Here is a 71,172-nt window from a genome sequence, read left to right as displayed (position 1 = left end):
GGACATTTTGATTGCTTCCAAATGTTTTGAGAGGAGTGTGTTTCTGTGGTACAGGTTTGCTATCAGGCGAGTAGGCTGCATCTACCTTTGGTGTCTTACCCCGGGACTCAGATGTGTTTCTTCTTTGTGGTTGCTGGCGGTGATGTCGGCATGCCCCGTCCAGCTGTAGATCATCGTCCTGTAATGTGGCTGCACTGGATAGAGGAAGGGAAACTGGACTTTTCTTGTTTTTGTAGCCCACTGCTGGTGCTCACGCTCTCCTGGTAACAGTTCAGGATTTTCAAACTTATCACTGTTTCTGTGATAAGATAAGACAGTCTGACCCAGAGGGAGATGGACCTAGAGTACAGCTCTACCTCTGCTCTTTGTTTAGGCTCTTTAGATTTCATTCAGTCTGAGGCTGATGGTGATGAAATGGACTTTTGTGAGCAACTGTATTGATCTCACTTTCACAAACTATTGATTTCCACTAGGCCTATGTGGAGCTTATTTGGACATATTTCAAGAGTTTAACTTGAGTCTTTTTGTGTATTTCCTCCATCGTTCCTGCCAATACAAGGACCTTTTTTCATTTTTCCTCTCATTTTCTTACTAATAACATCCTGTATTTCCATCTCATCTGTGTCCAGGTTGTCCGGGCGAGGCTCGAGGAGAGAGGTGTGTGTGTCAAAGACGTGAGGCTGAACGGATCCGCTGCCAGCCACGTGCTCCATCAGGACACCGGACTGGGCTACAAAGACCTCGACCTGATCTTTGGCGTGTCGCTGAAAGATGACCAGGCCTTCCGTCTGGTGAAGGACGTTGTGCTGGACTGCCTGCTGGACTTCTTGCCAGCTGGGGTCTCTAAGGAGCGCATCACAGCTCTGACCCTCAAAGAGGCCTATGTACAGAAACTGGTGAAGGTCTGTAATGACACGGACCGCTGGAGCCTCATCTCGCTGTCCAACAACACGGGCAAAAACGTGGAGCTTAAATTTGTGGACTCCTTGCGGCGGCAGTTTGAATTCAGCGTGGACTCCTTCCAGATTTGCCTCGATTCTCTGCTCTTATTCGACCGCTGCTCGGAGACACCCATGTCTGAGAGCTTTCACCCCACTGTGATTGGAGAGAGTGTGTACGGGGACTTCAACGAGGCCATGGAGCACCTGTGTCAGAGGACCATAGCCACGCGCAGCCCTGAAGAAATCAGAGGGGGCGGCTTATTGAAGTACTGCCACCTGCTGGTGCGAGGGTTCAGGCCCTCCTCGGAGGCGGACATGAAGCAGATGCAGCGCTACATGTGCTCACGCTTCTTCATTGACTTCCCCGACATAGGCGAGCAGCAGAGGAAGCTGGAGGCCTATCTGCAGAACCACTTTGCTGGGATGGAGCACAAACGGTACGAGTGTCTGATGACTCTGCACCAAGTGGTGAACGAGAGCACCGTGTGCCTGATGGGCCACGAGCGTCGCCAGACGCTCAGCCTCATCTCCATGCTGGCGCTGAAGGTGCTGGCTGAGCAGAACGCCATCCCCACTGTGACGAACGTCACGTGTTACTACCAGCCAGCCCCGTACGTGCAGGACATCAACTTCAGTAATTACTATATTGCACATGTGCAGCCGCCGCAGGTCTCTCCGTGCAGTAATTCATATCAGACGTGGCTGCCCTGTAGCTGAACTGGCTGTGAGAGGGATAGAGGTGGATTTGTCTCCATCGCTCTTTATCTTTCAAAGGAAACAGACTGAAAATACACACACACACACACACACACACACACACACACACACACTCTCACAAAAAAAGAAACCCGCGTTTGCCAAATGTGACTTGACTAAAACAATCCTGTACTGCTGTCCATCTGATTGAGCCGACACATTAATTTTTCTCACTTTGCTCTTGCAAAACGTGTAAGATTGCTGGTCATTTCTGAGATGTAGTGATAATATCTTATTTAAGTATTAAAAAAAAAACTCTTTACATAGTGTATGTCAGAAATACATTTTTGAGGAAACAAACATTGAAGCTGGTGTTATTTTCATACTCTGGCTTTATTTTTTTAAAATTACATACCGGACCAAAGATGTATTTGTTGTTCAGAAAGGGAATGTTGTTATGATTCCAAGTGCCTATAATGAACCATGAAATGTTCTAAAAACATCTGTAAAGTGAGAACTGTGCATTCAGTGTTTTCTAGATTACTCCGTTTCTCTTTTCAGGAGCAGAAGCATTCATTTTTGTGAGATTAAAAAAAAAAAGGAAAAACCCCAGTTTTTTTGTATTGTGGTTATTTTATTTTAACCTCGGCCTGTAATGATTGTTGACATTTTAATCTTAGGTTCTGAGGGCTGCAGTTAGTTTTAAACTGCTCATTATCTCAACTGCTTCAACGTTCACACAGTCAAGCTGTATATTCTCACATGACCATCATAAACGGCGTGTTTCCATTTCATATGAGAGAAGCCTTTGGATAAAAACTAACAGGTAGAATGACTCCCACTTTTATCCTCCTTTCCTTGGGATGGATGGATGGGAGGGATTGTTTGTTCCATACTTGATAAGCTGATGACAACAAGGTGGCTCATTTCCAATAACCATGCCCATTGAAATGCATATACTGTCGGCTGGAGTGAGTTGCATTTGTTAAACTGGGGCTGAGGATCCATTACAATCTGAGGACATGAACCATAAGGAGGCTTTTCTAAAGCACAATGGCCTCTCTCTCCTCTGTGATACTAAAGCTTTTTAACAAAGGCCGGCCTGTTCTCCCACCCATGTTACCACTGGAAACCCAGCCCTGTTTGCTTGACCGATACCATATCCATGTCATTTTGTCTGAGTCAGAATCAAAAATCTTTACAGGCATAGGCGGGACGGTAAAGCTAAAAGACAGAGATATGGGGAAATGGCTCAGTTCGTATAGATTATTTAGCAGACCTTGGATCTTCACGAACCATACGAGTCACATTGAGGCCAATATCTACATCCACCATGCACACAGAGAGCTGAAAATAGTTTATTTTGCCGTTTATTTTGAGTCACACCCATTCATTCCTTCCTTTCCACACTGAACTCTAACTAGATTTTTTTTAAAAGTCAGATGTTGAAAGACGGCCATCACAAGTGCGGTATTACTGAAGACTATATCTATACACTGCCTTATCTTTGCAGGAATCTGTTAAATACAGGGTTATTGGTGGTGGTCACAGAGTCAGTTTACTGGGAACAGTCAGAGCACTGGAGCCAATACAAAGTAACTCAGACCTCATAATGTTTCTAAAAGGAAATTCCTTCACTTTCTGTCATATACTCTCACGCACATGGCCGGATTAACCCCATCAGGGAGCTCTTGGGCAAAAGTTTATTATTGGGCCCCCACTGGCCCCCACCTATTGCTGTCTGTGCATTGTGTACAAACCATTTCAACTCAAAGTTCCCTTACCTCCAGTGCAAATAGTACTCCTACGCTAGAAAAATGTTTGTGATAATGTGGTTTAACACAACTTTACTGGGAATATTCATGATGCAAGCACAACACAAAAAACAAAACCTACATGTTGACACAGGGTCCTTCTACAAAACAGGGGTACAACATCAGCTAATAACACAGGACCTTAGTTGATATTTGCGATTAAAGGAGCATGCCACCAATTTGTTCACTCACCATGGGGAGTACTAATCAGCCTGTTAAAACAGTTGCCTTATGTCCTCTGTTGCTCTGAGGGAACTTTCTAAAGTTAAACTTCTAACATTTATTTGGTCTCTTGGGCTTGAAAACAAAACTCCAACTGCTGACAAAAGCCTGTGTTACAAACTAGGAGCAGGAGTTTGAGAGACATGACCAGGCAAGGAGTGTCTAATAAATTACACTATCAATCTGGATTGTGGAACTAGTAGGATTGAGTGCTTTTGGACACATACTACATTAAATATCTCAGCTTTAGCTGCATCGATTTCACACCATTATTTTTCTAATGCAACTCTTCTTGCACTCTTCCAGTGTAGTACAAAATTAGTGGAGTATCCCTTTAATTAAAATACCACAGCTAAGTGACATGTGGTGAGCCACAGGCCTTTGAAACACCTCGGGGTCTTGGAGCCTCAGAGCAGTTGTCGGCTTTCCAGCCATTCTTGCACAGAGGCTTGTTTTTAGTCACAACTTGTAACATTAAGCTTGAAGACGGTCAAATACAGATGATACAGTCTTGTATACTGTATATGGAAGCATTTAAGTGTAACTGAGAACTGATCTAATAGCTAATATGGTGCAGACAGTATACCTTTGCAGACTGTGAGAAACCGCATGACATGTTGAGTGTCTGCCTCCACTGTGATGTATAGTTTATGGAAACTTACAGTGCTCGATTTTTGTCTGTTATCTGTTGTCATATTATCCCTTTACATGATTATACTTTCTTCTGCTATGTAAAATAACAGTATAAAAGTATAAAAATATTTAAGTTGAGTGGTTACTCTGGGTGCAAATTTGCAGTAAACACACTGGAGATGACTTCTTGCTGGTGTGAAGCCCATTGAGTAGTTCTAAATTTAACATTAAGGTACAGTACATCTGTCATAATCACTGCCTCTGCTTTTTTTGGCACAGTGTCATTTTACTTACTGATTGCTCATTAGTTGAGCTGAAACACAAATTCAAATTCTTTAGGGTAATTAGATTAATATTAAATCTAAGACCTGCAGCATGTTAGACATGTTGAGATTCAGCTTAATCGCCAAAGGCCTTCAGCTGCAACCCAGATCTATTAAAACATTAGAAGACAAAGTAAAAAAAACAATGTTCCTCTGCCTTACTGATTGATTTGACAAAATGTAGTAGCACTTGACCTGACACAGCTGATTAAAATGATTCTTTTTAATCAACTACCATGTCTAGATGACAGGGGTAGAAATTTGATCCCAGAGATAATTCTGTGAGATTTCGGAGACATTTACTTTGGGCTTTAATTTGGAGAGTATGTGTGTGGGCTGAGGTTCTGTGCACGCGTCTGTGTGGAAGCAGGGTGATGACAGGACAGAGACGCAGTAATGACAGAGATTTCACAATTTCTTGCCACAACACAAATCAAACTCACCCTGGCCTGGTGTCTGTGCTATTACCTCTCCTGAAAAAGGGTTTATTCACCCAAGGGAGCGATTATAATGTCCCACTCACCCATTATCCACTGGGAGTTTCTCACTCCGTGCCTCTGTTCGGCGCATACTTTCTCTCTGTGTTGTCTCCCCTGACGCAAAACAAACTTTTAAGACTCAATTCAGATCACACAGACCTGGGTCTGAGGATACGGAGATGTTTTAAATTAAACTGTACTTTGGGAGCGCATGACTCTGTGGATATGACATCATCCCAAGGGTGCAAAGGGGAAACACATGTCTTACTTGAACTGCATGATTGGAGCAAGCTGACAGTGCAGCTTCAGCTGGAGGGAGATGTGTGGGTCGTTGTCTGTGTGTTGCTGTGTTGCTGGGGTACAGCTCAAAGAAATGTCCACAAGTTCATTACAAGTTCCTCATGAGGCGAAAGTCTCCGAACAACTGTGGCATAGCTACCTCCTGAGTGTATTCTGTAAAGGAAACGAGCGCTTTACAAGAAGCCATCATGCCTGCAGTAATATATAGTAGGACTTTGAACCATATGCTGTTGTTGTGGAGTGAAAACACTGTATTGCCAAAATGTCGACTTTCGGGCATTTCGACATTATCCAATCGGCTTTCAAAGGGTTTTATGAGCATATGAGTTCACTCGCTGAGAAAGGCTTAAATTAAAGCTAAAGCTTAATCTTTTAATTTACCTGAAAACATGGAAATCCCCAAACTTTTGATACAATGTTTTCACTGGATAGAAAATCTGGACTGCAACAAAGTAATAAATATTTTTTGGTCTGGATGTGCTAACGCTTTCTTCCATTAAGTAAGGGGTCATACAGTCCATGCAGGGGCTCTTGTTTTTTTTGGATGATTAGAAAAAAAGAAAAACTATATATAAAAAAATATAACCTACAAAAACAATATAACCTACACATGTACATCAACCACTAGTGGGATGTTAGTACAATTTCATGGTACTTAACTTAGGTATTTCCATCTTGTACTTCACTACAGTTGAAAGGTAAATATTGTACTTTTTACTCCCTCACACAGACATTCTCAATTATTTTAGCTGATTAGACCTGTCACCAAAATTGGAGCTGGTGTCACTACTAATAAGACATGGTAGAAAACCAACAGAACGGACTGTCAATCAAACACAATCTGCACATGCTCACACTGTCCTGAGAAGAGGCTGAATCAGGCAATGTGAAGTGAAAACTCTGGTGTGCATTGGCTGTAGAATTTTACATAGAAAATATATGATCATTTTTTAAAGTATGATTCATTATTATTGGTTAAACTATGAAAAAGTTCAATAACTAGTTCGAATTTTCTTTGCTCAGACCAGCTACAACATAAAATTTTCTCATATACTCCGTATCCAAATATAAAGAAATTTAATAATGACAGGGTTCACTCTACATAAAGAGTACTTTACTTACCTTTACCTCTACCTTTTTATGATTAATGCTGATACTTATTATTAATGATAACAGTAGTTATATATATTCTTCATGTTGGATTACAAAACAAAGCATCTCAATACTTTGTCCTTGTTCCTTTAAGTCAACAACAGTTTCAAACACGACTTGTCATCAGAAATGATAATGGCATCCCACAAAAGTTTGTTTCATATATGTTTCAGAATTGCTGATTACTCATTAACAGAGCTTTATTAACCAATAAATGAGCTGTTGATAGAAGTATGCCCAAGTGTCTAATAATATTTCCTTTTTACTGTTTTAAGATGAAACATCATCAATCTTTATTAAAACCCCCAAAAACAGACATTTAGAGGGGCTCAGCAGGACTCGGATGCAGCTGGACACTGGTTAGAGTCAAGCCGTGAATGTTTGTGAATGTGTGTGTGCATGTCTGTGTCTCTGTGTGTGTGCTCTCATTTAGAAAGTGATGTCATGATGGCCGGATGGAACATGCTAGAAGTTGCCAGTGCAGAGTATAGACAGGATAGTCTCTGCTGGGGTGGTGGGAGGCGGAGGGTGGGGTAATTGAAGGCGGTGGATGAGTGTGTGTTTGTGTGTGTGTGTGTGTGTGCCGGGGGTACCAAAATAGCTTGCAGGAGAGAAATAGAATCTGTTATTTCACTTCAGAGTTCAGGGAGAGTGGGGGTGTCACCACCGATTCAAACTGCTGCCGGAGAGGCAAAATAAAGTGTGAGAGACACTCACTCACACACACTCACACACACACACAGTCACAGTCACACACACACACACACACACACACACACACACAAAAACGGGGGGAGCCAGCACTGAGCATTCCTGGCATTACAGCCCGCTGACAAACAATCCTAACTTTATCCAGTGAGTCGGGCCAACTGAATGGCTGCAGTGTGTAGAGTTTACCCACTGAGGGGGGCAGTGCCCAGCCCCGATCCTCCATTCTGTCCTCATCCAAACACTATAATGTCTGAGGTGGGACTGTTTAGTTTCATGGATAACATCTTCACAGATCAGCCAGTACTCCTCTTTGTTTTATCCACTGGAATCACAAATTAAATCCTTCATCGGAAATCTTAGAATCTTTAGTGTTTGGAAGTAAACAAGTAATTATTTCGATATTTTCATGTGTTTGTTATTCTCATTTTAGCAGCACCAGATGGCCTATTCTTGGTCTTAAGATTTATACACCAAAACACGTTAATAATTCTGCCAGATAGCCTACAGTACATAAGCACACGTCTGCTTCTATAAATAAATGAAGCTCTGTCAGCTGGGATTAAAAACATTTGAAAGTACAAAATAACATCCGCCTCTTTTGACTATAAAAGAGATTTTATGAGAACATAACAACTCAGCACCCTCCTCTCTGTCGCAAAGATCAAACTATTGCCTGTTATTTTACCATCATACACGCACACAGACACACATGTATAAACTCTTCACTACAGCCATGCTTATATAATTCATATTGTTGTCTGATACTGAGACAAAGGATATGTAAAGGAGACTTAAATCTTATTTTTTTGCAATTAGAAACAGGAGCTGACAAAACATTCACACCACAAGGTTTGTTAATAGCTGTTCTGGAGCTTTCAATCATTTCACGAGATCTTTCTTAGCAGATGGAATTGACTAAACCTTGGCCCAAACAGTGATTGTTCAATCCTAGCTTAGCAACCGTAAGAAAGCTTTATATTTCTAGACATGTTGAAGGGGTATTCATGGGGCTGTAGTAAGAGTTTGAGCTGTGGCGTCTGCAGCTGATAAAATCTTCTAAAGACAAAATCTGACTCAACAACGGCTAAAATGATTTCTTTTATTGGCTTCCATGTGAAATGGAAACCTCACTGTTTCAAGAATTACTCTGAATTTGAAGTGGTAAATCTGCCACCGTTATGTGTAGAGTAGATGCTGTGCCAGAACGAAAAGCTTGAAACATGTTGTAACAACAACTAAAGGGTGCAAGGTTTAGCTAACGGTCAATTGTAGATGTCGAAATTTCCATTTTTTAAGACTTCTGGATCATGGGGACTTAAAGGCTGAGATTGACAGTTTATTCTTCATCTTGTTTCCAAAGTCAAGAATCACCACTTTTAATCTTTTTTCAGTCCCCCAATGTGGTCAGGAAAAAATGGAAATTTGAACACCTACAATTTCACGACAACTTGGAAAACTCCATCTGCTGGGGAAGATCAAAAGTTCCCAAAGAGCCACTAAATGGACCTTGTGGTGACATTGTTTTTATCAAGAGTAACCCAGTACTTGTCTCCCAGGGTATATCCTGAAAAGTGATCTAAAGCACTTTTCAGAAGGTGATGGTTGCCATGTGAAATCCTTCCCTGGGCTCCTTCTCACCAGTTGGACGTCATGTGGAGCTCATCACCAAGGCCCCTTTCACTGGTGTCCGCCTTCCTGCATTCCTGGAACAGGACAGGAAGTGTAACACTGAGAGGAGGGCTTGGTTGTGTTCTTCATCAACACTGGTGGACTAGAGAACTGTTGAAGATCTTACACGGGGGGATGGGAGGGTTCAAGAGAAGGGTGAGTAATGCGGGAGGACCTGGGTCCAACCTGATGTGGGTTTGTTTACTCAGGGCCCAGTAAAAGTCATTGTTCCACGTTCAAGTTTTCCACATGTCTCAGAGCTGCTCTTCAACCCCCCCCTTGCTGCCGCCGTCTGACTGCTCAACCCCCACAACTTGCCTCCTGCTGCGAGTGACTGGGGTTATTGGCTACCAGTTCACTGAGCACATCAGCTCGATCTGGTTGTAATAATTCCATGGCTTTTGCGCTGATATTAATCTGAGCAAAATCATTAAACGCTCCACATCTTGATGTTGCTCCAAGGTCATTGGAGAACTTTTGGAGGATGGCAATTTCCCCACTCAAAACCAACAATCTGTCCAACGGTGTTTCTCCTCTGTCTGAAACCAAGATCTAATGGAAAACGAGGCCTCATCAAAACACATAAATCAGTGATTTGTTTTGCCAGTGTACATTTCACTTCTGCTTCTGCAACTTATGCTTTTTGCTCCAAACCATGTAACATGGATCAACATCAACTATCACTATCAAAGAACTGTCACAAAGATCATGGCCGCCTCGACTTCTTGTTCCTGTTTTTTCCACTTTATCACATTATGTTATGAAAATCAAAATTACACAATGCTGACATACACAATAAAGTTTCAAAATCAAAATTACACAACGCTGACATATTTTGAAACTTTATTGTGTACGCTGTTGACAGATTGTCTTTTGTGTGGGAATTTAGCAGCACATTTTTTTATTAAAATATAAAAGGCATCCATGTTCACTACAGGCTATAAATAACTGGCGACGAACACCAAGAGAAGAATTGATTCCAGGTGCATTTCGAGAATCACATAATTCATTTCAATGAAATTTAAAAAGAAATACTTCAATAATTGAACCAAACCAAATGTTTAACCTTGGGAGATATATTTCTAATGGCATTAAACAATATTTCCCAAGAAAAAAAGCTTTCTGGTCCCCAGCACGAACACAATGGATTTTCCAACTAATTACTTGAATGCATTTCCAGGCATCAAACCAGGCTTGTTAAACAGTCAGAGGGAGTGAAATATGAGCACTTAATTACCATTTGGTGTTCCAGCTGTTTTGTTGATGATTTTAATTCTTGTACTGTCAGTCCCTTATTTATAGTGAGGTATAAAACTGAGCAGTTCTCCTTCTCATGAAATCAGATTGTCTGTCTACCAAGAGGTTTATTGTTACAAGCCGTGGCGTGGGCAGGACAACCCGAGAAAAAATAATCTAAAAAACTATTTTTCTTCATGTGATAGCCTCAGTAACTTATCATTAACTGTTCAAATACCCAGATGAGGTGGTATTTTCTTGTTAATAAAGCAATTATATATTTGACTTGTATGTTGAGTTTGGTCAGTCTGGTGTGTTCTTTGGCCAGTATATTTTCCAGTCACTGGTTTTACCCTGACCAGCTGGAAGCATGGGACCATGATGTGCGGATTTGGAACAACCTGCTCCATCCACTTGTGTCAACCTACGTCGGATACAAGCCTCTATTTTTCCCGAGGATAAAATTATCAAATTTGGACGTCTTACAAGAGCGACACAGAGCACATGAGGCTTTAGTTTGCTTCAGCCTAGTAGCCTTTGTCAGCCTGTTTACACTGAGCTGCAATATTTTCTCTCATAGCTATCTTCATTTTAATGAGAAAATTAAGTTGTTGATTTTTGTCTGCAAGTTGCTGTCAAAAAGAGGGGACCTCGACCTGCTGCTGTCTCCTGTGGTGTGCCCCAAGGTTCCGTTTTGGGCCCCATTTTATTTGCCTCATACATGCTTCTATGAGCTTTTAGAAAATACAAAACAATATCATAGCTACACAGACAGCATGAAGCCATACTTCCCTCTATTCCCTCCCTCTATACCTCCCCCTTGATTTCACTGGTTGAAATATATATTCTCGATGTGACTAAAAAACAGAACGTAGTTTACTTCTCTTCTACATTTACACCAGAAGACTGCAACACCTACTAACTTCAGAGGAGTGGAACAAGACTGCAGAAGTGTACGATGGCAGCCATCCAAGTGATGTAACACAATAACCTGATTTCTACAAGTCCGTGGGCACAGATACAATAATGATTTGATTGGATAACACAACATCTTCATAATCCTTTTGTTTTCCTTCTGCTTGCTCTCCTCCTAAGGATAAACAGATGTCCTGGAAGTCTGTAAAATTTTTTGGTTTGTCTTCTTAAATATATAATTCAGGTTATCCTTTGCTATGGGCTGCATCAAGCTACATATCAGCAGTCAAAAATCAGATAAAATCCATTCAAATAAATGTAATAAAATTACCTTGATGTCATAGCAATAAAAATGGAAACTGGAAAACATACATTGTTGTCATGCAATCTGCTTGCAGGAAGTCTGAGCAGATGAAGACGTGGACATCCTGTCCTCAGTGGAGACACCTCCCCTGCTCTGAGACTTTTTAACTTCCCGGACCCCACATAGACAAGAGAGTGTCTGTGTGTTGTCAGTGAACCGAAACAGAAACAAATATACACATCATCCTTTCCCCACCTCCCCGAAAGGACACAGAAACACATCCACAGCATGCATTTACTAACACACACACACACACACACACATGCACAGGTACTGATAATATATACCTGACATCATCACTAGAGACCTCTTGGTCATGACACCCACGCATTAACAAGTCTGCTTGTGTGACCTTGGGGTGACCTCCAAGGCCATCAGGAGGGTTTTTTTCATTGAAGCTCTTGGACAGGATTCCCCGTTTCCTTTGGGCTGTTGCAGTCTCATATGGTAGTAATAAATCCACCACAAAGTTGAAACGAACACAGCTGAAAGATGTTTGGATAGCCCCTCATAACTCTTCTTTTTAAATCTTTTTTTTTCTTCCCATAAGCTGATTTTCTCTGTTTTGGATGTTTATTTTTGTTTTGTGCCTGATTTCACTGTTTTCACATGGATCCCAGTCAAGGGAAGAAATGTACAGTAAATTACCAACATAAAGGCCATATGTTGTGATCTGTCTATTTTTGGCTAAAGCTCAGCGATATCATGATAAGAAGGAGAATCAGCACACTGTGTTTTGCTCCCGTGGTAACTTCATCCACTGTTTCTGTGCAGTGTTTGGATCGAGCAGATCTTCCTGAAGCACAGAAAAGCACAAACAAACGTCATGCAGTATTAAACGTAGCCACAGGTGACAAGTCCTTGGCTACAGCCTAAGGAAACCATGTACGCCTATTTAGAAAGCAATTAAGTAATCAATCACAGGTGACAATGAATAAACAGACAAAAGAGAGAGAGAGAGAGAAATCAGAGTCTCACAAAGGTAGCCTTGTCTTCTGCATATTGTGCAAAGCACAGCTATAGCCCAAAGCTAAATCTGTGGGCAGGTTCACAAAGCCTCTTATAAAGGAACAAACATCCTCCTAAGTATTGTTTCTCTCATTCTAGTCTTGCTCAGAGGCTCAGAAAAATTGACAGTAAAACCAGGTTGTTTTTTTTTTAACATCTTACAACATATCCTCTGTCTCCATATCCACTTAAACGTGTCAATAGGTTTGAAGAATCTACTCAATCACTAACATTGTTTAGCACTTGCTGTACTTCATTTTAACAGGCACTGAATGCTTATGTTTGATCAGCTGAATAAAAAATATATGTATGCTGTTTCCTGTTGTGCAAGAGTTTTCAAACTACCCCAACCAAACTGCTACTCTGCACCTCACAGACAAAATGTGCTGAAACACATCTTTAGAATGGCTCAAGATACAGTTTCAGTCCATCCACATCCTGACCGGCTGGTAGGCTGTTTGAACAGCTGAAAATCTGAGTGGACTGTGCTGCACGTGTATGAGTCTGTCCCCTGGGACAACACCACTGAAAGGTTGAGAACTAGCACTTTAAAGAGTACTCCTTGATTTAAAATTGCACCTCCATTAAGTTTGTCAACTTATGAGAGACTGTCAACATTTTATGTCCCCAAGTGGATCAAGCTTCAAAAACACTTGATCCTACAGTTCCCCCTAATGCAACGTGACCAGTGCCTTTTTCTTTGATTGTCTTTCAATAGTAAGTCCATGTTTTGTACACGTTTTTTGTGACTTCTCCTGCTGGGGTCATCAGAGTTATTTACTCAGACTTGACAGAGCTCCTCTGAAGCTACAGGAGATATTGTACAGCTGTTTTCACAGGCTGAGTAGTACTCACCATGGCCAGTTACATACTCTTAATGAGTAATACTGATGTAGTACTGCTTTATAAAGGCCCATACGCATTAAATGACAAAACCTGCTATGTCATGAAACCATATGGTGCTGCAAAACTTTTGAGCTGATGAAGAGCTTGCAGACCTGAGTCAGAGTGAGTATTAGGATAAGTGCTACAGTGGTATCTAGTGGCGTGGATTAATTGGTAAGGTTGCATCCTTATGCTCCATCACATTACATATGTAAATAAGTGTCTTTATGGATGTTTAAACCTGTAAATGTGCCTTTGTGCATGGCAGGTACAGAAAATATTTTCACTCTTGTTACACTGAGGTCTGGTCTCCATTTGGTTTTACTTTACTGTTTTTGACCGTGTTATTGTCTTTAAATTACAAGAACCATATTGGTGACCGGTGTCTCACAGTTCTCAGGCTTAAAGCTTGGTTCAGGCTTGGTGCAGATTTAAATGTTTTTGTACAGTATATCTAACTGGATCATTTAGCATTGAGTCCAATTCCTGCTTGTCTTAAATCACTGCAGTTCCTGTGTATAAACATCTAACCTGAGCAGAACCTGATTCCACTGCAGAGGCTGCTAATACAGGGAGAGAAGGTAGATGTCGCAGGATTTTGAACTATGGTGCGCTAAGTGGATTAGTGGGCAGTTGAAAAGGAAATGAGAGTAAGAGGGGATTTGCACACTAACACAATTTGGCCCGTTAGCGTAGGAACTCTGCTTTGTCAATTAGCGCCGCTCGAGCTGAGGGGTTTGTGCGATGTGATGTTTGTAAACAGCTATGACAGAGCAATGAGTGCAATTACTGAATCCTATTTACAGTTTTTGAATGAAGGGACAAACACAGGGGAGTCGTCTGGCTCGCTGGTATCGAAGCACCAAAGTGCAGCATTTCCTGGAGCTTCTCCTCCAATCACAGCAGACTGATTTGTTTCTGTATTTCAAAGCAAGGATTTCTTCCCCCTTTCACTCTCAAGCCAAAGGGGTTATGCACTTGTTTGTCAGCATAAAGCTGAAGCTCAAACACAAACGAAGAGAGCGCTGAGATCAAATCGCAGCCTTGGGAAGAACCACAAGATCTTTTTGCAGACGCACTATACAAATGACTCAGTGTCTGTCCAGGGTGCCAGTGTGTAATTGACAGTTGTGGATAAGTTATAGTACATATTTTACATTTCCCTTTCCAGCCTTTTCTGCCTTTAAAGGCATCTTTGGGGTATTCACTGCACAGCTAAAGGGTGAATCATATTTTCGCCATTTCAGTTCTTCATAATCTACAGTTTGGGTGACATGCAGCACAATAACGGTACTTTTTGTAGTCAGGAATGGGGTTAAACATTTCTTGCTCAGTGCATAATTCAAATTTAGTTCAGTTAGTCATTTAGTTATTTTGGTTGGATTGTGTCTAACGGTGGCACCACCGGTTATTTTGGTCAAAGGTAGCCTAAAACAGTGGCACCACCAAAACATTTTGGATATGGCAGGTTTGGTGTGTGTGTGTGTGTCAGTAAATAGAGACTTAGAGACAGCTGAAGGTACAAGGATGTGCTTAAAGTCTTTGGGTGGTCCAACCTCTCCAGGAGATTCAGCCTTTTTTTTTTTTTTTTTTTTTTTGCCAGTGCTGAACAGTGGTCATTATTAACAGACACACCAACCCCCACCAGCCTGGGATTACCTTCCAGCCAAATGCAGATGTGAACGTCTAAACAATTCTCCCACTCTGTTTTGACATGCTCTATTACAGGTTCTGCATCCTACACCAGATCCAGAAAAAAAATTGACAGCTAAATGAAATCATTCATTTTCTGGTCTGATGTCATCCAAAAATTGCCATAATTGCTCGAGCCTGGCGTCTCTGGTCTGTGACTGGCAGAGACACCAGCGCTGGGCGAGGTGCACGGAGAGGAAAGTAGACTTATATGGATCTGTGTTAACTCTGTCTGTTGAAACACGAGGGGAGGATGTGCAGTATAATACAATGAGGGGTGCAGGACCACTTTCCTCCATCTGCCCAGAGAGCTCGACCAGCTCAGTACATGCCTTTAACTTTCTGCTGCACTCACAGGCAAAGACAAGATAGGACTTGATGTGGTCAGACCCAAGAGGCTAATGATAGACTGTCAAACCTGGCAGCAGAGGCTCAGGGTACTTCAGTGCAGTGTATGGGAATGCACACAGATGCTGTTATGTAACCATGCAGAGCCACCATGAATTCAGAGTGAGGGGAGTCACCAACTGCATAAAAAACCACAGAGACCTACCCTTGACCCTTTGTACAAAATTCACATCTCAGCTGCCTCAGGGAATAAAAATATTTCATTTACTTGTGATTTTCTGTACAGTCCCTTTGCAGTGGTGGATGGAGTAATCAGATCCTTCAGTAAAATAAAAAATATCACAGTATATAATACCACAATATCACTTTTGTATAAGTAAAATGCTCAAGATGGACTCATTAAATTAACACCACTTCCATATGACCATAAACAAACAGTTAGCTAAGCTTAGCACAAAGGCTAGAAAAACAACTAGTATGTTTCTGTCTAGAGGTAAGAAAATCTGCCTAAAAATTATAAGCAACATGTTGTGGTTTTCTACTGGATGAACCAGACTAGTTAACTGTTTCTGGAGTTTGTGCTAAGCTAACTGGCATCTGGCTGTAGCTTCATTTTTCACAAACAGCTTTAAAAGTGGTCTTGATCACGTCTAACTCTTGAAGAGAGAGTGATTGTATAGTGAAGTATACTTCCTAAAATGTCAAGCTACTGTAAGTAAAAGCAGAAAACTGCACTTTAAGTATCTGCTCATTCTGCAGGAAAATTAGCCCTGTGAGTGTTATATCACTGGATCAGTATTACTTTTGCATTCATGCTAAAGTAGCATTTTGTAGTTGAGGTGGTTGCAGTGACCAACTACAATGGCACCAAGCTACTGTTTAGTTGTTTAACCTATAACAAATATCTACAAGCTGAACAGTTTTAGCTAGGCATGCCTGTCTTTAGCTAGGTCCTACAGTAACCTTACCTTCCTTCACTGAGCTTATAATGTTCTGTGTTTCTGTTAATTTAGCTTAACCTCATTGAAATAAATACTCCTTGACGGGTATAGATTGAGGGGAAGTCACTAATTCTCAATATTTAGTGCATTAGCCTATTTTCAGGTTTGAGCACAAGGCTGGTGGGTACAAGGTGTACGCAGATTTCTTTTCTTAAGAATGAAGAGATCAGACAGTTTATTTAGTCTGAGCGCTTGGGAAAGGGGTCAGAGGTCGGAGGAAGGCAGCAGCTCCTTTTTCCTTCATCATCTGCTTTTCCTTTCCTCGGCCCCGAGCCGAAGGGTTTAGTACACAACGTTAAAGGATGTTGCAGGTTGATCGCCGGCTCTTCCTCTTGGCCTGGTTTCCTCTCTTACCTCATGCCGAGCTGTCCCACTTCTTGGAGCTGGCCCGGCGCTCTCTCTTACCTGGCAGACTGCGCTACTGTCTTCAGGCGGAGGCAGGGACAGGTTACACACTCAGCCTGTTGTGTAAGAGCAGTGTAAAGAGATAATACTCTTTGCTCAAGACAAACTCTTAGCTTGTACTTTCACCTGCCGTCATTAACACAGTTATCTTCAAATCCCCACATCACATTCAAGAGTGTCACAGTTTGCTCTTGGATTATTGATGCATGGTTTATATTTTAGGGTTATAAATTTGAACACAGTGTTGTATAAAAAAGTCCAGAACACTTAAACTTTACCTTTAGGGCAGACATTCAACTTTTCCAGCCAATACTGTTCTCTAATGATATACAATTATGTCGGAGAGCATTGCTGTCTACATAAACTGTGTCCATATAAACTATTGGGTATGAGTACATTTCTAGACAGAGAAATTCAAACCAATTAAAGTCTTTATCCCACTGATATTTGATCTAACTTCAAAACCAAACTGTTGCAACTTGCATCTCACATGTCCATGCTTCCCACAGCTGTCGAGACATTCAGCAGCAGGGATGTCTCTGAGACCTGAACTGTTGCAGGCCTCAGGTCCTGGTAGACTGTGGGAGTAAACCTTCATCCCTTCGAGATCTGGGAACTTGTTTTTCCCCAGGAATAGTTTTTCTATGAAAACAGCCTGTAAGTGATTGCTTCCAAGAAGTTGTCATAGTTGAGATATAAACATTTTTTTACAAGGATACAAAGGACCTTGTAGCAAGCACTTGCTCGAATAATCTTGCGTAATTTTAATCTCTGAAGGTTTCTGTAACTGATTTCAGCTGACTCGCTGTATGCTGCAGGGCTCAAAGGAAGACTGTGAATGGCACAGATTTTGAGCAATTACAGGCTCAAGGCGTTTTAAATAATATTATTCCAGCTCAATAATAGGATAATTTAGTATCATGTCAATTGCTGGGTGTTTCTGAAAATCTTGGAAAACAGCTGCTGCAGTCTGAGTATTAATATGTTAAATGTTTCCTCAGTCAGGTCCCTTAAAAAGAAGAAGATTGAATATTATTAAAAAGGCTCAATCTTTATAAAATCTCAATGTGAAATTAAAAAGTGGGACAAATTTCAGAGAGCAAACACTGCATCTTTTTAACAAATTTGTTGTAAACAACAAGTATAAGACAACATGATCAGTGTTTTCCGTGTAAAAAGAGAGTTATTTCTCATGACAGGACCTGATCATTTGGTCTGTGAAGCCTTATGGGGCTCTAGACTTACACCACAGCACCCCCTGGTGGCAAACACATATAAACAAATTCAGGAAGATGATTTTTCCCCCCTATATAAACTTAATTTTGTAGACGAAAGTGAAAATCAAGTCTGTAAAAACTTCAGACTCAAATTGCCCTCAAGTATCTCTGTTACAAACTGTGGGTGATGTGTAATAAACATGTAGTAAAGTATGATTCGGTGCCAGTCTCCTCTTTGGCACACCAGCAGCAGATAACTGGAGTGCACACTCTGCCTTCAGTTTGGGAGGATTAATCATTAGACAGTGACCCGGTTTGAGGTGAGAGCCAACACTCATACACTCAGCTGGTGATATAATGCTGCCAAACTACAAATGTACAACAGTATATGGAGCCAGTGAGATTAAAAAAAAAAAAAAAAAAAAAAAAGCTAATGTGGAAGTCACCGATTTCCTGCTTGTATGATGGAAACGAGGAAGCACTTTCAAAGTTTACGAAACGGTGTATATTTTACATATATTTTTACATGAATCGCCTTGACGTTTAGATATTTGTGTTGTGCCATGTGTCTACTACAGAGTCTATATTTAGTTGTTGTCATGTGTCGCTCTGGTCAGCTGGGATCCAGCAGCAGGGCACGCCTCTGGGCTGAATGGGAGTGCGCCGTGCGTAAAGTCCCAACTGCAGCGGATCCAAACTTTTTTTTTTAAGAAAAAAAAACCTCACTTCGCGGCACTTAACGAGTAACCAGTCTGTAACCATTACTGAGTCGTTTTTTAAAGTCGATTAAATGCAGCGATGACCCGAGAAGAAGACCTCATCCGGATTGCAAAGAAACTGGACAAGATGGTGTCTAGAAATAACACGGTGAGACTATATTTTGACACCCACAGGTGGCGCGTTGTCCTGCCGCCTCGTGCTGCGTGCAGAAGGCCCGTGAATGTCTCTTCCGAAAAATGAAAACGGTTTCCTCTAAGCTTAACGGAGAAGATAAGTTTGATTTAGCCGCACTCCGGTGTATTTGAAGAAGTGTGCACAACTGTAACACGAGCGTGACTGTAAGTGTAACAAATGGTCAACAGGTGTTTGGCGCGGGTTTGCACGTCTTTCACTTGCAGGACGCTTCGGTGTCCCGAGTGTGCAGCGCAGTGTGGGTCAGGTTTTGTCACCATGTCCGCTGATTTTTGCAAAAAACAAAACAAAACAAAAAAACCCAAAAACCCCAACAACTTCTTTTGCTGGTCGACGTATTAAACAGTAACTAGAGTAAGCGACAGAAAGTAAACAACGCGGCCTGTGGGCAAGGTCGTCTCCCTCTCTCTTTCTGACTGTGTGTGTGTGTGTGTTGTGACTGTATCCGCGAACAGGACGTTGTTACATGGCTCTCTTGTACAGTTAGAGTGACTTGTAGGTTGTGATCCGGGTAGAACAAGCGGGGAAATGCCATTCAAATGCCTGTTGTGATACACAATTTTGAATTTACGTGAATTCAGTGTTTATTTCCTAAGTGCTGGTGAAAACTTCCAAGACACAGAAGTGAAACTGTTATGTGTGTGTGTGTGCGTGTGCGTGTGTGTTTTTTTAATGTTAACATTTGCATGCTCTCAAATCTGTCTTTTACAGTGTTACCACATATTTATAAATTAACACATTCAAGATTTAAAGGTTTAAACGTCTAAACGGTGTTGGCTGGGGTTATTGTGTATGTGCAGGAGGGAGCCATGGACCTGCTGAGAGAACTGAAAGGTTTCAATATGACACTCAAACTTCTCCAGGTAGGCTCCAGCATATACGTTTGATTCATTCAAAGCTGTATGAATGTATGTATGTTTTTACTGTTACAGCCAGTTCACTCAGCGCAAGAAAAACTTCCACGACATATGAAGTAACTGCATGTTCATTAAAGTTCACGCTGGACATTTGTGTGTGTGTGTGTGTGTGTTTGACTGTTTTTTAGGAAACGAGGATTGGCATGTCTGTTAACGGTATCAGGAAGCACTGCACAGATGAGGAAGTCATTGCTTTGGCAAAGGTCCTCATTAAAGACTGGAAAAGACTTCTGGGTACATTTGACTTTGTGACATTGACACGATTCACATATATACATGATTTATTTAGCTGTTTGATAGTAATGAATGAATAACCTGAATGAATGAATTTGATGATATGCTCCCATAACACAGACTCTAGGCATTCTCACTCTGAGAAACCGGCTGAAATGAAGAATGGGCTGGACTCCGGCAAAACAGCATCAGCGTCTCCGAACCGCTCTCCCTCCGAGACACGCAGCAGGTCAGTGCGTTCTCACTGATGCTAACACAGAAGGGGAAACATTATGAAACTGAGTTCTGGTCGTTAACAGAGTACCTGCGACGCCTGCCTCCTGTCAGAGCCACAGTGATCCAACTGCTTTAGGTTCAACCAAACATTACATGAGGTTACAACAACAGCTTTGTGCAAAGGCACCTGAGAAATTAAAAGATGAAAGAAAATGACAGAAGAAACAGCTCAGTGCCCGCAGAATATTCTGCAGCAGTAAGGTAATAATTATATAAGGATGATGTAAAATGATGTAATAACTTGTTTGTTTTTTTCTAATGGGAGCTTAATCATTGTTGTCCTTGTTATTTAATTAGCACTGCATCATCCTTTTGAAGAAATACTTTACAGTTCTGTCTGACAGAACATGCAGTGTTGATCTACAAGGGAAAAATATATCATCCTGAAAAAATAACCTCATAGCAAATGTAATCAAAGACAATGTTCAGCACCAAGGACAGTACTTTATGATGAAGACAAAGATTCAAAGTAAAAGCGAAAAAAGATCATTTTCACACCAGGTCTCCTAGCAACAGCTCATTGAATTTCTAAATATGTTATAACAGCCAAGTAAATTAAAACTCGTGCTTCTGTAGTTCGCATGGTTTTGCTTAAATTTACCTTCAAGTCTTTGCACACGTGATGATGGATGTTTCTGTGTCTAAATTACTGAGGTTGTAGTTTGGTGAGTTTTCAAAGTCATTTTCAAGACCTTCGTGCTTATAAATGGACGTTCCCAAAGACGTTATGAAAGCAGTGATAGTCTTCAGTGTTTCTTTGCAATGAATTCCCTTCTAAAGCCCCACGTGGACTGGATTTATTTCTCTGACCTGTGCTGGTCAGAGGTTTAATCCCATCCGGGGCACGTGGCTGTGATTTTTCACCCCTTACCCCAGTAATACCTACCACCCTAATTAGGTGCAGTTCTGCAGTGAACTTGTTTTGACTTAAGTCCAGTCTGAAGAGACACTTTAGAAAATATGTCTATGACCTGTGAGCTTAGCAAATGGACTGTTGTCATGTCATATTGCAAATGACTGCATCTATACTGTTTTACCTTTGCGAAGCCAGACTGATGTGGTGTGTAATGAGCTTCATGCAGGTACCAGTTCACAGCATGTTGTCCATTATGGAACTAGATCATGTAATGGGCCCGTAAAAAGCCATCTGGAATGACTTTTATTACAATAGAGAAGGGAAGATATGCTATTACCCACCTCCCTCTCTCATATTTAATCCTGTCTGATTATGACCCTAAGTTGCATTACGACAATAAACCTGATGTAAGTCAAACTGGTAAGTGTTTGCTTGCTCTTGAACGGAGGTAAAAGCGATACTTCCTTTGTTTCTATTAGTCACAGGAGACTGGATGTCAAACCGAAACATGACTCAGATCCTGACAAAACACAGTCTGATAACAGCAGAAAAGAGAAACATAACGACGAGGACAAAAACAAAAAGAGACCCACGGATGACCTTGGGGATGAAAAGCGCCCGGAGGAGCCCCAAAGTGAGCAACATCCGCAAGAAATCAGAAAAGAAAAGCATTTGGAAGAACCCAAAAAACAAAGAGCCTTGGAGGATCCCCAATTGGAGATAGATAACAAGAAACAGAAGCATGTACAAGACCTGCAGAGTGAAAGACACAAGCCAGAGCTGAGGAAAGAAAGGCCCTTAGAGGAACTGAAAAAGATGAGACATGTGGAAGAACTCAAAAAGGAAAAACATCCCGAGGAGCCCAAGAAGCACAGCTACGGAGATGAGGCCAAGAAGGACAAGCACAAAGAAGAAAGCAGACATGAGAGGCCGGTAAACGCACCGCAACGAGAGAGGCCGCAGAGTGAACCCCAGAAAGAGAGACCGGCTGATGTTCACAAGCCAATATTTGAAAGGTGAGGACGCTGATGGCTCAGACACTGATTATTACACATCAAAAACATCCAGAAGAGCCTCAGGTTGAATTATTCATTTCAGGAGAGGAGTCTTGGACAGCAGCATTCTGTATCCCACCCGGTTCCCCTCTCCTCCTCGACCCGCTCGGCCCCCTCTCCCGATCAAACGCCCCTCTCTGGACGTGAAGAAAGACAGGTCTGGACTCTCACATCGCCCGAGCTGTAGAGCATGAAAGACTGGAGTGCACTGCATGACATGATAAGAGTTACTCATATGCACTGACATTTGCTCCTGCACTTTTATAACCTAAGACTTGTGGGCTGACAGGGTACCTGCTGTGCATGGTGCATGCTGTGATGGCTCAGTAAGGTGTGTGTGTATAAAAAGAGTTTTATATTTAGCTTGAACAGTGTGCTACATTTTTTTGGGGGGACTCTTGAGGTGCGGTGCCCTGATCTGCACTGTTGTGACATTTTCTTCAGGAAGGATTGTAGAGACTCTTCCTCCCAACATCCTCGTACCCACGCAGCCCGACCAGCCTCTCCTCCGGCTAAGCAGCACCGGCCGTCACTGGAAGTAAAGAAGGAGAGGTCAGGCGTGCCCTCGGTGCATGTTTGTGATTCTGGTTTTTGGATTGCAGAGAACTACGAGATGTCAGGAGTGTGTGTTTACTCATCAAATGTTCAATTTCAGCATGAGGAAAGTTCCGCCAGACCCAAATGCTCCAATAGCTCCTCTCCCTCTTCACCTTCATCCTCCTCCGCCAAGGTCAGGAGTCTGCATGCTCACTCGAATTGCATCGCACTGACATTTCCCCACTGTTAATTCACCTTCACCCCTGAAGTGATTCAGCTCAGCTCAGACGTATCTCTTCATTTAGAAAAGAGCCTCCTGACCCCAACGCCCCCCTCCCGCCGCTCCCTCTCCACCTCCACCCCCCGCCGCCTCCTCCAAAGCGTCTCTCGCAGGACGGGAAAAAGGAGAAAGAGAGGTCTGGATCATATGAGTTCTCGTTACAGGCCGCATGTCTGGGGAGGGTTATTTTGGAAAAATAACCAGTAATTTTGTTTTTGGAAAGTTCTCCTCTGCATTGAATCCTTGTGTTATTTGCCACAGCAGGAAGGAGTCACTGGACTCGAAACCGTCTTCACAGAAGAAGACGTCAGATCATGTGAAGAAAGACAGGTCCAGGATCTGGGAATTATTCTGTTATTCATCCTTGAAAAATCTGTTTTCTGTTGTCTGTTATAAATATTAGGTTTGGAACAGTTTTAGATTTAGAAAAGTCCTGAGTTTCAGTGATTGTATGTTGGAAAACAGGAGGATTGACAGGGTTTGAAACATTAAGTTTTCTCTGATTTTGTAAGTTTGTAACTTTAAATCACTCTGCCATTGCATTTGTATTGTGACACACAATTGGGAGCCCTCTGGATAGTCCGACTGGTGCACAACAGCTGGCTGTAAAAAGATCATAGCCTCTGTTAGTTTTTCACTGGTGTGTGCAAAGACTTGTTTTTTCTTTTTTCAGGAAAGACTCGTCAGATAGCAAAGTGTCTAACAAACACTCCGATGAAGCCAAGAGAGAAAGGTTGGCGCGGCATGAGTGTGAAGATGTTTGTTAAGCTGTGGGTGTGACACGTGGTGGTTGTGTGCTTCAACTTCAGTCAACTTCAGAAAACTTAGTCGGCCTGGAGCGTGCCTTGTTATACTTCTGTTGGAGCTGTTTCAAAAATATCACACACAAATGTTTCCCTCTGTCAGGAAAGATTCCTCTGACTCTAAACCGCCACCTCCCAAAAAGCCCAGTTTGGATGTCAAAAAAGAAAAACACAGGTGTGCAGGAGCAGGAAAACAAGTTGTTCTTTATGCTGCTTCATGTCAAACATAAACCCAAGTGCATAGTTTATGTTTTTACACTTTATTAGTACAAAAACTCAATTTCTCTTTTGCTGCAGGAAGGACTCCTGCGACTCAAAGCCTGGTCAGCCTGTTAAACGTCATTCAACTGACTCCAAAGTTGACAGGTAGGACTAGCTTCAGTCTCACTCACACTTGGAAATAAAGCAGAAATAAAACACTGTCAATAATAACAAACTTACTGAAAGAGTCTCATTACATAGACGGGAATCCACTGATTCAAAGAAAAGCAGCTTGCTACCAGCAAAGAAGCTAACAGGTGAAAGGTAAATGACTTAACTTACATATCACATCAACTGCTGATTATGTGAGAGTTATTCTTTTTTGTTTAAGTTTCACAGGTTTCTGCAAGTGGAAGGAGTACAGGTAATGACTTTGGCTTTCTGTTGCAGGAGAGACTCTCAGGGCTCTAAGACCTTGCAGCCTGGACCTCCACAGAGGAAGCCCTCGACTGATAGCATTGAAAGGTTTTTTTTTGTTGTTTTTTTTTTATAGTGTTCAAGTCTTTGTAGGTTCATCCTGAGTTATGCTGATGATCCTTTTGATTATTTTATATTCAGTTTAGCTGAAGTAAAGCAATTATCGACTGGATGACTAGAATTTTCCCTCAGCTCCACAGAGCTTTTTAGTGTATTTCAGTTATTTTATTTTATTTTATTTTTTTCTTGACAGTCTTTAACTTTACTATTTGGTCCAGTCTCACTACTATCATCAGCCTTGTTTCCAGAGGCAGCCAGATGGTTTTGGTGATAAAGCTCAGATAAACATATGCCGCCTGCCCAACCAAACAACAGGCAGAAGCCCGCCCAGGCTGAGGCCAGTTCTGCTTGAAGTTTCTGCCTCTTAAAAGGAAATTTTTCCTCTCCACTGTCACCTAGTGTTTGCTCATGGTGGGAATTGTTGGGTCTTTCTTTGTAAATATTAGAATATAAAGAGTATGGCCTAGAACAGCTCTACATGAAAAATGTCTCGAGATAACTTCTGTTGTGATTATATAAATAAAATTTGACTTGACTGGAAAGTTAGGGACTAACTTCAGCATCTACTCAATGAGTCATATTATTCTCAAGAATTGGTGGAAACCAAACACAGAGCGAAATGAATGCAGTTCAACTTTAAGTCAATGTTGTGTTCAATGTCATGTTCTGATGTCCCTGAGCGCATAAAGTGGCTGCTTTAATAGTGATGAATGGGCTGCACTTGATATGTGAATAGGGCCAAATTTGGATTTTAACTCTCTTTAACTCTTTTTGTTTTTTACATTCATTTAGTAAGACTTCATGTAAAAAGTGTTCTTGATAAGGTCTAAAAGTTTTAACTCTGCTCCAGAAGAAAAGATCACTAGCTCAAATACCAAGCTCAGTTCAGACCAAATACACCAGATGTAACACTTACCGTCCTACTTTGTGATTGTTTTAATGTGTCCTTTTTTTACAGAAAGGGAAAGATTGACACCCCCAAAACTCCCACCACCCCAACCAGCCCCATGTCGCCTGGCTTCAGTTCTGCCGGCGGGCCACTGTCCCCTCACCTGGCTACTGGAGACTCCATCAGGGACAAGTGCATTGAGATGCTGGCAGCTGCCCTGCGCACAGACAGTGAGGCTACTATTACACTTTACCATTGACAGGAAAACACAACAGCAGCTCATGTCTTATCGTCCTGACAGAGTAACCCATACAGATAGAGACTGCACACAGGAATCTACCAGTAATAAACTACACAATCATTACAGTATATCAATGTTGTTTGCAGATTAACATGAATAATTTTTTCTGGTCTCGACAGACGACTACAGAGATTTCGGAGCTAACTGCGACAGCATGGCGGCAGAGATTGAAGATCATATCCTTCAGTTGTTTGCTGTTACGGTTGGTTTGTCTAATCTGCAGTTCATTCAATGATGATCCAAATGGAAAGGATCCCATTGGACATTATTACTGCGATCAGATACATGCCACACTGGATTTTATTCTCCCTTGACTATATGGTTGCACATATCTACCAGGAGATAAAGGCCACTGACATGAAATATAAGAACAGAGTCCGCAGCCGCATCAGCAACTTGAAGGATCCCAAGAACCCTGGGCTTCGCAGAAATGTACTGGCGGGGAGCATTGAGTTGAGCCGCATTGCCACCATGTCTGCTGAGGTACAGACCACCGCAACGCATTAATAAACTCTTTGTGAAGCTCAGATTTGTTTTTGTGCCCGGTAACACTATGTCAGATATCTGGCTGTCACACTTTCACTGTCCTCGAGCTTGTCTGCATTTCACACTCAGTCCTGTTTCCTTTCATAACTGTTTTACTTCACATTGATCTGTTGTCTTTATGCAGGAAATGGCCAGCGATGAGCTGAAACAGCTGAGGAACGTTCTCACCCAGGAGGCCATCAGGGAGCACCAGATGGCCAAGACTGGTGGCACCACCACTGACCTGCTGCAGTGCGGCAAGTGCAAGAAGAAGAACTGCACCTACAACCAGGTAAACAGATGACACTGAATGTACACTGAATATACAGTAAGAAAAAGTATATTTAAGGGCTGTGTGCAGGAGTCAATGACAGAATGCAAGAAGGTAGGAGGAAGCCAGCAACAGACCTACTGTATTAGCTGCCTGTCAGGTTGTGTTGTAAGGTGTATGAAATAGTATTTAATCTGGATTTCCTGTAAAAAAAAACAAAAAACAGAATGAATCTGTGGCCTTTTTCTCAGGGAAAAGGTCCCAAAATACAGAACAACAGTGAGGAGTCCTTTGCCTTCACACACCATGTTACAGACCCATATTGGAGAGTGAAATTTTGCATGTGAAAAGCTAGTTTACAGAAACATCATTATTTTTTAGGGTTGCCTTAATGCGGTGGTATTAAATTTGCTATGAATTGTGATCATCTATCAGACAGGGAGGGCTTATAACAGATCTATAATTATGAGATCTTATTCCACGGAGACTGGAGTAAATACTCCTTAATTAAGCAATTAGTAGTAAATGATTGTGCTTCAGGTTTATTTGTGTCTCCTCCTTTCGGTTGCTGCTTTGCACTGTAGTGTACTGCTTATGCCAACAAAACATCCTGTGTGTGTGTGTGTGTGTGTGTTTTAGGTGCAGACACGCAGTGCTGATGAGCCGATGACCACATTTGTCCTGTGTAATGAATGTGGTAACCGCTGGAAGGTAAGTCTTTTCCTTTGCCTTGGTCTCAATAACTCAAATCCTTTGTTCTTTTTTGAATAATTTTAAAAACACTCTTCTAATACTTTTTTTTATATATTTTCAAAATTTCAGTTCTGCTGATGAATTCCAGGTGAAACCACGTTGTTTTTTCTTGTTGTTTTTCTGAGCATAATGAACAGCATCTTTTCTATGATGGGTGGGAGGGAAGTTTATAAATTATTGCAGCTAATGATTTTAAAAACAGTAGTATTCTTACAATTTTTACTTGAAATTTTTGAGATTGATAAGCATGTGCTAATAATCAGGTTTTGCTTTATGTGGATTTGAAGACTGAGCATGAATGTCAGTTTGATGACTGAGTCATTAAATCAACCCAGCTGGAAGACGTTAATGACGATCATGTTGTTACAATGGAAAGACGACCATAATACAGTTAATATGCTATGTCATATCACAGCTGTTCACTTTGTATATATCGAGTTCCAATAAACTGCATAAATCATTAGTATGGTGGCTTTTTAAACTGTTGATTATTTAAAAACAAATTACAGTCAGTCTTATCCAGAGTCACTTTGCACATTTGCAGCATCATCCTGTAGTTTCTTTTGGCACACACAATATAATTTTGATTGCTTCTAAGTGTGGTTTTGAGCCATACTTTTTGGTTTTAGCCAAATTTATATTAAAAATGAATATTTATAATGTGCTAATACTCAAGGGGGTCAAGAGTAATACTGTATGTTAATAAATCAGGGTTATTAATCCACTGCACAGATAAATATTAATTCAAAGAAAGACAGTTATAATGAAAATGGAGTAATGGGAGATTGACTATATAAAGTCTGTTGCATCACTGAAAACATACAGTAGATGGCAACAATTCATCATACGTTAAAACACAAGCAGCATCAGTTCCCACAATTGAGTTTTCCCCTCCTCAGGTTACAAACCACAAATTAGACGCCTGCTTGTTAGTGCCAGTTCAGCAGGCTGGTAAAGCCAGAGGGAAGTGGTGCTGAAGACTTATGTGAGAATATTAAAGCCTTTCTACAGCATTCAACAATACAAACCTGTTTCCTCAACACACCTAATTGGATAAAAAAATATTTTCATTCCTCGAGCAAAGTGTGAAATTTACTCGATCAATCCACAGTTTCTAAAGAAATGACTTCACACGGTTCATATGTAAAATTCAGTATCACTGTGAGAAATATGGCCTGTATTTCAGCAGCAGAATGTCCACCATCTGGTTTCCTGCGAGTTGAAACCACATTCATTTACTTCTTCTACATCATTTCCACCATTAGAAGTCCATTGCTGATGTGCAGGCAGAGCTCAGAAAGCAGCAGCTCTGACTGCTTTATTCTACACTGGTGCATTGCTGTCACAATCATCATCGCTCTTTCATCCTGAAATCTTAAAGGTTGGAAAATGTTGCCTACAATGCAACATAAACGCAACACACTCACAAACAGAAATACAGATACATGTAAAAAAAAAAAAAAAAAAAAAAAGCCATAGCCACTCCTCTAACTGGCTCCTCGTCTTGGAAATTCCCAAAATAACAGCAAACAATTCCCCAACTTTCTTTCTGTAATAATTTGTTAATGGATTCTGCGAAACAGTTTTTCATATTTTCACATAGTGGCAGCTGTTCCCCTCTGTGACCTCAGTGTACCCAACAGTTGGTGAATTTTGATGTGAGAAAATAAAAGCTGTTGAATTAGGGACACTCTCCAAACTACTGTGTATTCCAAATGAATAATCTTTGCACACAGTTTTAAACCATTTATAATGTCAGTGCAAATGGGATCTTTAATAAAAGTAAATAGTTTTTTTCATGATTATTATACACAACACAGAGTGCATGTGTCTACTTTTTATGTCAGTGTTGGACTCGCACCTTGGAGGCAATCAACCTGATGGGGTCACTGCAATGAGAGATGACATTTAAAAGGCTGCAAGTACCCCAACCTTTAATTTACAATCATTTATTAAAAAATAAATATGCAAATGTGTAAAACCTGCATTAAAATTGACTGCATATTGATAAAAAAAATCTGTGTGCAGATGGTCTTTCTTTTTGACATGATGAACACTGAGTCCATCATTCTGTAGATCAAAAGAAAAATGGTTATGGCAGTATGCACTGTAAATCCCTGTGAGATTTTCCAGTGATTTGATCATGTATGGATTTTCCAAACATTTAAATTCATCAGTGGCGGCTGACATAAATGGCAGTTAAACAGCTGGTGGATGTGATAAAATCAATGTCTGCAATACGACAAAACAGTAATCAAACAACATACACTCGTTTGACCTATAATATCAATCTACACGTGTGGGTGTGACGTGTCACGTCAAGTAAATCAAAGACAGACTGTGATGTAAACTCAGTGTGGATTTTACAGTTTCTCTCTTGAGAACATTTGTGCCAATCCATCAGTGTCAGCCGTGTGTGGGCATCGTCCAATCAGATCAGTCCATCTGCTTCAAAACAATCAGACCTCAGGAGTTAAAGTGATGGTCAGTCAGGATGAATTTATTTCACTATACAGCAGAACATTTGTACATAATTGTATTTGTGTCAGAGGAGGAGAGACACTGCTGACATGTTTCAGCATTAACACCCAGACCTGTTTTTCAGTTTTGTTGACGAGAGGTTAAATGCTTCATAATCCTGTGAATATATTCATAACTTCAGTAATCAGGTGGCTTATAGAGTTTTGACTGATTGTGTTCTTCAAAGTTTATTGCCTTGTTGACTTGTTGAAGTCCTCTTTGTCTCGAGTGTTTTTCTGCAGTGTTATGATGAGTGTGTAACCTCTCAGCCTCCAGTTGTTGCTGCATGTAGCCTCTCTATAAATGGAAATAAATGAGACGTAGGCATGCAGTGTAGCCTACATCGCATAATCAGACAGGCCATTAAATGTACAAACAGATCACCCTAAAACTATTAATGTGCTTTGATCAGTATACAGGTCTTGACAGATATATTTTCTCAAATGTACACTGTTGTGTATAGTAGATAATTTCTTATTTATTCAAAGTAAAATGAGAAAAGGGGGAATTTTCCTGTCTCATCCTTTAACAATGTTTGTGCCTCTGTGTGCGACCTTGAACATTCAGTACAGACTAAGTTATGGCTCTGAAACAACAAGGAAAGTTCCCAGATATACTAAGTCCACAGTGGTGGGAGGAGTATTCAGATGTAAAACCAACAATATCAAACTACTTATCAAAACTATATATCAGGAAGGCAAAGTGTAGGAGGAGATCAGTTATAAAAGTGCACTGGAAGTGTTAGTTAGGCATATTAGGGTGTTAGAGGTGTTAGGAGAGGAAGTGAAGAGATGTGTCTTCAAGAGACTCTGGAGAATAGAGAGAGACGCGTCTGCTCTGAAAGCATACGGGAGCTTCATCAGCCATCAAGGAACCACAGACAAGAATAGTCTGGACAGCGATTGCCTTGTGTGCAGGGATGGCAGTGCCAGTTCCTTGGAGGAATGCAAGAGAATAAGTCTGTATGATTGACTTTAAGTAGCTGGGTGCAGACCCAGAAGTCACTTTGTGGGCAAGCATAAGTGATTAGTGACAAAGACCAGGGGCACTGTTTAAGTAAACAGTTTTTACCTTCGTAGTTGGTTGAATTAGTACTGGAGATAGTATTACCTATTTTACTGTTACATTATATTCTATAAGCTGATCATGTATTGTATATGTAGAATCATAACTTGTAATGTGAGTACCCAAAGTATTGCTGTAAGAAAAATGTAGTAGTAGGTGAAAAGTGCACTGCTAAAAGGAAATAAAAGAACAAAGCTTACTGTGGACCAGTGATACTGACATAGTATTGATTAAAGATTGAGATGAACCACATCACCTTGGAACAAAGTCTACTGCATACTCTAGAAAAGAGATTATGACTTAGTTTTATTTCCAGCTTGTAGAAATTACTGAACAGAGCAAGTACTTGTGAAGGCAAAGGCCTCGAGTTTGAGCCCTGTAATCTTGGGTATGTGATTTTTTTTTCATGCCTCTGTAATGTGTCTTAAAAGCTGTGGTGTCATGCTAACCTGCTGCAAGGAAACATTATCTCCCTGTGAAACTTTTCAATTTAGAACATCTGCAGCCTCTAAAGCATCCAAACTGTCTTCTCCCTTTGAAATTGTGCCATCCCTGCACTCCACCAAACCTGCTGGAGTCTTTCAACCTCTGCAACTGTCTCATCCTCTGAAAGCTTGTCACACTCTAAAATTAAACTTTCAAAAACTCCATTACTGTTTTGCGTAGGCTGTGTCAGGTCTCCTTTCAGATATAATGGCCCCTTCAAGGGAGATCAGTACAATGGTTAAAAAATTGGATCACTTGCATCTCCTCTTGTATAAAGTAAAACAAAAACTGCTTCTGGAACTTATTTTATCAGTCTCTCAATCAATATTGAAGCAGCAGACGCAGGAGAGTTTCAGTCATTTTGATGCTTAATGTTTCGAGTCTTCTTTAATAACCCTGCGAGTGGGTGTTAAGTGTTAAACGCTCACCTTTGCTGCTGCTGTGGCTGATGAAAGCGTTATGGTTGAGACTTCTTAAATTGCAAAGAATATGCACTGAGGAAGAGAAGAAATGGATGATGTATAACTCTGGTCTCCTGTGGAGCTGGCTGCCTCGTCCTCAGTCTCCTGCCTTGAGTTCTCAAATAAGCAAATGTTGTTTCACTGCCGTTGCTCACGGGTTCTGAGATTAAATGCATTTGATGTTGATGGCTGTCAGACTGTGGAGGAATAATCCTATCCTGGATATGCACCTATGCCTCTTTAGAAGTTATTCATTTAGGAAAGGCAAAGTCCAAGACAAGCAATTAAATAACCTCACAGTCTGTATACTGCAGAGGGAGAACTTTGATGGTTATTAGCCAGGAGCTGTGGCAACGCTTAAATCTGTTGAGAAACTCCTCTCAGGGGTGTGGTGTTAGTGAGTTTTAATGTGGTTTGACACCAGTTTGTTTGCTATATCCTCACACTGACAGTCCTTTTTGTCTAACTGTCCAAGGTGGACATATTTACGACAAATGAACAACTGGACTGGAGATGTCCGACCAGCAGGAGACTCTGACAATTCAAGACATCTTGACAATTCATTGTAAACATCTTGAGAAGATGGTTAGAGCAAGTCATGTTTGTCAGGACAGGGAGCCAGGGGAGTGGCGTTCAAATAGAACTGGATATAATATGCATGGTTGCTTAATGCTGGGTGAAATGACCTGGACCAGACAGAGTCACAGTAGTTTGCTAGAGAGCATTTGAGGACAAGCTGCGGGACTCTGTTTGGTTTCTGCAAGGTTGGTGCTGGACTTCACCTTCACTGGCTTTATTTCAGGGCCGACAGGGTTGTATGAGGACTCATTTTTAAGTTTCAAAATACAGTAAAAAAAAAAAAAATAAATAAATAAAAAATAAAAAATAAACAAAATCCATGTGAATATTGGTTGTTTTAAACACTAAACCCACAGAGACACACAAGCTAAAATGAGTTATTTTTGCAGCTCACAAAACTCACTTATTTGTCTGCTTTCTTTACAGCTGTGCAGTCAGGATGTGGGAAAAACTAATTTCCACCTCATCAAAAAGATCTATGCCTTTAGGCAAACTGTCTGTAGTCATACCAAATGTGCAATCTGCAGAGTTTAACATTGTTAATATGGAGATATCTGACGACTGAAGACTTAAAACACAAGAACAACCAGCCACTGTCTTAAAGGAACGTATAAAGATGTGAGGCATCCAGGAAGACAAGGAGACAGTGAGACAGACAAAACATATAACTTCCAGGAAATCAATAAAATCTGACTGTGTTACAGGATGCAATATGCCTAACAACACAGTCTGTCCATCTGTAGTCATTGCTGTTATTTAAAGGATTAGCTCATTCATGGCTGGACATCAACCAACAAGACGAATTGTCTACAGCCATATTAGCAACTTTGTGCGGCTAAATTTCACAGCAGTGCTTTGAGCTACATGCTAACAGCAGCATGCTAACATGTTCACTCAAAATGACAATGCTAATGTGCTGATGTTTAGCAGGTACAGTGTTTACTGTGTTCAGTGTTATGGTTTAGCATGTTAGCATGCTAACATTTGCTACTTAGCACTGAACACGATACAGAGCTGGGGATTAGAGGAATGCCATTGCCTTTGCATGTATTTGTGTGTGTAACAAATTAAAATGTATTAATTTTTGACTTGATGATGACTCTAAAAGAAAGATTTTTACAATTTATTCTAAGTGCAACAAGATTGTTTGTACCACATTTCATGGCAATCCATCTAACAGACCAACAGACCATATGGCTACACCACTAGAATGAAATGAAAATGATTTTTTTTTAAATTACATTTAATGGTATTAAATTAGAGATAAACCTTAGTCAGCCTGTCAAAGTGAAATCATCTTTTCCAGGTGCAATAGTTTGATTCGAGACTTAAATCAGACCAACAAATAAAAACAACCTTTACATGAATATGTAAATGCTCCTGCATTATGCCCAAAATGTCATGTCCCTTTCAGATAATTCTTATCAACACCATTATCATGTGTAATGAGGCTGAAGCTATTCTAATGGAAATGCTGCTCCCCTCTCCTCTTCTGCTTGAAATTATTCAATGAGCCTTGTAGACCCTTGAGAGGGTGAAAAACTGAGACCCAGCAGCATCCAAATGCTGCTGTCTTAACTGGATCAGAAGGAAAGATATGAGGTCAACAAAAAGCTTATGTTGTTATTACTTAAAAGTTTGTGAAAGTACAAAACTGATGCACTTAGGAACATCTTTATACAACTTACTAATATCTGCGTCAACTGGAAATTCATAAGAATTCAACAAAAACAGACATTAAAATAACAATAGTGCTTCCCTTTGTGTTTCTCTCCTTTTATCTTGCTCTTGGATAAATTAACTGCAACAGTTTTTGAATTTGTAATGCTGGTATGGTAGACTTAAAGGCCATGGGATATGCTGTCAGCAGTACAAATCAACATCAATAAAATATACCTGAGGGTTTATGTGTCTGGCATCATAATAATATCAGATTTCCCTCTGAAGCTCAGAATCATTCCATGGCCCTACTTTTCTTTATCCGTCCTCACAAGTCACATTCATCAGAAACCTTGGGATGTCCTTGCTTGCTTTAATTTTCACAGCTCACTGAGGGCAAGAAGAAACCAAACCAAATTCAAAAGAATTCATGAAGATACAACCTTGTTTACAGCTGTATTCCTACGTAAGCCTGGTGTGATTTTGGGAAAACACTGTTCCTCACTGTTCTTTGTTGCTGTAGGGACCAGCAGGGAAACCAGAGGCAGGGTGAGAGGAGACAGCTACAGTGTTCATCCTCACTTCTGTTTTCTTGGCTGACTAATCTCTCTGCAGTTTGTGATTTCTGTCTAACAACACTCTGTCTCTCAACAAGGATCTAATGATGGCTTTGGTTTGCAGTCGGCCTTCTCTCATTGAATGCTCTGCAGCCAACATTAGTGTTCCAAGGAAAACAGGAAGCTTAGATTGCAATTAGCCGCTCTATTGCCTGCTTTTAAATCTCGAGTCATTCATTCAAGTTTCCTTCGCTGCATTGCTACAATGTGGGCCTTCTGGATGTATGCACGTGTTCCTGCTTTCTCCTCCATGTTAAATGTGCATTTACTTCATCCTGCTTATGCTGAATTTTTTGTTGTTATTTTCATCTCAGCCATTGCCTTGTCCGTTCATTTTGTTTCATTCTACATGTTTGGCTATTGGCATTGCTGAAATAAATGTTCTTTGCATTAGATGGTGCTGAGGAAGCCTTTTGGATGAAAGGAGCAAAGTCTTCAAGAACCTCATGCAAGTCCAGTTGTCATTATATAGCACTTGAAATATCCCTTCTTTCTGTTTAATGTCACTGTTTGATGATCAAACAACCCAGAGTCTCCACCCTCATCATCAAAATCTCATCTTATAATCTTATGTTTAGTGTCCAGAGAGGTTCTCTCAATCCTTGATGTGCAGAAACTTGATGATATAATCCCTTCTCTTCTCTCCAGAGGTTAACTCAGCTATATGTCACTCCAGTCCTGGGAATTCCTTCCTGCATCAGACATTCATTAAATCTAATCCCCTCCTCCTGCTTTTCAGAGCCTGAAGACCTTTCATAATCCTACACGCTCTCTGCCTGAGAGACAGATGACTCTTGAATCAGACTTGTTCTTCACAGTTCAAAGACTGAACTTAAAAACTGACTGAATTATTGAAGTGGGCAAGTGCTGTTTTGGCGCTGAGCACTTAGGATGGAGACAGAATGGGACTGCTGCCAAACCTACACAGCACCTGTCAGCGCACGACCTGTTAGCGCATAGGCACTGAGCCAAATGATACATCTCCAGGTTATTGCCCGATCAGTATTGAGACATTGTCAAGGCTGAATGGCGCCGTGGCCTTTAGACAGCTGCAAATGTCAGTGGCCATCTGAAGCTACTAACTTAAATGCTATCATCCAGTGACAATCATAAACAGCATGGAAGCCCTCTGTGTGAGCAGAAAAGACCTGAATGGCATTTACTCTCTAAAAACAATTTTATTTCTACCACGTGGGCTTCAGACTTCTCCATCCCCATCTCCTTTTCCTTCAGTCTCAGTCTTTTTCCACTCCTCTGTTTTCTTTACATCCCTCACCTTAAAACGACCTACTGACTGGTTAAGGTCACTGCCTCTATTTCAGCTAATGAGCTTGGTTTCAGTCGATCACAAGAATCAGTAGTGTCTTCCACGTCAGCTCTGTCCTCCTCCTCTTTACACCTGGGAATAGTGTTTACACATAAGAAGAGGAGCCACTCTAACACCCTGTCAGACCATCCTCCTGACATTATCAATGCTACAGTGACGCCATCTTTTGTTTTCTTTTTTTCATTCAAACATCTTAAATCATCATCATCATGAAAATCAGTAGACTTTGTACTAACAAATTATTGACACTCTATAGCCAGTCAGAGTTTAGTCTGTCCATATTAGTCACATCATTTCTCCAGAGACACCAACATTATAATAATAAGAGCTTTTTTCAGTTCACTGCTCACTTTCTAGCATCCTTCAAAAAAAGAAACTGACGTTTTGGGAAATAGGCTCATTCCCTTTCTTGCCAAGAGTTAGATGAGAGGACTGATCTCTCATCTGTATGGTGACTATAATGCTACTACCAGCAAATGTTAAAGTGATCTTAACACAAATTCTGGAAACTTGGCTAAATGGCTAGTCTTGCTGTCTCAAATGGTAACAGGCAACCTGTCTGACACATTAAGCTAGCCCTTACTACACCATGGAGACCCCGCCAATGGACTGACCTTCTAGAGGGCGGCTGCAGAGTATGTGAACAGAATGTTACAGAAGTGGGAACCTTTATCAATTACTTAGAAAAATATGTCAGTATTTATCAATAACTTCATGACCCAAAACCTTTAATTATAAATGGCTTATCAATGAGCTGTAAAGCATTAGTAAATGATCTATAAACCATTCATACAATGTACAAAAACGTTTTTAGGGGCACGGCTAAATAAAAAGTTAAGATAACGTAATTCTTAATCTCTTACACAGCTTCCAACAGGAAGCTTTGTGTAGTGGTTCAGTTTGTGAGACAACACCCAAAAGTCTGCATTTGCAGGTGGGAACAAAGCACCAGGAATTAATTTACAACAAACATAGCAAATGCAGTTATACTCAAAAAAAAAAAAAAAAAAAAAAAAAGACTTGGTAATTACATAAAGCTATTGTTTTTATTTTGTAACCTCATTTGCACAGAAAGGAGGAAGTCAGATAAAGGGCACAGAAATAAAATAGCTGCCATTCAATATTGATGTTTTATGTGAAATTTGCATTCTACTCTGCACCTCATCTCTCAGTGCTAAAGATATCAAATAGTCATTCATTTGAATTCATTTTAACTCAACCAAAATTAAAGGTTAACGGGGCAAGTCAAAGGTAGAGTCTGACACATCGTCTATCAAATCAGTACCTATCCCCGAACACACAAACTGATGCCATGAACAAAAAGCAGCTGTACTCACTATTTTTACTTTGTTTTAAAGGCAAAGTGTCCTTGCTGGTGACAAACAAGTTTGTATTTCATGTCATCATGAAGCTCTCAGGTGGCTTTAGGTTGAAACTGCAGTTATTCCCTCACATTCACCACGCAGTGTCCTTGCTGGCTGTAAACATCTCAGCATGTTTTGCTGTCCTCCAGGTGTCACAGCGAGGGCAGCAGACCTCTCACAATAAGGCAAATGGTGAAGTTGCAGAAGTGGTCTCCTCTGCTCTCTCAGGGAGAATTCATACAGAAATTACGACTGCTGTTTCCTTGACAACCACATTTTTCCAACTTTTTTTTTGTCACGCTGATCACTAAAGTCCTCTAACTCACACCTTTTATCCTCTTTTCCAGCCGTCTTCAATTTTCTCAATCAAACATATGCTTTCAAATTCACCTCTTATTGCATTTTTTCATCTCTTCATCACTTTGTGTTTTTTTCTCTTCTCTCAGCCTTTTGTCATCTTCTAACTCATTCAGACATTCCCTTCTGTTAGTCAAGATGGCCCAGGTGATATTTTTCTCCACATTTCAGTCTCTACCAGTTCAAGTGGTGCTAGTGACTTGACAAAGCCTCAGACACAAACAGACTAAACCTAAACATGGACTGTTCCAGGATCAGCAGTATCCACTATTCATACCATTTAGAGTGGAATGTGTGGGACATGATGGTGTTGATGAAGATGTACTTCAGCTCATCTGAAGTGCCTGTGGAAACAAACAACAACAACAATGGTTTGAAACCTCAAGACCACAACCTCAGCTGGTACTGATTCCTGGAAACTTTGAAAATAAAAAGGGTTTTAAAAGTTGTTGCTAGTGCACTGGCACCAGGGGATTGTTCAGAGATGAAAGTCAAATCCATTTTCACTCTTTTAGCAGGTTCCTTTTTAGCGAGTCACAGAGAGCGCTGATGATCATCTGCCACTCCAACGGTCATGAGTATAATTAGATGTGATCTGTGCCTCTTTGCGGTGTTACATAACCCCCCCACCCCCCCTTTCCCGTTTTCTCATGCGAGTAACTGTCTGTTTAGGTAATAACCATGTTTGTACATTTTTTACGAGTGTCTCTCTGTGAGTGTGTGTGTGCTTGAGAACTGGCATCCAACGCTGCTCCTCTCCGTTATGTTGAACTCTGTTCCATTTTATTTCACACCTCTCTGACACCCACCCCCATCTTGCACCTTCACTGTGAATTAGTGCAGATATTCAGTGACCCTGAAAAAAATTGTGCAGTGACAGTAAAAGTATTTAGGACAGTAGCTGCAAACTGTGTGTGTGTGTGTGTGTGTGTGTGTGTGTGTGTGTGTGTGTGTGTGTGTGGAGGACAAATATACTGTGAAAATCTGTGATTTGGTTAAAAATACAGAGGACAGCCGTCAAGAAATTAGAGCAGAATTACACAGATATCTCCATTCTGTATTTCTATACCCATATAGAACTGTCTTAAATGTAATGTGTTGCAGATTGATTGTGGGTCTTTGCTGTGAAAATAATCAATACAAGATATTGGACCAGTTAGACAACCAGCTTCAACACCAGATCTCAAGCCTCTCCATTTACAGTCCAGAGCTACTGTATGTGCCTCAGTCAAATTCAACCTTATCTAATGCAAAAGAAAAAGCTTCATTTGTCATCTTACAATGTGCATTCACAGACACTCTCTCCTTAATTTTTTTTTCCTCCCCCGGAGGCATAATTTAAATCAATCTAAAAAACAGATTGAATATGAATATTGGCTTGCTGCATCACCACTTGGCCCTGCTCTGCTCAGCAGTTCTTTTCACAACATTGTTATCATTTATGATTGGCATCCATGGCAGCAACAGAGAGCATACAGTATGACAAGACATGAATTGGCTTTGTGTGGGTCAAGGGCAGGAGGTCTTCCATCTCACACATAACCCCCAGTGGATGACGGTGATGACTAACACTGTGTTTTCAAAAGAAGAGATGCCTCAGAGTTTGACGAGAAGAGGAGCCTTCACATAAACTTTTTTTTGTTAACCTGCCTCTCTGCTTTGTTTTGCAGCCTTCATTCACTCACTCATCATTACATCATTTCGCAATGAATAAGACCCCCCCCTTAACGACCTCTCGGCAGTCGCCAATGTCAGCTGGGCAACACCCGTGGTGCGGGCTTGTCCGGATGTGTGGCGTGGAACTCCCTTATTAATGCCGGATCCAGGATATCAGCGGTGGGAACCCAGCTGCGCTCCTCCGGCCCATACCCCTCCCAGTCCACCAGGTACTGGAAGCCCCGTCCCCTCCGCCGGACATCAAGGAGGCGGTTGATAGTATATGCCGGCGCTCCGTCGATGATCTGCGGAGGGGGCGGAGCGGGGGCCGGAGGTTGCAGTGGGTCGCCGAGGTGGGGCTTGAGCTGGGACACACGGAAGACGGGGTGGACCTTCATGGAGGGGGGAAGGTCCAGCTTGAGGGCCACCGGATTGACCACCTCCAGGATGCGGAAAGGGCCGATGTACCGGGGAGCTAGTTTCCTGGAGGTGGACTGCAGGGGAAGGTTCCTGTTGGACAGCCACACTGACTGTCCAACCTGGTACTGGGGAGCCAGGGTCCGGTGGCGATCAGCGGTCCGACGGTTCTGTTCGGTGGTCCGGAGGAGCGCCTGGCGAGTCCGACGCCAGGTGCGGCGACAGCGGCGGAGGTGATGCTGAACGGACGGGACCGCTATCTCCTCCTCCTGGGCCGGGAACAGTAGGGGCAGGTAACCTAGTGAGGCTTCGAAGGGGGAGAGGCCGAGAGGCAGAGGTGTGGGTGTTGTGGGCGTATTCAACCCAGGGAAGCTGCTCCGACCAGGAGGAGGGATCCGCTGCACAGACACACCTGAGCGTGGACTCGAGGTGTTGGTTAGCCCGCTCGGTCTGCCCGTTGGTCTGGGGATGGTAGTCCGAGGAAAGGCTCACTGTGGCTCCCAGCGCCCGGCAGAAGGCCCTCCAGACCCGGGAGGTGAACTGGGGTCCGCGGTCGGAGACAATGTCCAAGGGGATACCATGGAGACGAAACACGTGGGTGACGAGGAGTTGGGCTGTCTCGGAGGCTGAGGGGAGCTTGGGGAGAGGGACAAAATGAACAGATTTAGAAAAGCGATCGATGATGGTGAGGATGATGGTGTTACCATGGGAGCGGGGCAAACCAGGAATAAAGTCCAAGGCTATGTGAGACCAGGGTCTGGAGGGCACGGGCAGGGGGCGCAGGAGTCCAGCAGGTGGGCGGTGTGGGGCCTTTCCCCGGACACAGACCGAGCAAGCTGCCACGAAACGCTGGGCATCCTCTTCAATAGTGGGCCACCAGAAGAACCGCCGAAGGAGATGCAGGGTCCGGGAGAGTCCGGGGTGGCAGGACCAGCGGGAGGAGTGAGCCCACTGGAGGACGGCGGAACGGGCTCCCTGGGGAACAAAAGCACGGTTAGGGGGTCCGTTACCTGGGTCAGGGTCCGTGCGGAGTCCCTCCTCGATTTGGTTCTGGAGTTCCCAGGTAACGGCCCCGAGCACCCGGAAGGGCGAGACGATGGTGGCTGGAGAGGGCGTATCTTCTGGAGAGTGCTGGCGGGACAGCGCATCAGGCTTAGCGTTGCGGGTTCCTGGTCTGAAAGTCAATGTGAAATTAAAACGGGTGAAAAACAGCTGCCAGCGTGCCTGGCGGGAGTTGAGCCGCTTGGCGGACTGGATGTAGGAGAGATTTTTGTGGTCTGTCCACACTACGAATGGCTGTTCCGCCCCCTCCAGCCAGTGTCGCCACTCCTCCAGTGCCAGCTTCACCGCCAGGAGCTCTCTGTTCCCCACATCATAGTTCCGCTCTGCCGGGGACAGTCGGCGGGAGAAGAATGCGCAGGGGTGGAGTTTGCCGTCCTCCTCGGCTCGCTGGGAGAGGACGGCCCCCACCCCGGAGTCTGAGGCGTCTACCTCTACTATAAACTGTCTAGAGGGATCAGGTTGGGTCAGGATAGGGGCGGTGGAAAATAGAGTTTTTAGTTTTACGAACGCCGCCTCCGCCGGGGGAGTCCAGTGAAAGGGCTTAGCAGGAGAGGTGAGCTGGGTGAGCGGGGAGGCGAGCTGGCTATAGTTCCGGATAAACCTCCGGTAAAAGTTAGCGAAGCCCAGGAACTGTTGGAGCTTGCGCCGGGGGGTGGGGCGGGGCCACGCCACCACCGCCTTAACCTTCTCGGGGTCGGCCAGGATTTGTCCTGGCCCCACACAGAACCCCAGGAAGCTGACGGTGGTGGAGTGGAAGAGGCACTTCTCAGCTTTTACAAACAGCTGATTCTCCAGGAGTCAGCTGGAGGACAGAGCGGACATGGACCTGGTGGGCTTCAAGGGTGGGGGAAAACACGAGGATATCGTCAAGGTACACGAAGACGAAGTGATTGAGGAAGTCCCGGAGGACGTCATTAATCAGGTGCTGGAACACCGCGGGCGCGTTGGTTAAGCCGAAGGGCATCACGAGGTACTCGAAGTGACCGAGGGGGGTATTAAACCCCGTTTTCCACTCGTCCCCCTCCCGAATTCGGACCAGATGGTATGCGTTGCGCAGGTCTAGTTTAGTAAAATATCGAAGGCCGAATTCAGGAGGGGGAGCGGATACTTATTGCGCACGGTGATGCGGTTCAAACCCCGGTAGTCTATGCATGGCCGAAGAGAGCCGTCCTTCTTCCCCACGAAGAAGAAGGACCCGGCCCTCAGAGGGGAAGAAGAGGGCCGGATGAGACCCGCGGCGAGAGACTCTCGGATATACTGCTCCATTGACTCCCTCTCGGGCCGCGACAAGCTGTACAGCTTGCTGGAGGGGAATGACGCGCCCGGAAGGAGGTCAATGGAGCAGTCGTACGGCCGGTGAGGGGGGAGTGACGTGGCGCGGTGCTTGCAGAAGACGGGTGCGAGGTCGTGATACTCGGGGGGCACAGAGCTGAGGTCGGGGGAATCCGGAACCGGAGCGGTCACGCCAGGTGCCGGTGGAAGCGCCGCCTGTAAACAGACAGCGTGGCACATGGCGCTCCAGCCCAGCACCCGACCCCGACCCCCCCCCCAGTCTATGTGGGGATTGTGGAGCAGGAACCAAGGGAACCCCAGGGGGAGGGGGGAGTGCACTGGGTGACGTGGGCGAGGCGGTGACCATCAAGTGCGGTGACGACTAGGGGAACTTCCAGGGGTTCGGGGGGTATGCGATTCTTAGCGCACCAGGCCGCCTCCACAAAATTCCCATCAGCTCCGGAGTCTAGAAGAGCAGAGACAGATAAAGAAGACTGGGCAAAATTAATAGTGAGGGGCAGGACCAACCGGGATTTATTCTTGCTAATAGTATTGCTCACCACTAACCTCGGCACTAGGGGTGAGCCCGGCCCTTTTGGGCGGACCGGGCAGGCAGACATGAAATGACCAGGGGCACCACAGTAAATACATCGACCTTCCCTGACCCGTGACTCTCTCTCCTCCGGGGTGAGGCGTGCCCTGCCCAGCTGCATGGGCTCACAGGGGTCGGGGGATGATCCACGCTCCCCGCCAGGGGCCGTGGAAGACCGGAGACGCCGAGGAGGGGGGACCGGTGGAGCCGGCCGACTGCTGGAGGTGGCGTGCTTCTCCCTCCGCCTCTCCCGCAGGCGGTTGTCCAGGCGCACCGCGAGAGATACGAGAGCGTCCAGCGTCGGCGGTTCGTCCCGGGCGGCGAGCTCATCCTTGAGCCGCTCGGCGAGTCCCCGGATAAAGATCCCCCGAAGGGCGGGTTCGTCCCACCCGGTCTCCGCAGCCAGGATCCGGAACTCCACCGCGTAGTCTGCCACCGACCGGGTCCCCTGAGAGAGGGCAAGGAGGCGCTGGGCAACATTGCCAGCGTTCGGGCAAGTCGAACACTGCTCGGAACAGAGTCAGGAAGTCGTTGAGGGAACGAGTGCTCCAGGGTCTCTGGGAGCCCTCTGCCTCTGCCCAGGCGAGGGCGCGTCCCTGTAGCAGCCCGACCACATAGCTGATCTTTTTGTGCTCGGTGTCATAACACAGCGGCTTGAGGGCGAAGACGTTTTGGCACTGGAGCAGGAAGCCTCGGCAATTCCCCAGGGTGCCGTCGTAGACCTCGGGGTGAGGTAGGCGGGGTTCAGGGGAGCGTGGAGCAGTGGCCACGGCCGAGGGAACCGCCGCGGCAGCGGACAGCTCGTTGAGCTTCGTGTGGAGGTGTTGGTTCTCAGCCTGCAGCAGGGAGAGGGCCTGCTCATGCTGGCGGAGACGAGCGCTCTGCTGCCGGATGAAGTCTCTCAGGTCCACCCCGGTGAGATTGTCCGCTGAGTCCATTCTGTGGCCAGTTCTTCTGTTATGAAGCGCCTTGGCGCTGAAAAGGGGAGGACTCAAAGATGCGGATTCACCAGGGCGTTTATTGTCCAAAGAAAACAAGGAGCCAAAGGGGCTGGGGAAGAACACAAAGAGGCCGCCAAAAGAGCGGTGGGTCTGGCAGGGTCCGGGTCCGTGACCAGAGCGGGGCCCGGGGAATAGCGCAGGTAGAAGGCAGACGAGGGAAGCCGGGAGGACGGGCTGGAGCTCGAGAGCCAGGACGACCAGGCAGGGACCAGGGGAACAGGAGGAACGACACAGGAGAGACCACGTGAGCGACCTGGAGCACAGGGAGAGCACACAAGAGAGACAGGGCGAGGAAACAGCCAGGGACCCAAGGGAGGCACAGCGGTGTGGAAACACGCTAGGGCCTGGAGCATATGGCATGATCAGTGGTGAACTGCAATGAAGAACTGGCGAGGAAGGGAAAACAGAGGGCAGGTTAAATAGGGAGAGTGGTGAGGGGAAAGTGGAGACAGGTGTGGAAGGCTGCGCAGGTGTGCCTGGTCGTCGCTACACAGAGAACTCAACCTCCGGCTCCGCCTCCCAGCCTGCAGCAAACGAGAAAAGAACACAAAACAGAAAATAATCCCAGAACCCACCCCGATGCGGCCCCAGCTGCCGCACCATGACACACTGGCCCTACCTCAGCCTCACTTCTACCCCACTCTGTGGTCTACAAAACTCTGTGTTTATTTAACGACTGACACAATGTGTGTTATGGTGACGAACATTTTTCAATTAGCGTGTGTTGCCTCTGTCTTGTCATATCTAAACTGTGCTGGCTGTCTCCACCAGACAGAAATCAGAAAACTAATCAAGTCGCAGACCCGGAGAAAAATCTCTGTTGCGTAACTAATTGTCAGCCGAAACCGCTGAACCTCTGCCTGTTATTGCCGAATACCGCTGTGAAAGGAAAAAAAAAAACACATAAAAACAGAAGAAAATAACATCTTGTGAGAGGGAGACTGTGAGATTTTCATTCAGCAGCTGTAGCGACACAGTGTAAATATCTGTCAGTCACAACTATCATGCCTGGGGAGGTCCTCTGTTTGAAATTAGTGGCACTGCAATCAGGGGGAACTCTCCACAGTTTACATGAGGAATGATTTATTACCTTGCTAATGATGTTAAGAAAATGGATATGGTAAGCATCAGTAACTTTGCAATCAGAGGCACTGATGCGGTGAGTATTGTCTGAAGTGATAAACTATTAGTGTGACTAATTAATTTTTTTATAAACCAGCCGACCAATGCTAAATAAATTCTGCAGTTATGAGATATTATTTTGATTTATTCCAGGAGGCCTTAACATTTAAATGTCAAAGTATCTGTCAGGTTTCAGGTCTGTATTAATATGGTTGTAAAGAAAAAGATCACAAACCTAAAACTCAGTTGAAGCCTAAACCTCTCTAAGGCACTACACAAATGACAATGTTCCAATTTCCTCTGAGTGATCGCACAGTTGTGCTGACAACTCAGTGGTTTCCAGACTCATAACAGCTTAAGTGCCTAATTTTTGTGGTTGCTTGTTTTTACACTCTCTATCCAACCCGCCCTCTGTCCAATTAGAGGCACAAAACCTTACAGAGGAGAAAAAAGGAAGAATACTGCATGTCATAACTTCACCTTCTACTAAGGGACTGTTGGACGGGGTGGGGTGGGGTGGGGGGGGACTGTAATATCCTCAGCCACATTCACCAACCTGAGTCACCATATAGGTCCTTTGTCCCTACCCTCTGACACGACCTCTGACTGTCTCCTGAAATAGCATCCTCATTGGCGGCAGAAGATAAACTACAGACACAGTGTTACTGCTGAAATATAAATAGGCAGCTTTCTGTTTGCATGATGAGGAATGGTCGCAGTCGCAGAGAAGTAAGTTGATACTTAATGTATCAGTAAAATGTTCACTGTTAGTATTTTTCATTTGAAAACAGTTCAACAGGCCACTTCTCAACACCTGAACACATATAAAATACAGGAGCGCACAATTCACTCAACTAACGTTTCAACACACTCTGCTTTGAAAAAGACACAGTGTGCCTTGAAACATTAATCATATTGCACCTTACTGTTGAATTACTAAGTTTTATTTGGGTTCAGTATTTGAGAAGTGGCCCACTGAACTCTTTTCCGTATGTTGTCCAATACTGAGAACACCGACTTCCATTTGTGCGGGGGCTGGACTGCCTTCAACGTTTCTCCTTTATTATCCATCAAAATAAATGATCCTGCAATAAAATAGCCACTTGAGGTCAACTTTAACTTTTTTGTGATGATGTTTAGGCACTCATAGCACTTGGTTAAGGTTAGAGAAAGATTGTGGTCTGGTTTAATACGGAGAAAGTCCACAGTGATTTAAGACCTGTGTTTAACATTTAACCGACACCACCATCATTCCCTAACCCTCTTTTGTTGCTGTGGATACACAGCCCGGTCTTTGGTGTCAATGTCTGACTAGTTTCTAAAGGACAGGGTTATGAAACTATATATGTATGGCAAATGGAATAAAATAGTGGGGAAAAAATTAGTCAAATGGGTTCAGGCACCATCTTTTTTGATGTTGATGGACTTGAGAATCTAAATATTTTCCCTTGAGAATGAAAAAAATAAAAATAAAAAAACATCCTCCCCTTATCTCCCAAATATAGACTGCCCAAGAATCTAAAAAATACATAACCCTCCCCATATTCTGACCTTCCTCCCCCTATTAATAATTTTCATAGAACCACTAAGAGTAGATGTTACCCTTGCTACAACCATCAGATCAACAGTGTATTTATTATTAATACCCCTGATTTAAAACACATGTGATGTAAACATGCTGCAGTTATCCACATATTTCTCCAGCATTAAGATACTTTGAAATAATCTGTTTTGATGAGTAAATATCTTGGACGTGAGGCTGATTTGCAGGTGACAGCGTGCTTTATGTTCTGCACTATGACTGCATAAATACACAGCACGGCGTCTCGTGCACCGTCAAATTTTATAAAGGCTGACAGAAAAAAACCCTACAACTACATGATGTTTCAAAGCCTGTGTTCTTGTTTATCTCTGTGAGCCTCTGTCACCACAGCAGTTAATAGCTCTGCTCTGTTGACACTGCCCACACACACACACACACACACACACACACACATACACACACACTTTTCATTTGCCACAAAAAGACAGCCTATTAGGTTTAACAAAATGTTGCCAATATGACACAGTCTGAAAATTAATCAGGTTGCTGGCTGCACGATCCTTCAGTGCTTCTAAGGAAGGGGAGCCTGCTGTTTTTTTCCTGTTCCAGTCTTTTCCCCTGTGACGACTCCTTTTTTTACTCCTCTTTCACTCCAAAAGATACCTACAGGAAATATTGATCGTGCAAAGACATGTCTTGTGCATTCATGACTCACTGCACAGAAAACTGACCACTTCAGAAAACTTACAAATTTTCAGTTCTTCAGATTTAATCATGTGGTTTCTTTTATCTGTTCTTCAGTGCATGTAAATTCAGTGTCCCACTGAAGAGGCTGAGTATCAGTGAAGGGTCACCTTCTCACCGCTATTGACATGAAATGTGTTGCTGCTGTGGTGAAAGAGTCGCATCTTGAATATGCAATGGCACGACTATGTGACCACATCACCCAGAATTCCCACTAATTGTAGTGTATTAATAGAAACCAGTAACAGCCCTTGCCTGTCAGTTCACACTTGAGGGTTGAACAGGTCAGATTCATTATGCTATATATGGCTTGCTGCATGATTGTTAGATAACAACGCAATGTGACAGCAAGCAGAAGCTCAGCTCTCCTCTGAGCCTCAGCTCTGACGGCTGCAGAACAAACAGGTAACTTAAAACAAAAGCCCCTGCAAATGTTTTCTTGTAGTTTCTCTCCCATCTAAAACCGTCTGCACAGAAAGATACTGGCAACGTGGAGAATAAAATGTCAAGATGTAATATGGTATATATTCCTTTTTTCGCTGACCTTTCAGAAGTTATGAACTAAACCAGCTTCTATCAGAAATCCTGTCATCCACGAGGGATTGCAAACTGATAGCAGATGTAAAGCACATCCAGTCTTACTGCGAGTGCAACAAGTATGACAACTCAATCGATAGAGGATTTTATGTCAGTGAATCAAATATGATTAAGACATTGAATCAATCGTCAGCAGAGTCTCCTGGTCTTCAGTGATCATTAGAAAATCAAACATGCATCATCATCACCAGCTGAATACAACAACCGAACATCAGGCCCACTTTTAAGCGTCTGCACTCTGAAATCCCTTCCACGAACATGATGGGTTCGGAGAGGCAGCGTAATGCTTCCCAAGGTTTCCATTGGGCTGATGAGTGATGCGTGTAATCATGCTGCCTGTGCAGACTCATCATGAGTGATTCTCCCTGAGGGGAGAAGAGAAAACATAAACACGACAACAGAAAACAGCAGCATTTCGTCTGTGTCGGCTACTGTACGTGCAGACCCAATTTCTCTCTCTCTTGCCACACATTTGCACCACATCTCAAAATTGTGTACAGAAGAAGATAAGGCTCATCATGTACACTCAGCCTGCCACTATTACAGACAGCACCTACCCTGCACTCATATATTACAGTATTTTTAGTCCTCTTCATGGGGGGGTAAATGGCCCTCTGATGTAACCCTGTATATCGTCACAGCTCCTGCGGCAGGCACAGGTGTCATACAGCTGTAACAGAAATTGAACTTAGTGAATTTATTTGCCAACTGCTGAGTAAGTCATTTCACGCCTGTGGAGTGAGCTGTCCCACTTGGACTATTGTTGTTGAGATTGAGCGCTGCGATCAGTGTTGTGTAGGTTTACAGGCCAGATAACCGTCGAGACCGCAATTTACCGCCATGTCCTCTGGAGGTGTTGTGGGCTGAATTCAATGAAACCTATGTGGAGGGAGGCGTCTGTCTGATAACCCCCATGACCTCTCTCCGCCTCCACCATGTCCATACCTCTCATCTCACACTCTCTGAACAATCAGTATTAAATTTTGCCAGAGACTGTTTTTTTGTAAGCACCTCTCAGACTTTCAGCCCTCATAGAAAAGCTAATAGCACTTGCATAACCACACTTTACACTCTAACAACTTCTGAAGATGTCTGTCACTCCTCTGCTTTGCTTTCTCTGTCATTGTTTGATTTCATCGTACTGAAGTAACTCAGACTGACATGACACTCCTGCTGCTGTAGTTTTTTCTTTATCTTCTAGCAACACACTCCCACACAGCAGTGGTGAATCTTTAAAGACCAACAGTCTACAGCCTGGCTGCTCTGCGAGGCTGCGCTGACGTACTAACAAGCGCACAGTGACAATGCTAACATGCCGATGATTAGCAGATGCAGCGTTCACCATGTTCACCATCTTAGTTTCACCTGTCAGCATGCTTTGCTTTGTTTGCTTATTAGCACTAAAAAGTAGCCTGCAGCTGATGGGAGTGTCACAAAAAGTTATTGGTATATATACTCTGGGAACCATGAATGTACAAAATTCACTGCTAATCCATCTTGTAAATTCCGAAATATTTTAGGATAAATTAAATCTTTGACTTGCTAGTGGTGCTGCAGGGATAATCAGAGGACCACAAGAGTTATTAAGATTCATCCTCTGGGGACCATGCACAATCCAACATAGCAATCCATTAAACCATTGGACCATCTTAACAACCAACAAACGCTGACTGCAATTCATAGAGCCATAACCTGCTAGTAGTGTGGCTGAAAACCTGGTCTTGAACATAATTTTGAGAATCATGCTCAACTGTGGATGACCAGAAATTTAAACAGAAGCTTGTAACAAGTGTCCCCCATTAATGAAAGAGAAATGAGCCCACTGAACTCCCAAAATGAGCCAGATAATTTTAATTACTGCTCTACATCTTAAGGGGAGGCAGACATGGTCTATCTTTAGAGGGAACAGTAAAGAGGGAGGCTTCAGAGCTTTTGTTCAGTGAGCTGGCCCTATTCTTCTGACTGTCCCTGCTTTGTGCAGGTGCTGATGGCGGTTGCTTAAAGGCGGATTTTTGTAAAGGTCACTTTGCAGAGTGCAAGAAGACTGCTGCGGTTATGAACACCACAGACGGAGCCACAGGAGGATTTTAATCTCTTTGTGTTCAAATAAACAATTACCCCCGAGAAACCCTCTCAAAAACCGACCGCAGACTTGCACGTGTGTGAGCCAGTTCACACACAAGCTCACACGTACCGCCTCTGATGTTTGCAGTAATGGGTAGACAAATGGCAGTTACAGATAAATGAGTGCTTTAAAGAAAATTGTAAAAAGGCACAAGTGCTTGGCATTAAAGTCAAACATTTGTGCAGTCATGGATTTATGTGGCATTGTGTGAGCTGAATAGGCCAAGCAGGGAATAATACTGGAAATAAACATTGAAAGTTTCAACATGTTTAATGCCCAAATAACACACTCAGTGTTTTACAAACCAACATGTTCACAGTGAAACCAGGGGATGAGAAATGCTCAGATGCACTGAGAATCAGGAAAATGACACATCATCTGACTAAACATGAGCGGTATTGATTAAATATTGACCCACAGGACAAAGAGAGTTCTCAAATGCACGTGCCTGCATGTTTGTATGCCTGCATCAATGTGTTTGCTCAGGCAGATAGATGTAACTGATACCAACACAATTACCTGGGCAGCAAATGTAAACGGGTGACATGACAATTTGTGGCCTTTACTTCAAAATCCACACGCGGAACTGCTGCCATACAGCAGCCTATCAAAATCATTTTAATTATTTCATCAGCCCTGCTACTGGCAGGCAATTGCATCACTCCTGTGGTTTAGAAAGGTAATTTCATGGAGGTGACTGCCTAGTGAGAACAGTCTGTGCTCTAATGGAGCTCCGCTAACATGAGCCACAGGCCATAGAGAGTGGGAGAAAAAGTACTTCAGGGGCGAAAGCAGGCTGCAATAAGAGGAATGGCTCAATAAACACGTGTCTAATTGAGCTGTAAAGCTACAACCATGAGAGATGCTTGGATTGGCTTTGACTGACATTTTTCGATGAGCTGTTGGGTAGCAGGTGAAGAGAGGCTGGTAATTTTGGACAGCAACCAATAAGGAGAATTAAAAAAAAGAGGATGTGATCAAACATTATTGTATACTAGATCTGATTAAAGCTCTTTGACAAATGGTTTGCCTTTGGGCAGGGTTAGAATCAGGCAAGAGAACAGTGTTCTCACATCTTGCTTTGCGCACCAGTGCGCTTTTTCCAAAGGGAGCGCGCAGAGACGCACACATGGGCGCGCGCAGAGGGAGAGAGAGAGAGAGAGAGAGAGAGAGAGAGAGAGAGAGAGAGCAAACCTCGTCTGGGGCGTCTCATCATTAATTTGCTGTCCAGTTTTCGTGCGCTCCTGTGCACCTGCTTTGGAAATCTCGGACTCCTCGTTTGAAAAAAATACAAAAAACAAAACAAAAAAAATCTCACTTGAATTTTTTTGAAAATGGAGTTCCCCACTCTTCCTCCCGACGCTCTTGGCGATTTTAACGAGCACTACTCGTTCCCCGGAACTCCTTTCAATGGTTCGTTTCCCGAGGATCTGCTGCCTCTGCCTTCAAAAAGCAACAAGACCGTCGGGGCTGCGACCGGGGACACTGGGAGTCTAATCATCGCCGTTTGTGTCACGGCTCTCTATTCTCTCATCTGTGTGGTGGGACTGCTGGGTAACGTGCTTGTAATGTACGGGGTGGTCAGGTAAGAGACATTTGGTAAACAAAGAAGAAAAGTGATGAGTAAAAGAAAAAAAAAAACATGGAAAATGAAGACAAGTTACATGGAATTAAGTTGATATTTCCAAGTATAATTTGCTGCTGGCTACATGCTGATCAGTGAACACATTTTTAATGGCATTAAAATGATAAATACATCTTCTATCATCAGGGATTATTTTAAATTGCCTTAAAGTACCATACAAAGTCACTCCTGGGAATATTTGATATTCTAAGATTATAATAGTAAATTTTAATTTTGGTTTATGTCCAATGTAATATATTTTCACCACTATATTACTTATGATGGTCCTTTGTAATTGCCCACAATTCCAGTGTGTCTGAGAGCCACTCTTGAACACACCCACCCACCCACCCACACACACACACACACACACACACACCTCCTACACAAATGAGTGGAGGGAGGGGATGGAAGGCGGTGTGATCCACAGCTTACAGTTGAAATTACCTCATTGCACCTGTCAGGAGCGATGCTGTGAACTCAGCCAGTTGGTTTGCACTGGAAAATAAACGACATGTCAAACACTCACCCGGCAAATCAAAAGCAATGACTGTGGTAGGCCACTGTGTGTTACCAAGTCACGCATTGATCAGAGACTGTTGGTATTGATGATTTGTGTCATGTTGATTTGATGCTGAAATAATGCAGCTCAAATGAGTAGAGCAATGACGTGATGGTTGGATCTCTACTGCCAGGCAGTCGCCTCACTGAACCGCCTCTGGAGAAATGTGTGTGGAAGATGGAATATGATTTTTTTTTTCAATTCCACAATAATCAAACAAAGTGAACACAAAGGAAACTGTGCTCACTCTCTCCCTGGCAAAGCAATTATATTCAGATCAGTAAATGGTGTGTAATGTCATAATAAATCCCTTTATGTGGTGGATTAAGATAAAAGGTAAGACATCCCTTTGTCTCCCCTTATCCTTTCACAGCCTGTTACTGTGGTTTAATTAAATGTGACCAACTACTGTCACACAGTGGACTCGTGGAGGAATCCATCTTAAAATAGCCAGACTGCTGTTCAGCTGGCACTCAGACAAGGCTGGTTGCTGGTAAAATAAAAAAATAAAAAAAATCTGTGAATCTGAAATTAAGGAGGAGTTTGGAGGGATTTTTCAGCTGGAATCAACTCATTACATAGAAGTGCAGCATAATGGAGGCTTACAGTCACTTTGGCAGAGCAAAGAAGCTCTCATGCATTTAGTGTAGTGCCATAAAAACATTATGCATCTAAAAAGCTCTTTCAATAGTTCAATATTTTTCGAGGGGAAGCAGCAGATCATAGGTTGGAGAGCGGAAATGGATTTGATCAAACAATAAATTGGTTTCTAACCTTGAAACATTTTAATGGAAATCATGAGTCAACCACACGAGGCATCTTCTTTGCCACACAGCAGCGGGCAGGCCTTGGGGGAAAAAAAAAATTCAATCTCCTCCAACTATCAACCGCTCTTGTCAACTGTGAGACAGAATCATTTAAAAGTGCTCAGTTCCTCTTTTGTTTTTTTTCCCCCAACCAACCAGGTACACCAAAATGAAGACCGCCACTAACATCTACATCTTCAACCTGGCTCTCGCCGACGCCCTCGCCACCAGCACCCTCCCCTTCCAGAGCGCCAAGTGCCTGATGAGGACGTGGCCCTTTGGGGAGCTGCTGTGCAAAGTGGTCATCGCCATTGACTACTACAACATGTTCACCAGCATCTTCACGCTCACCATGATGAGCGTGGACCGCTACATCGCCGTGTGCCATCCTGTGAGGGCCCTGGACTTCCGCACGCCCGCCAAAGCCAAGCTCATCAACATCTGCATCTGGATCCTCTCCTCTGCCATCGGGGTCCCTGTGATGATCATAGCTGTTACCAAGGAGACAGATAAAGGTGAGGGAGAAATGTATAAAAGCCTTACTTCTCCTCAAAGGCTGTCTGACTCCTCCGGTGGCAAGTGTTGATTTTGTGGAGTAATCAGGCTGTAGAAGAGAAAATACATTTGAGCTGGGTTATTAACTTAAATTAGCTTCTCCACATGTCCTTCTATTAAGCATCTAATTGTTTTAACTCCTCAGGAAACATCGTCTGCACACTCAGATTCCCCAAACCTGAGCAGAACTGGGACAAAGTGATGAAAATCTGCGTGTTCATCTTTGCTTTTGTGGTTCCCGTCCTGGTCATCACCATCTGCTACGGTCTGATGATCCTGCGACTCAAGAGTGTACGTCTTCTCTCCGGCTCCAAAGAGAAGGACAGGAACCTGCGGCGCATCACCCGCATGGTCCTGGTGGTAGTGGCGGCCTTCATCATCTGCTGGACTCCCATCCACATCTTCATCATGGTCAGGACCATGGTGGATATTGACCAAAAAAACCTCCTGGTGATGGCCAGCTGGCACCTGTGCATCGCGCTGGGCTACACCAACAGCAGCCTCAACCCCGTGCTGTACGCCTTCTTGGATGAGAACTTCAAGAGGTGCTTCAGGGATTTCTGCCTGCCCTACCGCTCCCGCCTGGAGCAGAGCAGCTTCTCCAGGGCGCGCAACAGCACACGGGAGCCCGCGTCCGTTTGTGCTCCTGCGACGACAGAGAGACCGCCGGCCTGACTAGGAATGGATCAGAGGGGAGAGGGGGTAGTTCAGGATGACCTCCAGACTGAGGTCACTCAGTTCTCCACCACAGGAGTATGAGTCTAGAGATAGTATGAGATAGAGAGGCTTTTGACCTACCTATGAAGATAAATCATCGATTGTGTTTTTGAATTCATTTAATGAAATGTCTGTGTCCCAATAGGTTTTATAAGAGTCAGGATGATCACAAACATGCCTGTGTGTGCCTGTGCATAAGGAAGTGGATACAAATGTACATATAATCTTGGAGTGTACACACACACACACACACACACACACACACACACACACACACATACACACACACACACAAACACAGTACAATCAGAGAGTATTTCGAGAGTTCATACGTTTTTTTTTTTTTTTTTTTTTTTTTTACTGTTTTGGCTCCACTTAAGCTCAATAAAAAATTAATAGCGCTTGAAGTGCTGACACCAAGCTTCAACAATGTTTGCAGGTCTTCACATCCATATTAGGTGAACAGCACAGGACTCATAGCTGTGTGTATACATAGTCTCACAATGATCAGATTGTCAAGCAGGTGATTGATCACACAGACAGTGCCACCACTGAGGAGTCTTTTTATGGCCAAGCAGCGGCCGGCGTGTGACTGGTTGAGTTGGTCACCTGACCTCAAGTCCCACAGATCGCGAACTTCACTTGATGGAGACCAGACTGACTGAGAAAATCTCCTGTAGCAGCAAGAGGTGAAGACGGCTGCGGTGCAGGCTTGGCAGAGCATCAATAGGGGAGATATTACTGTGAAGCAAACACTTCAGCCAGTCATTGATTTGCAGCTTAGTATTTGAACACAATGGCTTTATTTAGCTTTAGCTTAGCTTGTGAATATTACTTTCGATTCCTAGGGGATACAGTTGATTTTATAGCCTTTTTTGCCAAAAATGTCTTGTTGAAAATGATGCTTTGAGAGTGGTGAGAGTGAACCAAAACAGTAATGTTGCGGGCCAAAAAAACAGAAATGAGCTGAAAGACGCTATAATGCCGCACTGAGCTGAGGGGAACTGCAGAGTCAAGTGATAGTTATCTGAGGGTTTACCACTACAAGCAGCTCCCTTCACATAACACAGTCACTGAGTCCACTTAATCTAAACACAGCTGAATTTGCTGTGGTAAATTTCACATCCAGTGCGCTGGAATTCTACATGACCACAGCGCCATATTATTTCACTTTTATCAAACCAGCACACCATCAAAGGAATGAAATCAAATGAAAATATGGCCTTTGAGATTAAGCAGTGATGACTGGCGCTTCTAGCATATAGTCACCATGAGCATCAGTCTTCAGTTGACTCACTGTCTCCACTCCTCTAGCAGTTAGTCTGCTCTGGTTTGTTTTGGTTTTTTTGTTTGTTTGTTTGTTTGTTTTTGTATTTTGCACAACCAAAATATTCATCTGACAATAAACTGAGGAACTGGCACTGCAGTTTCAACTCGTAGTGAGGTGACTGAATGATCCCCAAACTGGCACAGAGACAAGTCTGAATTGGCTGAAATGCTTTAGCAAGCAACAAGATCATCCTGTACATACTACAGCTAATGGACAGCTTTCCACTGACGATCGTTGGACACTTGCAGGATGAGATGTAAACACTTTTTTTTTAACACATTTTGAGAGAAACACATTTTGAGAGTCATCTTTCCTCTGCAGCATTGCAGTTTTGTTTAAAATGCAGGCATCTAAATTACATACTGTATCAAGTGTAAAGATACTATTGTTATGTAACAACATAAAGTGATAATGTGATTTTTTTTGTGTTCTAACGTGCTGTCAATCTGTTGTACCATTAAACTTCACTTGTAGAGTCAATTATTATATAACTATGTATTTACACTAAGTGCTATAAGAACTAGATGAAGCATTCTAAATCTTAAAAAAAAAAAAGTTTGTGTCTCCTGTCTGGACTGTCTCTAACTTTTTTAAAGCCATACCTGTAAGAGGAGCATTCATAAATGCCTTCTGCAGGGTGGCCAACAATATGTTCATCTTAATGAAAATCTGTACCATAATGCCTTATTCAGCTTTATGTTTAGTTCTGTTTGTAAATGTGAATTGTTTTGTAGAGAAAACTGCTTGATCTTTATATTATCCTCAGATTTTTTGGTTTCAGTAAAGACAATATATAAAGTATCTTATTGTATAGATGTAATTACCACTTTTGTCTTTTGAAAACATTAATACAGTTGTCAGTTGCATAAGTTGTATCTTGTAAGTGCTTTTATTTTGAATTTTTGTTGTTAATGACTTTTAGTTTTAATCAAATAGTTTGTTTTCTGTGATCATTATTACTGATGTTGTTTACACTTATACTCTGTAAATGCCAGTGAGGCCTCATGGGAGTCACACATGTAATTAGTTGGTACAATTAATTACGTATTACTCATCAGGTCGGTGTTGACTGGGCCGAGGGGCCTTCAACCTGGAAGCCACCGGTGGTCATAGATCACAGGGAGTGAAGGAGATACATTTAAAATGTGTGTGTAAATGTGAGTGAACAAATGAAAGCACAATGTGAAATAAGTCAGGGATGATACTGAGGTTTTCTGGACACCAGATGCCCCAGAGAACTAGGTTAATTTTACACTGTATCAATTAAAGAATAAAGCTGGTGATGTTCTGTATTTTTGTGACTGGCAACAAATGTGGCTCACTGATGTAATACTCTCTTAATATTTTTTGGATGGATCTGTATGGCACAGAGGAGTATGTTATATCAGACTTTGGCTACACAAACAATACATGTACTTGCTAGTTGGTTCAGTTCATAATTTTTTGTTTGTTTATTTGTTGACAGCAAGCCAAATGCATGTGAGTTTCACCAGCCTTATTCTTTAAACCACGCAGGTCCAAAGCCCCTGACTGACCCAGAGTCAGACTACCACTTTAATCACAGTTTTTGTACACTCATCTTGCAGTAAGAAAAAATGAAATAAAGATAAAAGAATCAATTTTAACTGAATGGGTCACACCAGAGTGCGAGTCAAGCACAAACACCCGTGATTGGTCAATACCCGTTACATACATTTGACACTTAAACAAGACATTCATAACGTAAATGCCAGTGAAGGCTGTAAATGCCAGTGGGGCTCACAGGAGATGTGCTGAAAATCACAAATCCTTGGCTATTTTTGCATTATGGTCCATGCCTGACATGTCCAATTGGTCTTGGTCTTTCATTGAAGTTCTTGTGCACATTAAAGGGCTGAAATCAATCTCTGCTGAAAGACTGATGATATCTCAGTGAATAGAAACTGTGATTAGGTGGCATCGCTCTCTTGGAGCCTTGTGGATGTTGACAGATACCACTCGAGTGACAGGAAAGAAAGATTTTCAGTGTGAAGCTTGGAGGTGGAAGGGGGGTGTGGGGTGGAGTGGGTATGTCACTATTGCCGAGCAGAGCATATAGTATGGTCCCTTTATGAAATATACATGGCTCTGCCTATACGTTCACTGTGTAAAAGACAAATGAAAAAGCAACAAAATGAATAATTTAGTTAAACACCATGAGCTGGAGCTGGCTCCTGACTCGACTAGACTGCATGCTGGCCCTTTTAAAAAAATATGAATACTAAAAGCGCTTTATTCAGCAGAGCAGGTCAGATCTGCAGCGTTACTTGTCACGTCTGAGAACTCGAGCGTAGCTGTCATCTTCGCCCCTGTTCTGGTTTTTAATATCTTGTTTTGTTTTTTTTGTCCCTAGAGCCTGGGTGCACACTATCATTTGCTATTAATCATGTACACACACACACACACACACACACAGATGCTGTAGACCAGATCCAAAGTCAGACGAAGATAATTAAAAGCTTTTCATCTCCTGACCCTAACTAATGGTTACACACACGCTGAAACAAATTAACAGAGGGAAACGGGAACAGAGAGTGAATCTTGCTGAAGTGTTCTCACTGTTGCGATGCTAATGATTCCCTTGCTGGCATCAAAAGCTTAGACACAATCAATAGTTTTGAAGCAAGACTATCTTTTCTGTTTCATCTGGGTGATGCTTGTTATGAGACTTCCAGTGCTAGTTTGTGCGTGAGGGACACTTTGTGAAGAGATCTAAGCGAGCGAGGGAGACGTCTTACTCCTCACTAACGCTGCTGAGACAGATTTGTAGTTTGGCCCGATGGAACACAATTATCTTGTTTGGCAGCTTGAACAGAAGTACCACTTGAGGTCCACGACACCAGAGTATTGCAGTCATGTAATTTGTTCAACAGAACAGCAGACACCCACATAAAGTAAGAGAGGTTTTTCACACGACACAGCGTCTTGGCCGAGAGGGCCCAACCTGCCAAAGCTGAGTCAAAACAACCCGACGCTACAGATGTACCCAAAAGGAATCAGTTAATGAGATGATGATTACGCAGAGATTTGGATAATGCATTTGGTGATTTGGCCTGTTGTTTTGCGTGATAGCCTGTCGGCCGTAAGACAGATCATCAAACTTTCAAATTCCCTGAAGTGTTTACAAAATGCCAGAAGTGCGAAACGCTGTGAAGCAAGTTCTTGATGTTTCACAAGGCGCCAAATACTCGGGTATTCCCTGCTGAGGAGCTGTGTCAGGGATTCAAACTGGGTGCCATCTGCCAGCTAAGAGTCATAAGGGACTGTATGAAAATTACTGGGCCAGTGAGGGGCTGAACCTCAAATTTTACTTTGTTTTCCCCATCGTCACAAATGTTTTCTTTGAACCCTTTTGGTTGAAGCTGAGGACTACAAGACTGAAAAACTTGCGTGGGCTAAGAAAGACATGAGCTTACCGGAGGCCTGCTTCTCATATTTTGCTTCAGGCTAACAGCTACAGACAACGGTACTGCTACTAGCATAACGCATGCAAATCTCTCATTGAACTGTCAGCGGTTGAGTTGCATTGTGATGCATCGATTTTGATTCCTTTTTGAAACTGTCCATGTGAGTTCAACTATGTTATAGGTGTACAATGATAAACTGTAGCCTTGTAGCCTAGAACCTCTTCTGCCTTCTGACTACTGATTGACTACCATCCCCTTGACGAAGATACTAGGCTGTGACTCCTTCACAGTACCCATCCCTTTTCTATCAGCTGCATCTCACTTCAGTTGCCATTGATAAAGGTTTTTTGCACTCTTAGAGTGTATGTGGACTTCCATAAGCAATTAGCACACAACGACAATAACCGAGACAGTGAGTAAATAACAAGAAAAGTCCATTAAAGGGATGAGTCATACACCGTGGTGCTTCATTAACGCCCGCTGTCATCCGGTCAACATAACAGATCTGTAAACACGCATCAGATCAAGAGATTGGCCCTTCGTACCAGCCCCTGCACAGCTGTTGGTGCTCTGCTGTGGGGCTCACGAGAAGCCCTCAACCCACTGGACAAGGAGTCCAATCTATCAAGCCAATCTCCAGTAATTACAAGTATGGTCCTCAGGCAGTGGAGCACCAGCAGCTTAACAGCAAGAGAGATATTCATTTCCTAATAATACCCCATTTGGTTTCCTGTGCACACACGCTCACAGAAAAGCTTTGTTTTCCCAGAGTAGACCATTCTCCTATTAGAGCTTTTTGGAGGCCGAAGCCAAACAACATCTCCTGCAACGTATTTCATACATCACTCAATGCATTGACAACAGCCAGAGGCATTTGTTGTTATTGTGCGGTAAAGCTGAGCAGCAGCGGTTGCTCTTTGTCAAATTTAGTCAAACCTTAAGACAGGAAGCGTGACAGCACTGGAAAGAATTATGTGCTTGTTTGAAGATAATGCTCACAAGTATTTTTGAGGGGTTTGGAATATTAATTTTAAAACAGTATTTCTCAGATGTATTAATCTCCACCTGCAAAATGCACTGTCTTCAAAGTGTTTTATGACTTACACAGTGAAAAAAGGAGTGGGATAAATGCTTTCTCTCTCTCTCTCTCTCTCGCTCTCTCTCTCACACACACACACACACACACAATCTGTCATTTGCAATGATAGCAAATGGATGTTAAGTGTTTTAGTAGTGTTTTGGAGGTAATGTGTTGATGTGTATGAGGATACATTTGCCTTCTATCACTTTCCACATACACACATACATTTAAGCTTTATATCTAACCCAGTATAGGTCATTTTTCCAGTTGTGTGCACGTGTGTGTGTGTGAGAGAGAGAGAAACTATGAAGACTATGAAGGCAATGATTTGGACAATAGCTTTCTGCTGTGCCATATTCAACAGGTTCCCACCATGATGGACTGCTTGATGAAAACAACCCTGAGTCAAGCCTCTCCAAAGCATCTTCAAATCATCACAAAACTCTGGATGTCTTGATTAAGACATACTTGAGAGAAAGCACTCAACACAATTGAAATGACAAGTTAATTAAAAAAGCAGCAGGGGTGACTCAAGGGCTGCCACATCCCAATCAGTGGCAGAGCCGCAGTAAATGCTGCGAAACGTCTTCTATTGCAAAGTTATAATTTTACCAGCATGACACGGCTGTTCATGAATGCACCACACAGCCTGTCACGAGCCCCGTTACAGATGTGTAGCGTGAAGCAGAGGCGAGGACAGTGTTACCAATACAAAGGCCTTATGAACGCCTTACGCACAGCCCTGAGTGGAGAAGCCAATAGCTGTGATTAATTTGACTTTCTCCATTATTAGAGTGAATGTGCGGAGGTGCAGGTGCCTGAGACTCCTCGGTCTCCTCTGTGATTAGTTTAACACCAGAAGGATTAGAGCCCACATGCATGAAAAAAAATCCCTGTTATACTTTCTGTGAGTGAAAGGAGTTAATCACAGGATGCCGCAGCTGAATTCCTGTATGAATGTCTCTCTCTCTCTGCCAGGAACGTATTTGGTTTCTGGGCATTATGAGACTTCTGAATGCTCCATCTTTTAGGTTGTTAACAGGTGTCAAAGACTGATGCTTTTAACGCCCTCTCTTAACCTCACAGCTTAAATGAGTCCTATTTCCCTACAGCAGGTTGGCACAGGGAATGATTTTCAGGAGAATAAAGCTTCATTTGTGAGGGTGGAGAAGCAAAAAGCAGCAATGCAACAGCAACATTTTTTAACAGGTTTAAGAATCTGGAGGTCTCAGAAAATTATCCAAAAACAAAATTTTGGACTTAAAATTCAGACCCATGAGGCAAGAAAAAAAAAAAGGATGCATGTCTAAAGGTCATTTAATCAGTGTCATCCTTCCCAAGTAACAGCATTTTACTCATCTTAGAATTTGAACTAAGGCAACATTTCAAGAGAGAAAATGTTAGATCTGACGGTAAAATATTATGGGTTTAATGCATCAGTGAAAGTATCTAACTGCAGTGCCAGTACAGAGTGAAATGTCAAATTATCTTTTTGGTTGAGTCACAGCCAAAACAGATTACATGACTTTCTTTCAGAGATGAGAATGTGTAAGATAGTAGTGGGTCTGTAGTGGTACTGGCTGCCTGAGACTAACATTTACTTTACATAACTGCTACTACAATATACAGGGGAAAAGGGACGTTCCTGTGCGCTATGATCATCTCTAACTGTTTAAAAAACATTGGAAGTGAACATCCCGGCTGTGATAAAGAAAGCCGCATTTCTTCCACGGAAAGAAAGCATCTACAGAACCCCTCGAAACAGTTAAGTGCCACTGTACGACCATTACCCACAAACAGTGAAAACCTCCAAATGCATCACCCGCATTTCTTCTTTGTCGCAGAACAAACAGCAGTGCAAAACAAACAAGGGAAGAGGTTCACTCTGATCAGTTAACTGCTTATGAAAGATACTTTAGCATTTCAAAGCTTTTTGAGAAGCTTTTTTGCCACAGGACTCAGCCCTTACACTTCATCATCTGCCCTTTTGGTCAGATGAAAGCAAAATGAGACGAACAAGGACCCCGCTCGTTTCACCCCACATAAAACACAAAGGCATGTAGCTTTGATGTATGTACTTGTGCCATCATTTGCATCCTTAAGTGTTTCTGATTTACATTCATGGCTCCATGCGTTTGGAATGTGGTGTTTGCATCTATAATAGACATAAAGGGTGCAACTGCTGGGAAACTGTGCCCATACCCTGGAGAGGCAGACATTTATTTTCAGTGGCTTTAAGACATTTCTGTAGAACTGATGATAATGCTCTATACTGCTGCACTGTACGTATAATTGTCTAACTAAATTACATTTGTTCTATTGCACAGATGAAGGGCACTGATAAACAGATCAGACTGAAATGCAAAAATGCCATGTTTCACTGCTTCCCTGCAGCACTGGTTTCAACAACGAAGGAGCATAAAATATTTAATGTATATTGAAAACATGCATAGGCAAATTACTTCCTCATTTTGCTATACTTGTCATTTACTAACAGAAGTCTTTCAGATTGACTGACACATCAAACCTCAACAAAATAACGAGCATTTTCTTTTATAGTGACATTTCCCTTTTCCAATCATAGAATTGGATTTAGTCGCCTGCCAACATGGATACTGCACAGCAGGACTACAAACTTTAAATTATTTCCCTGACTGCAGACTATTTTATTGATTAATCAACTGTTTTGTGTCAGTCTAAGAAACTAGTTTAAAATGTCCATCACAATTTCCTACGGTTGAAAGTTTTAAAATAGCTTATTTTGTCCAACCAACAGGTCTAAACCAAAAGGTATTCTTTTCAATGAAATTTCAATTTTAATGTTTCTATGAAACAAAAAAGCAGCAAATTTTCACACCTATAACCAATGAATGCTTGGTATTTTAGATTGGAAAATAACCCATTCTGCTATTAATAATGATAAGAAAAATACCAAACAACTCATTGATTATCAAAAGAGTTACACTATAGCTGATTCATAGGATAAGAAAAGGCTTAAAAACTTAAAATGCTATCTTTATTTTCAGACAGGGAAACCAACAGAATGCAGGATACAGTAGGATGTTACCAAATGTCCAAATAGCCACAATTATTTTGTGTGCCATAGGTAAAATGAACAGTAGACTCACGTTACACTCACTCAGTATAAATTGTCCTGTCTGAACCAAGGCCAATGGAATTATTGCTTTAAAGAAAAAAAGAAGAAAAAAAAAAAACACATTAAAAAGACTACTGTTTGGGAAACTCATTAAAAGGCTTGCACTCTCATTTACTTTATGTACATGCAGTCACATTCATAAACATCACATACGCCGTCTTCCAGTCATACTGATGACTTTTAATGAAATTAATTCAAAAGGGAACATCAAAAACTAGATTTAAAAAAATAGTCTCTCATTTGTCATGATCTAACGAACATCCACGAAAAATTTTCCCCGCAGTAGGAAGAGCGGAGTTCTCCTAAAAGGGACTGAACCTCTCCCCTCCCCCTGCATCTTTCAAGCTCCCTCGGCTCAGCACAGGAAGTCACTTACAGATTAACCCCGTCCCTACGTTTTAGGTAAAGGCCCCACCTTGAAGCAGAATAAAAGATCCCCCAGCACTCTCAGCCAGAGATGCAACATCAGCTCTCCTGCTTGTCTTTGACAAGAAGGACTGTGTGCTGCCCTCCACTGGAGGCCATCAGTACTGCGCGGTTCTCCAGCTGCTTGCCCGTCATCTTTACAGGGCTCCACTCGTCATCCTCCTCTCCTGTGCCGAGCTGCAGGTTGGTGCCCATGCCCCAGGCGTACACAGATCCTGGAGGAAGCACAGCCAACAGTAAGAGTAGTGATTTGTTTTTTTTGAAATGCACATAACTGAGAGCAAATATTGCACAAATAAAGCTGACAGGCAGTTGAAACACTACTCATATCAGCTAGCAGTACAGAGAAAATGCTGTATTAAGGGATATATACTTTACATCCAACCATACTTGAAAGGACCAGTGTTTGTTTTCCTCACAAAGAACAGCTTGCAGTTAAGTGATTAATGATAGTCCTCTGTAAATAGCAAAGGCAGGAGAAGCAAGCTTCTTTTTTTCCTGTTGTAAAACCTGTTAGAGGTTGTTCACTGGGGATGGTTGTGTGTAGAAAAAGTGACTGACACAGAGAAACTGAATGTCCAATGCTGTAATTTTCCTAACCATAATGGCGACCCTTTCCTCACCGTCACCTCCTTAAAAGCAAACAGTCTAACATACATACTCAGAAGTCGGTCACTTAATCCTCTGCTGCGTGCGCTTTGTTTCTCACCTTCTCTGGTGACAGCATAGCTGACGGACGCCCCACATGTCACACCACTGGCCGGCTCGATCCCCATCACAGGTGTAGGCTCATTCTTCTCTTCAGCCCCCTGGCCAAGACCGAGACGACCATACTCTGCTCTGCCCAGGCTATATACCTGTCCTAAAATACAACATTTTATATGTTACTTTTCTTTTTTTCTTTTTCAACTGTTCTTCAGTATTTGGGTTATACTGTTACAACTGTCAGACAGATCTTTAACAGTGCAAATCTAGATCAGATATGGTCAGTTGCAGTTTACCTTCAGCATCAAGGCAGAGAGTGTGATGTTGTCCTCCAGAGAAGTCAACCCAGGAGGTGGTTGAGTTCTTGAAGCATGTGAGTTTTACAGGGACAAAACACATCTTGGTGCTTTTAGTGCCTGCTCAGATGAATAAAATAAGGGTGTAAGGACACACACAACCACCTTGTAATGTCTGATGCAGTGTGTGCAACTGACTTCTAGATAACCATAAAGTCATGTCAGATACCACTACAGTTAAAATTACACACTGATAAGCCATACTGACCCAGCTGGTGGTAGTTGGAGAGACCGAATCCATACACATGTCCATCTTTTGATACAGCAAAAGTGAAGTACGCCCCACAGAAAGCATCTATGAAGTGAACTTTCCCTTTGAGTTTTACCATCTGCGGTTCCAGCAGCCGGCCTGAAATCACAGGAAACTCAGTGAGCAAGAACACCACGGTAATATACATTAATCATAAAGGACATGAAAACATCAGTGGTTTAATGCAATTACAAACCATAGAGTCATATCAATCTTTTATTTTTTATTACATCAAAACCTAACAGATACTTACCGAGGCCTTTCCTGCCTCCTCTGTTTGAAAAATGCTCAGGCACTCTTCCAAGCTGCCCTTGCTCTGCTGTGCCTGATGTGTATAGATTTCCCTCGAGTGTTACCATCACCAGGTGATCATTACCTATTAAAGCATTCATGAAACAGAAACATTGTCAGAATTTAATACACAGTGAACAAATAAAAATATATGGCAATGAGGTTGAAGTGGATGGTTTCTTACCTGATGCGATTTTCACAACAGGTTCTGTTATGGGGACTTTGACTGGAACAGCAGATGTTTTCATGGGCTCCAGAAGACCTATAACACCGTTGTTATCCTGGGAAAAAAAGTAGTTGACTAGTGCATTAACCGACACACTCTGCAAGTTTGCGTTGAGGGAAATCTAACTATGATATTAATATATGCAATATCCACTTCTGTTCTGTGACCGTGTTGGTTTGTCTCTTGCCCACCAAAAACTGAACTATAAAGGCAAAACCAACCTACCTGGTAATCCAGGTTAGCTAAAAGTATTTCAAACAATTACTTTATTAGTGTTAGGCCAATCCCATTGATGCCTTCTTGTTTTTGGCTTGCTGCATTTCTAATTGATAAAGAACCTTTTAAAGTGGAGGCTACACAGTGCTTCACACATAGTTTCAGCACTGTCAAAAATCAAGTGGGAATGTAGAAGGTAGGCAGAGGCAATAGAGATATAATTGCCAGTGTGCCATTGAGTATTAATAATGAAAAACCGATGAGTAATCTCGCAGGAGGAGTGATAAGTGCTGAGAGAGGAAAACAGTGAGGACTGGCTTTTACAAAAGGTCATCAAACTATGGTTGAATTGCTCTTTTTTTCTCTTTCATGAGTAAAAATATGTAGCCCTTTTTTGTTCACAAGCCTATAACATGCTGAAAGTGTCAGAGATTTGGTCATGTAGGCACAAGAAGCAGAGATTACAGAGTCCAGTGGAGGAGGCATGAATAAAAGTTTCAAAGCACAGATGAGAGGAAGTAATATCTCTTACACAGAGGTAGTTGGGGTGGTCTGAGAAAAGAGAGGCACGCTACTGGGAATAAACAGATCTGTAGGGCTACGACTAGGGTTACTGATGAGAAACATGTAATACATAAGTAAAGTCTGGTTGCTTTGGATGAATGTGTGGAGTTGTTGATGACCTAAAAGCTTAGTAAAGTAACTAACCAGTAAAAGGTTGAAGTACTATAAAGACATTATAAATCTGATATTATCTAAGTGGAGGACACGTAATCAAACAAAATCTATGTTTTCTGTAATGGGTATGGAGTGGTGCACCAAAGTAAGATGAAAGGGGGTCAAGCAGCATATACCACCTTCATTAATGAAGATGAATAAAATTGCATCCAAATACAACCACCAACAAACTTAAAAGATTTAAAAGTACTTTTTCTGAAATCAAAACAATAAACAATTTGCAGCAGTGAATCTCAGTACATTTTGCAAGAAATGCAACTGGCTTGATAAATGAGGAGGAGAGAGAGAGCGAGCCTAGTGTGCTCAAATGATGGCGACATGACTAGAAGAGATATTATTACAGAAAATGAATCTGCTCTTGAAGTCACATTAAGACAATGAATGAAACTGAAGTAGAGTGAGTGTGATACGAGTCATTTCATCATAATGGGCAGGGGTACTTTTTCTATAGCTCTGTGAGAAAAAGGAGTGTGGGCACATTTACTAGTCATGAAAATAAAAGCAATAACGAAACAAAAAGGTAAACATTATCTGGAGATTTAATGCTAGAAAAAAATGTGAACTCAAGGACAAATGATCGAGCTGGAATGTTTCATCTTTTTACTTTGAGAGATTGTTTTAAGACACTTCCTGCTCTGCAGGTGGAGGTGGGAGGCTTGAAAATAGAAATCAGAGAAAGGCAGCAAATTACTAACCATTAAATCAGGCTGCACTGACAAAGAGATGCACAAACTATTTCAGTGATTCATCAGTCTTGCTGAGAAAATGAGCAGGCTCAAGAAGGAGTCTGAGCTGAAGATTTTTATATAATGAATGAGAGAAACAGGAAGCAAACTGATCATAATTCAACAGTGTATCTTTTTGAAATATATGATAAGTTTTTAAAAATGAGGACACGGCACTTGCATTCTTAGTGCCGGTAAGGAAAGTGGATAAATATACACCCAAATGTTTTCATTGTTGTTGACACTGTACCAAGGAGAGAGGGACAAACCCTGGAAAATATTCATGTGTTCAGACTCCAGCCCTGCGCTAATGAGATTTAAATCGTTTAAATAAAGTAGCTGGCAGGATATTCTGTGTAAATTGCTTGAGTTCCAGTCAAGAGAAACTCTGAACAGCTTTTAACTTAATTTTCATGAAGGGTTACAGCTCAATTGGGACTGACAGGAAATGAGACTGCCGATATCTCTGGGATAAAACAAATAATGAAAAGTGGAATCACAAGGATTCATATCGAGGAAGATAGTATGGAAAACACAGGAATATCTGGACAGTGATGTGCAGAGTTAAATTAATTAAACATGCAGAAACGTTGGACAGGAAAAATAAAGGGATGAAGTCACCGTTACAAGAAACTATTCCTAAACAACACAGTAAAGATTATAAAGACATGTTCATTGGGTTCATGTGAGTACTGACAGTTGAGTATAACTGAAGTTGGATGCTTGATGACAATACTGGACACTGCTGTATTTGGGTCATGCATAATACATGATGTTATGGAGCTTGGTTATTGAGCATTGACAGTTCACTACTTCTTAACCCTCCCGTTTCCCTTCGTATTCCATATCCTTTTTTTTTCTTACCATTATTGACAAACCTTTTGTTTGTCAATAATAGTAAGAAAAAAAACGCTTCAGAATCATGAAGGTACGTCAAGATTTAGAAAATACTGAAAAAAAGGTGACATGCTCCAGTGAATAGTGAATTACTCTTGACCAGCTGTTTGCCAGCTGATAGGTGATATGTATCTATCCTGAAAGAAAATGTATTTTGAAAAGACTGGACCCAAACTGCACATACTGTGAATTTGTATGTGCAAGGTGAACATGAGTACTGAATATTTCCACTGGTGCTCTAGAGTTTTGTGGGTAGAGAAGGGTTGACTAGTTATAGGAAAAATCTCTCTCACACACACACACACACACACACACACACACACACACACACAAACATACACACTTCCAAGCACAGGCCAAGGTGGCTGAAAACAGCAGGTAATTTACCCTGAAGGAGCCCCAGATGTACACTGTTCCATCCTCTGTGAGTGCAGCTGTGTGGCTGTCTCCTGCCGACACCTGGACCACCTTCTCCTCCAGCGTCACCTTTGCTGGGACCATCTCAGACCCTTCCTCTGATGTGTCTCGTCCAAGGGCCCCTTCATCATTACAGCCAAATGTATAGACCTGGGGAAGTGAACCAAAACAAAAGAAGACAAGAAACCAAACAGTTTATTTGGGAACCAGAGTGTTTAAAATGTTAGTAGGAAAACAGCCATGCAGTTTTGAAAAGAAATAAGACAGGTGTTCACTTACATGGCCAGTGTCGCTGAGGCACACAGTGTGCATGCCTCCAGCTATCACTTGCACAGTTTTCTCTGGCAGGGACACAAGGGCTGGCTTCTTCCTCTCAATGATGTCCTCACCTAAACCCAACTGTCCAACATCACCCTGGCCCAGAACAAGAACCTGACCTGCCTCCTTGCCATGACTCCTGTGGGAAACTGGTACACGCACAAACAATTTCATACCCAGCTGATTTAATTAGATCTTAGCCATTATTAGTCTTACAAATTTGAATTCTGCATAGATACAAAATACAGTTACGGTACATGAGGCAACTTGTTAAAACTGTGGTGTTGTGGTGCAACATTCCTGTAGCTACATGCCCTCCTTCTATAATCATGGATGTGTATTGTTATCTGAACAGCGATTTGATTAGACTCTCCAAGTTAGAAACGTGTCTGTAGTTGGGCTAGCAAGCAAACATATAAAAAACACTGTTAAGTTGTCCATGAACAGAGACATGGGTCCAGTCAAGCCTTTATCAGCCCCTTTTTTAAAAAGCCCATGAACTTACCTTTCACTTTCTTTGAGTCTTTACCATCCTGCACAATAGCATCAGACTTCCTCTTGGTGGCGGTTTTCTTGGCAGGCATGACAGCAACACTTTGGGAAAACTTTGGGAAAAGCATAAGGGGAGACTGGTGTAAGATTTCAATAATTCAGTCACTGCACCGTACAAGAAATAGTGAAGGAATAGTGGGATAGTGAAGGAATTAACTTAATTAATGCACCAATGAATCATGGTACCTAGTTAAGTGTTTGGTGCTCATTAATGTATTGTTAAAAGAAACAAACAAATGTCACATTCCTGCATAATGCCCTCACGCAATACTGAATGTCAGGATGTTGTGGGGCTTTGAGTCAAAGAAACTCATGTTCAGTGATACAGATGATCAGATCACAAGCCTACAACAAACCAAGCAGACCAACAGGCACAATCAGTCTTTATTTTGGTCGTAACATTGAACAGAAGCTCTCATGGGTTCAACAGCTGACAGAGGCCCAGTTCAATGGCTGGCACAGTCTCAGTTTCCTTCACCCCACAGACAGCTGTTTTTCCTCCACCTCTGCTGCCATGCTGGTATGAACATGGTCACTGGACATTGTACTAAAACATAGACTGGAATCACACTACGCTTTCATGATAGGTCCCAGCTTTTCTTAAGGACATGTTTAGTGAGAGCTGTCAGTGCGTTAACATTTAACTCATATGATCAGTTTAAAATAAGCAGCGTGATCTAACGTTGGCAATACCCATGTGCCCTTGCTAACGTTTACCATTTCCCTAACGTTAGCTGCAGACGGCGGCTCTTCACTCTAAATCGTGGTCGAAAATAAAGGTGACACAGCCAGCTACTAAATCAGTAGGAATGTAACCTACAAAACCTACACGTCTTTGCTTCATAACCGATGTTAGCAGGCTCGCAACAAAATATAGCTAATCTATACAACACTGGCTAACTGTCTGCGAGCTAACTGGTTAGCTAGCGGCGTTAGCATGACATTCGGGAATGAATGAACCACAATGACATAATTTATCAAATAAACTACATACACATCGGTTGAGTTGTTTATTATTGCTTATCTTTTCCAGTTGGACAGTTTAGGAACTGGTAATTTACTAACCTGTGATATGTAGAAGTTTGTAGATTGCAGTTAGAAGTGAACGTGCGGAGCCTGTTCCCGGTCTTGAGACATGCACAACACGCGAGACGTCACGTTCTTTGGAAACTTAAAGAGACAGTAGCACTCAACCTGCGGCAGCGGAGGACATACTCCGTAGAAGTAAAAGTGCTAATAACCAGTGGTGGAAGAAGTACTCGGGGAATTTATTTGAGTAATAATACTCATGACCAATAGTGGAAGAGATACTCAAATCATTTAATGAAGTAAAAGTATTAATAACCAGTGAAAAGAACTGATATAAATGACCAGCACAGTGGTGTTTGGCTGTTCAATCATTTAAATAAAATTTTATCAAACAAAAATATTGCATGATTTATTATTATTTTTAAAACTCCAATTGTTTATTTGTTCTGTGCTTTAGTTTTAATTTCAGAGTACACTGAGACATGAAACTGTAATTTTCAGTAAAAACTGGAGAAATGGTGTGCTCAAAAAATTTTGACTGGTAAAGTACTTTGGAACTTAAGTTGTGAAATACATATACTGAGATAAGAAGTACAGTATCTGTAAAAATGTATCAAAGTGGAAGTATTATGCAGTAGCATTGTAATGTTGCAGTATTTCCACGTTGCAGCTTTTGGATAATCACCAATCTTTATCTCTTATAATGTTGATCTCTATTTTCTGTAATTAAGATAGTACACTGTATTTTTATAATACTCTCTTACCCATATGTGCTGTATTAAAACTCAAGTCTGTGATAAGTAACCATAGCTGTAAAATAAATGTAGTGGAGTAGAAGTAATAGAA

General features: G+C 42.4%; 4 protein-coding genes across 11 annotated transcripts in view; 3 read left to right on the top strand and 1 right to left on the bottom strand.

Annotated features, from left to right (window-relative positions):
* tent5ba (terminal nucleotidyltransferase 5ba) overlaps window positions 1–2,249 on the top strand; it is a 4,953-nt gene extending 2,704 nt beyond the window's left edge. The window contains exon 2 of the mRNA XM_018686493.2: window positions 630–2,249. Coding sequence (XP_018542009.1) covers window positions 630–1,658 — 1,029 coding nt within the window. The 3' untranslated portion in view covers window positions 1,659–2,249. The remainder of the gene's footprint in view (window positions 1–629) is intronic.
* Window positions 2,250–18,233: 15,984 nt separating this feature from the next.
* tcea3 (transcription elongation factor A (SII), 3) lies at window positions 18,234–27,820 on the top strand. 7 transcript variants are annotated; one of them, XM_051076095.1, is made up of 22 exons: window positions 18,234–18,330; window positions 19,723–19,785; window positions 19,968–20,073; window positions 20,194–20,302; window positions 21,685–22,221; window positions 22,304–22,417; window positions 22,550–22,591; window positions 22,705–22,812; window positions 22,916–22,990; window positions 23,103–23,213; window positions 23,339–23,407; window positions 23,751–23,810; window positions 23,984–24,055; window positions 24,178–24,246; window positions 24,343–24,405; window positions 24,532–24,606; window positions 25,577–25,737; window positions 25,928–25,989; window positions 26,142–26,291; window positions 26,479–26,625; window positions 27,244–27,315; window positions 27,427–27,820. In XM_051076095.1, exons 2-22 carry the CDS (start codon window positions 19,732–19,734, stop codon window positions 27,433–27,435), a joined length of 2,265 nt encoding a protein of 754 aa, XP_050932052.1. In that variant the 5' UTR covers window positions 18,234–18,330; window positions 19,723–19,731; the 3' UTR covers window positions 27,436–27,820. The 7 variants fall into 7 exon arrangements, with proteins under 7 accessions (XP_050932052.1, XP_050932049.1, XP_018542027.1 ...); XM_051076092.1 differs by lacking the exon at window positions 18,234–18,330 and adding an exon at window positions 18,487–18,877 and having other exon boundaries at window positions 23,342–23,407; XM_018686511.2 differs by lacking the exon at window positions 18,234–18,330 and adding an exon at window positions 18,487–18,877.
* A 22,433-nt stretch (window positions 27,821–50,253) lies between these two features.
* oprd1b (opioid receptor, delta 1b) lies at window positions 50,254–58,355 on the top strand. The gene is made up of 3 exons (XM_018686563.2): window positions 50,254–51,508; window positions 53,075–53,430; window positions 53,616–58,355. Exons 1-3 carry the CDS (start codon window positions 51,258–51,260, stop codon window positions 54,143–54,145), a joined length of 1,137 nt encoding a protein of 378 aa, XP_018542079.1. The 5' UTR covers window positions 50,254–51,257; the 3' UTR covers window positions 54,146–58,355.
* A 4,662-nt stretch (window positions 58,356–63,017) lies between these two features.
* rcc1 (regulator of chromosome condensation 1) lies at window positions 63,018–70,510 on the bottom strand. Of its 2 annotated transcripts, XR_001962076.2 has the most exons (11): window positions 70,363–70,510; window positions 69,251–69,350; window positions 68,707–68,894; window positions 68,398–68,577; window positions 65,393–65,489; window positions 65,171–65,293; window positions 64,876–65,016; window positions 64,608–64,727; window positions 64,316–64,468; window positions 63,596–63,821; window positions 63,018–63,207 (listed from the first exon to the last, which is right to left on the bottom strand). XR_001962076.2 is itself a non-coding variant. In XM_018686583.2 (10 exons), the coding sequence occupies exons 2-10, from the start codon at window positions 69,327–69,329 to the stop codon at window positions 63,646–63,648; spliced, it is 1,257 nt and encodes a 418-aa protein (XP_018542099.1). In that variant the 5' UTR covers window positions 69,330–69,350; window positions 70,363–70,510; the 3' UTR covers window positions 63,018–63,645. The 2 variants fall into 2 exon arrangements, 1 of the variants encoding a protein (XP_018542099.1); XM_018686583.2 differs by having other exon boundaries at window positions 63,018–63,821.
* Between the last annotated feature and the right edge of the window lie 662 nt (window positions 70,511–71,172).

Source organism: Lates calcarifer, linkage group LG15 (assembly GCF_001640805.2).
Source record: "Lates calcarifer isolate ASB-BC8 linkage group LG15, TLL_Latcal_v3, whole genome shotgun sequence".
Lineage (NCBI taxonomy): Eukaryota > Metazoa > Chordata > Actinopteri > Centropomidae > Lates > Lates calcarifer.
This window is presented reverse-complemented; position numbering and strand designations above follow the sequence as displayed.

Coding starts and splice junctions, on each gene's coding strand:
- tcea3 (XM_018686511.2), top strand. CDS start 18,809: ATGACCCGAGAAGAAGACCTCATCCGGATTGCAAAGAAACTGGACAAG. Junction 22,592..22,704: donor TGCTGTGATGGCTCAGTAAG/GTGTGTGTGTAT, acceptor CATTTTCTTCAG/GAAGGATTGTAGAGACTCTT. Junction 24,056..24,177: donor GTCAAAAAAGAAAAACACAG/GTGTGCAGGAGC, acceptor CTTTTGCTGCAG/GAAGGACTCCTGCGACTCAA.
- oprd1b (XM_018686563.2), top strand. CDS start 51,258: ATGGAGTTCCCCACTCTTCCTCCCGACGCTCTTGGCGATTTTAACGAG. Junction 51,509..53,074: donor GTAATGTACGGGGTGGTCAG/GTAAGAGACATT, acceptor CCAACCAACCAG/GTACACCAAAATGAAGACCG. Junction 53,431..53,615: donor TACCAAGGAGACAGATAAAG/GTGAGGGAGAAA, acceptor TTAACTCCTCAG/GAAACATCGTCTGCACACTC.
- rcc1 (XM_018686583.2), bottom strand. CDS start 69,329: ATGCCTGCCAAGAAAACCGCCACCAAGAGGAAGTCTGATGCTATTGTG. Junction 68,895..69,250: donor AGACTCAAAGAAAGTGAAAG/GTAAGTTCATGG, acceptor TGCGTGTACCAG/TTTCCCACAGGAGTCATGGC. Junction 65,017..65,170: donor AGGAGGCAGGAAAGGCCTCG/GTAAGTATCTGT, acceptor CTGTGATTTCAG/GCCGGCTGCTGGAACCGCAG.